The sequence below is a fragment of the Arctopsyche grandis genome, chromosome 3 (genome assembly GCF_051622035.1).
Source record: "Arctopsyche grandis isolate Sample6627 chromosome 3, ASM5162203v2, whole genome shotgun sequence".
In the NCBI taxonomy this organism is placed as follows: domain Eukaryota; kingdom Metazoa; phylum Arthropoda; class Insecta; order Trichoptera; family Hydropsychidae; genus Arctopsyche; species Arctopsyche grandis.
In genome coordinates, this window is record NC_135357.1 from 25938475 (window position 1) to 26010563 (window position 72089).

At 33.2% G+C, this 72089-nt stretch overlaps 7 protein-coding genes across 13 annotated transcripts in view; 4 read left to right on the forward strand and 3 right to left on the reverse strand.

Annotated features, from left to right (window-relative positions):
• Positions 1-3025: 3025 nt before the first annotated feature.
• LOC143909842 (uncharacterized) lies at positions 3026-10781 on the forward strand. Of its 5 annotated transcripts, XM_077428072.1 has the most exons (4): positions 3080-3358; positions 7103-7280; positions 7389-7534; positions 7806-10781. In XM_077428072.1, exons 1-4 carry the CDS (start codon positions 3302-3304, stop codon positions 9843-9845), a joined length of 2421 nt encoding a protein of 806 aa, XP_077284198.1. In that variant the 5' UTR covers positions 3080-3301; the 3' UTR covers positions 9846-10781. The 5 variants fall into 5 exon arrangements, with proteins under 5 accessions (XP_077284195.1, XP_077284197.1, XP_077284194.1 ...); XM_077428069.1 differs by having other exon boundaries at positions 3026-3358; positions 7103-8566; positions 8715-10781; XM_077428071.1 differs by having other exon boundaries at positions 3026-3358; positions 7103-7534.
• Positions 10782-12142: 1361 nt separating this feature from the next.
• On the forward strand, positions 12143-13227 carry LOC143909576 (zinc finger MYM-type protein 1-like). The gene is made up of 2 exons (XM_077427624.1): positions 12143-12843; positions 12950-13227. The coding sequence occupies exons 1-2, from the start codon at positions 12825-12827 to the stop codon at positions 13138-13140; spliced, it is 210 nt and encodes a 69-aa protein (XP_077283750.1). The 5' UTR covers positions 12143-12824; the 3' UTR covers positions 13141-13227.
• A 4115-nt stretch (positions 13228-17342) lies between these two features.
• Positions 17343-26307, reverse strand: Skp2 (S-phase kinase-associated protein 2). Its single transcript, XM_077426890.1, has 11 exons — positions 26212-26307; positions 25290-25374; positions 25159-25212; positions 23116-23412; positions 22898-23033; positions 22427-22820; positions 21675-21801; positions 18987-19386; positions 18746-18905; positions 18531-18653; positions 17343-17999 (listed from the first exon to the last, which is right to left on the reverse strand). The coding sequence occupies exons 2-11, from the start codon at positions 25350-25352 to the stop codon at positions 17933-17935; spliced, it is 1821 nt and encodes a 606-aa protein (XP_077283016.1). The 5' UTR covers positions 25353-25374; positions 26212-26307; the 3' UTR covers positions 17343-17932.
• Positions 26308-28416: 2109 nt separating this feature from the next.
• Positions 28417-31823, reverse strand: Zpr1 (zinc finger protein Zpr1). Its single transcript, XM_077428075.1, has 10 exons — positions 31634-31823; positions 30982-31231; positions 30721-30903; positions 30267-30382; positions 30000-30186; positions 29838-29908; positions 29617-29706; positions 29363-29541; positions 29160-29278; positions 28417-28797 (listed from the first exon to the last, which is right to left on the reverse strand). Exons 1-10 carry the CDS (start codon positions 31730-31732, stop codon positions 28715-28717), a joined length of 1377 nt encoding a protein of 458 aa, XP_077284201.1. The 5' UTR covers positions 31733-31823; the 3' UTR covers positions 28417-28714.
• A 1161-nt stretch (positions 31824-32984) lies between these two features.
• Positions 32985-46654, forward strand: LOC143909272 (uncharacterized). Of its 2 annotated transcripts, none has more exons than XM_077427178.1 (11): positions 32985-33206; positions 40982-42425; positions 42497-42712; positions 42794-43003; positions 43088-43252; positions 43347-43511; positions 43589-43762; positions 43833-43947; positions 44028-44794; positions 44864-44959; positions 45028-46654. In XM_077427178.1, the coding sequence occupies exons 2-11, from the start codon at positions 41004-41006 to the stop codon at positions 45271-45273; spliced, it is 3576 nt and encodes a 1191-aa protein (XP_077283304.1). In that variant the 5' UTR covers positions 32985-33206; positions 40982-41003; the 3' UTR covers positions 45274-46654. The 2 variants fall into 2 exon arrangements, with proteins under 2 accessions (XP_077283304.1, XP_077283305.1); XM_077427179.1 differs by lacking the exon at positions 32985-33206 and adding an exon at positions 36512-36591.
• Positions 46655-52679: 6025 nt separating this feature from the next.
• LOC143909476 (heart- and neural crest derivatives-expressed protein 2-like) lies at positions 52680-59662 on the forward strand. Of its 2 annotated transcripts, none has more exons than XM_077427472.1 (6): positions 52680-52998; positions 53744-53856; positions 53944-54072; positions 54150-54490; positions 55982-56233; positions 59194-59662. In XM_077427472.1, the coding sequence occupies exons 1-6, from the start codon at positions 52970-52972 to the stop codon at positions 59302-59304; spliced, it is 975 nt and encodes a 324-aa protein (XP_077283598.1). In that variant the 5' UTR covers positions 52680-52969; the 3' UTR covers positions 59305-59662. The 2 variants fall into 2 exon arrangements, with proteins under 2 accessions (XP_077283598.1, XP_077283599.1); XM_077427473.1 differs by having other exon boundaries at positions 53614-53856; positions 59194-59322.
• A 7462-nt stretch (positions 59663-67124) lies between these two features.
• The window catches only part of LOC143909874 (cytoplasmic aconitate hydratase-like), a 16289-nt gene continuing 11324 nt past the window's right edge, over positions 67125-72089 (reverse strand). The window contains exons 11-21 of the mRNA XM_077428115.1: positions 69772-69934; positions 69589-69689; positions 69375-69494; positions 69143-69299; positions 68955-69061; positions 68743-68871; positions 68532-68668; positions 68268-68444; positions 68098-68194; positions 67832-68017; positions 67125-67759 (exon numbers count right to left, since the gene is read on the reverse strand). Coding sequence (XP_077284241.1) covers positions 67646-67759; positions 67832-68017; positions 68098-68194; positions 68268-68444; positions 68532-68668; positions 68743-68871; positions 68955-69061; positions 69143-69299; positions 69375-69494; positions 69589-69689; positions 69772-69934 — 1488 coding nt within the window. The 3' untranslated portion in view covers positions 67125-67645. The remainder of the gene's footprint in view (positions 67760-67831; positions 68018-68097; positions 68195-68267; positions 68445-68531; positions 68669-68742; positions 68872-68954; positions 69062-69142; positions 69300-69374; positions 69495-69588; positions 69690-69771; positions 69935-72089) is intronic.

Below are 72089 nucleotides of genomic sequence, written 5' to 3' on the forward strand. Positions count from 1 at the left end.
TTCAATAAGAAGTTATGTTGTATCCAGTGGCGGACTGGGACTGAAATCAGTGCATGCCAGGAGTCAAAGAGATATAGAGAAATAGATCCATAAATTACATTGTATATTTCGTTTTAACCCTTGTCCTAGGTAAATAAAATGCATTATAAAAGAATGCGGCATAAAAGCGGCTTTTACATACTTTCAGTTGAAAACAATCAGGAACGTCATTTCAGCTTTTTCTTGGCGGGCAGGCAAAGATTGGTCAAATTGAATTTTTTTTCAAAAAATCTTTTTTATATCGGAATAAAAATGGAAAATATTCTTTGCATACATCTTATTGAGTTATAAAATATGATAAAAATAAGCTAATTTTTGAAAAAATAATTATAAAAAAATATGATGTAAAAAGTGTAATAATTTTTTTCCAAAAATCTTAACATGGTCAACAAAAAATCGACCAACAAACTGAGTCACTAAAAAACTATCAATTAACTTAACTGTCCGACTGTCTTTTCACTTTATCTATGTACATATGTATGTACGTAATAAAAATAGATAAAGTTTTGTGATCATGCGAAAATTCGAACTCAGAATCGATCACTGATCACGTTTACATAATATAGAAAAATGTGTGTGGCTCTGTGTGTCCGAGTGTGTGTAAAATTTCGTGAACACCCGTTAACCGAAAGTGACAGTTTACTCCTGTTGGCAGTTTGCCGGATTTTTCTTCCAATATTTTAATCGACCCTTTAAATATGTCTGCTCTTCACGATTTTATGTATAATTCCTTGTATCAATTTGATGAAAATATAATAAAAAAATCATTAAATTTAATTAACCAGAAGTGAGATTTTTTCCTCTTAAAAAAGTCAAAAAGAATTTTTACCACACCCCTGAACGTATCAAACTGAAATTTTATATTTGTATTCTTTATGTACTAAATTTAGTAAGGTTTTGGTCAGAAAGCAATTTTATTAAATAACTAAAACTTTTTTTGGACCGAATTCGTTACACATGAAGTTTAAATCCATCTCATTCTTGTTTTGAGAGAGAATGGACGTCTGCAAATGTACTAACTCAAACGTACTAACTCAAGCAGTAATTGCAATTTAAATGCTTTCGTTGTGTATATGGTTGTAGCGCGTAATATTTTGGGTGCAAGCGAGATGGCATGTAGTCCGACCGCTGTACTCTGTGAGGTGGATTACATGCCATCTCGCTTGCACCCAAATATTACGCGCTACAACCATATACACTACGAAAGCATTTAAATTGCAATTACCGCTTGAGTTAGTACGTTTAGATAAAAAAAAAATATTGAGATAGAAAACCAATCCTTATAAACGTGGTGAAATAAAAAATTTGCCAAATAAATGAAAAATAGCACGGAAAAAAAATCCGTAAAAAAAATATATTTTTGACTTTTAAAATTCGCTAGACAATTAATTAGTTAAGTATTTTAATAAAGTATTTTAAAGCAATAAAATATAACAATTAATAGGAAAAATATCTGACTATTGATTCCAATACTCACTTTGAGCGTAACAATCCTAAATTTTGAGTTAAAGACCGCAAAAGCCAAAAAACTGTAAAAATCGCGGATTTTTTTAAACGCTCATATCTCGTAAACGATCACCCACCAACAAAAATCAATATCATATTCGAATTCAGTGGGTCAAATTTAGTAAAGATTGGCTAGTATCCGCTCTGGTATTTTTTTTTTTGTTGCTCAGTGTTATCGGTCATAGCAGGTATAAAAAAATGCACCACTTAGAAATCAAAAAGAAAAAAATAATAATAATAATACACACATGAAACAATTTAATGCAATAGATGAGGTCGCATGTTTTTACATAACAAATCGATATCGGTTTCAATGTCAGAATCTTCCAAAGTCTTCGTGGAAAGGCATGACCTTTGTTTATTTTTTAATATAAGTAATGACGAAAATGCTGTTTCGCATAGGTACTTAGTCGCGAAAGGAATAAGAGTTACCAGGGCTTCTTTTCCAATAGCAGATATTCTTGCTGTCGCCTTAACCAAAATTTTGAAATACTTTTTTATTTAATTCCACTTCAAGCATATTATTTGATCTGATATCGATCAACTCTTCTTGGGCTGTCCACGTAATATGATCATATTTTAAGGACTTGGCAAATGGTGTTATTATTCAATTTTTCCTTTCATCCTCATTCACGTTTGGGAAATATTGCCTTAAATATATACATTCCCTAAATATGTAATGTGGAAAAATATTCATAAATGAATATTTGTACTTTCTATTGAATATTTTCGCAGCCCCCGCGAGAAATCCTACGGCCCCCCAGGGGTCCCGACCCCCAATTTGGGAAGCACTGCCATAGAGCACGTATTCATGTAAGAGATACATTAGTTTCATAAATGGGTAAATGAGAAAATTCTATAAATAAAATATTTCCCATTTTTATTTATTGTTTTCGCTCATCCTACCCATAGTCATTTATTTTGCATAAATGACATGTCGTTTTGTGACACAGCTGTGTTTACATTTAAAACTTGTTTTTTTTTTAACTTTGCAAATAAAAGAAAAACAATTATTGCCAGCAATTATAATATATATTTGGTTCAGTTTTTTTGAACTACATATATAAAAAATAGTATTAGTTATAAGCTTTTTAGAGTTAGCTTTTGTATAAAAATACCATTTTTTTTGGCTTTTATGCACTGAAAAGAATTGTCATTTATAAGGAGAACAAATCTTTTGTTGGACTCGAATATGACGGCGATCGAATAAACTCCACTGTTAATTACCGTTCTGTTTTCGCACCAAGGAACTGTGGTAAGTCTACATACATACATACATATACATATACTAATGCATAAGAATAAAAAATCTTTCAATAGCAGATTGCAAAGACAATGTAAATTTACAAAATTTGTGATCAATTAAAAAATAAATAAAAAATATTGGATTCCGATTCATATAAAGGAAGTGGATTCCAAATCTTTCAAATTTTAATTAGTTAATATTTATAATATAAACGTGGCTATCCTCAAATTTTGCATGCGTGTAGATTTTCATTACATAAAAATCGCACGTACAAAAGTCCCGACCGTTGTATAAACAAGTCACAATACCACCCACGAGTACCTCCTGTTCAAATATTTGAAATTATAACAATGTCAATTAATCAACGCCAAGCAAATTGTCAGGTGGTCGGTTCGCGATGATCAACATTTGCGCGAATGATAAATAGATGTGCCTTTACTTGTACTCTAAACCGGGCAGGCTACACAATTGAGATTTCCGATCGGACCAGCTACCTCCAAATATTCAGACATGGGTGTGCTGAAAAATCTCGCCCTGTTCTTCTTTATCCTCGTCCTTTACTCACAGGTACGGTGTTCAACAATCTGTGTACTAATATTTTTAATATATGAGCCGTTATACTTGAAAGTGGCGGAGGTCCGATTTTCAATTTCAGAAACACTATTTTTTTTTGACTTGCCTAATTCACAAATTACTATAAAATAAAAAAAGCAGAATAAACATATTACAGGCCACCAGTATTTTTAAATATGTATTGTCAAACTCAAAAAATTACATTTAATAATTTGCGAGATATTTCTCGAAATAAATAAAAGTAGACTTACGCAGAATTTCAAATGTAACGACTCATATGTAAATACATTATCGAGAGTGAAATCTGTTTGTCGATGGTATATTAACTGCTTCGAAATAATATAAAGTAAAAAGGTATCAATTACATTGAATGGTTTTCCTATCATCATTCTTTATTTCAAATTGACATTGAAAAAGGGTCAATTTGAAATGAAAACGGTTTAATTTGAAACGAAAAAGGGTCAATTTTTAATGAAAAACCTATAAAAGGAATCGGTGCACTTTCTTTCGTCGTTTATTTATCATTTTTATTAATATTTGTTTCAAATAAGATTTTCTTTATCTAAAACCATTAATCTGTCTACACCGGTAACCTGTTACATTATTAACAACTAAACTATTAATTATTACAGATAGAAAAAACTAAAGACGAATTTGCGTAAATTTGAAGTTTTCAAAGTTTGTTATTATGTTATCAAAATTTATATTATTTGCTTATTCACTTCCTATTGATAATATATTTAGATTTGATAATCGCGTTTGACCGCTGGTCAATCTCAAATAACTTTTAACAATTTTTAATTTAAGAATAGCCACTGTCGCAGGCATTGTGATAAACACACGTATCGCTAATTCGATATTGGGATAGGATTCTTGTAAATCCCATCTACCCAGTATATTAAAAATATCAATGCGATACATCTTTATCATCGCAAAAATTTTATTAAATATAAATTAGACACATTTAGAAATTAGTCACGATCTATTTCCAAGTATTTTTGAGAAAGTGTTATCCCTTATTTTTACAAACCTCCTTTTTATTACTTACAAGCCTCTATTTACTTCACTTACGATTTCTTCGTGTGACAAAATTTGGCTTCTTTTCCACACTCTCCCGATCGTTTTCAAACTTTGCCATTTTGGTCATCAATATATGTGGAAATCAAGTCCGCCATTACCATGGTGAGAAATAATCGTAATAGACACGTTTGAAAATACTGCATCTTCTTTCAATCTGACACTATCGCATTTGTCCATACTGTTCTAATCGTTTTTTCCTTTTTCGCCACCATCTCGCTAAATCAGATTTTAAATGTTTAAGCGCCTATAACTTTTTATTTTTTTACAAACCTCTTTTATGTTTCACTTATGACAAAAATTTTCCTTATCCGATCGTTTTCATACTTTGCCATATTGCTCATTTTGGTCATCAATATAAGTAAATGTATCCTCCGCCATTACGATGGTGAAAAAATATCGTTTTAGACGCATTTGATAATTGTCCGACGATGTGCCTGATTTTAATTGCCCAAAATGTTCGGTCGCATTGTTCGCCTACTGCGCTCGCTTCGGCGTTTTCTTGGTGAATATCTGTTTTCGCCGTCATCTAGCTTTAATTCACTCTATATTTTTCATACTTAAAATAATTCTAAATTTTGTTCAGATAAAGTCAATAAGCCCTCACCAGTTAAAATATAGAATTATTTTACCACTTGTCGAATACATTGAAATATTTCTTGTAATTGCATTATAATATAATCAATGATATGTATATTTACCATGAATTTTTTACTATGTAAATTTTTAAGTTGGTGATTCGTCTTCGGCCAATTCATTTGACATAATTTTATTCGAGCTAAAATTCAATTTAGTACAATGCTCAGAAACTGTTATAAAAATATCATCTCAACTATTTTCTCGAAAATTCCTAATTAATAACGATGAATTAATTAACAACACATTAATAACCATGAATTAATAACGATGATCTATAAATACAATGTTCTTTCCATGTGCAATGTTAACCTTATTCAATTTATCAAGTATGAGATTCAAAAAATTTAAAAATAAAAGAAACGTATAATTGTACATTTAAAAGTATAATGGTTTCTCAAGAGAATGTGAATTAGCAGAATTATGATCGATTTTTATGATGTTCAAACTGAAATTATGTCCTGATATTGATCGTGAACTGCTGGCACAGCTTTCGATTTGAACACCATATCGTATCCAAATGTTTTCTCAAGCTAATTATAATTACGATGATTATTTGTAGACGATGAAAAAAATTGAAAACAGTTTGTAAGGTCCCAAAAATTTAATTTTCAATCGTTCGGTCAATTTCTCAGAACTCAAAAGTATTAAGAGTAAAATATGCATAACGCTGCCTCGAACAAAATACATAATTGAAACATAATATGTATAATATGTATATACAAATGGATATTTAAAAACACATCGAATTCATCTTAAATATAAACGGTAACGACCGTATGAGTTTGCGACTGGTGACGAATCCCAAAGGAATGAGTCATAACTTAATTTTTAAAACTACTGCGATGTTTCATTTCTTCCGAAAGAGAATTGTGAAGAAAGTGCTCAGTCCAGAATGAATTGATATCGCCTAAGCATCGCCTTATAAGGGATAGAACTCTCAGGACATCTTCGACGTCTAATTTGTTTACCTATTGTTATGGTCACGTTCGGATATGTCTTCCCACGATATTCGGTCCCACGGTACAGGTCAATTCTGGGAAGTGCAATCATTGTTTAGCTTACTTGCACTTAGCCTGTCGCTAATCCTTAAAACCACTTATACCGGTCACACGGTCTCTCAGGACGCTACCCGGCCTAATCCGATCGCAATTACTCGGCGGCTCTTTTTAGTATACGTAACAGTATGACATAATAGGTACGATTTCACATGGACACAAAGTATATGTGGATCGAAAAACAATAAATTAATTACATGTACTTTTATGTATTTCGAGAGGCTTAATCACTGTATTTCGAGAGGCTGAACAACACGAAATTAACAATTAATTAATTAATCTATTGAGACATCTATGGATTTATACATGTACATAATCTTTTACATATTATACATCAATCAAATTCAGAGATTTGTGACAGCAAGTAGAATGATTTTTGCCAATTTGAGGAACCGTTTCAATGAAAATCAGATAAATTGGCAAACTCTGACAAGAAATGATCGACTTGGAGTTACAAGAGAAACTCACGTCGAACCAAATTAAACGAGAAACGCGTGACGCTAGTTGAGAACCGAAACCGAAGTCGCCCTATACATATAATATAATATATATGTAGTAATTTAAAATACAGGTATATAACAATTGAAAAATGTTGGTAATTACCGAATATATTATTTTGCATTGACTTTTGGAAGTTACAAAAGAATTGAACCCATTGATTAATGTTTATGATTTTCACAAACCAGAATGTACTGACGGTAGGGCAAATAATTTTTTGTATGTACATATACATATGTAAATGTTTTCGAATCCCAAAATTCCCTGTTTTCGATGTACAGGGAATTTTGAATTTTGAATTTTGTTCGTGAGAAAGTTTGACTAATTTGTAATCAATTAATGTTTCCCAATAAATATAGATTGTATGATCAGCCTTATGTGTCGACACATAGATAAAGTAAACACGGAAGAGAAATGAATAATAACTTTCATACTATTGGTAATTAATTATTATTCATTGTTTTAACAGACTACTGGCGGCAATCCACTTCCATGTATTGCAGCTCCAGCTCCATGTAACAAAGGTTCCAGTAGTGGAACAGCTGCGGCAGCAGCTGCTGCAGACGCAGCTGGTTCAAGTGGACGTAAAGGAGGCAGTTCAGCAGCGGCCGCTGCAGCGGCCGCCGCTTCTGGATCAAGCGGATGTGGTGGAAGTAGTGCTGCAGCAGCCGCAGCCGCCGCAGCTGGATCAGGAGGAGGAAGTGGAAGTAGTGCAGCAGCAGCCGCAGCCGCCGCATCTGGATCAGGTGGAGGAGGTGGAAGTAGTGCAGCAGCAGCCGCCGCCGCCGCATCTGGATCATCTGGAGGTAGTAAAAGTGGTTCAGCAGCAGCCGCAGCCGCAGCCGCCGCCGCTTCAGGATCAAGTGGTAAAGGAAGCAGTTCAGCAGCAGCAGCCGCCGCCGCTGCGTCAAGTGGAGGTAGTAGAGGTGGTTCAGCAGCAGCGGCAGCCGCTGCCGCCGCAGCTGGAGGAAGTGGAGGAGGTGGAAGTAGTGCAGCAGCAGCCGCCGCCGCCGCATCTGGTTCAGGTAGAGGAGGTGGAAGTAGTGCAGCAGCAGCCGCCGCCGCCGCATCTGGATCATCTGGAGGTAGTAAAAGTGGTTCAGCAGCAGCCGCAGCCGCAGCCGCCGCCGCTTCAGGATCAAGTGGTAAAGGAAGCAGTTCAGCAGCAGCAGCTGCCGCCGCTGCGTCAAGTGGAGGTAGTAGAGGTGGTTCAGCAGCAGCGGCAGCCGCTGCCGCCGCAGCTGGAGGAAGTGGAGGAGGTGGAAGTAGTGCAGCAGCAGCCGCCGCCGCCGCATCTGGTTCAGGTAGAGGAGGTGGAAGTAGTGCAGCAGCAGCCGCCGCCGCCGCAGCTGGATCAGGTGGAGGAGGTGGAAGTAGTGCAGCAGCCGCCGCCGCCGCCGCCTCTGGTTCGGGTAGAGGAGGTGGAAGTAGTGCAGCAGCAGCCGCCGCCGCCGCATCTGGTTCAGGTAGAGGAGGTGGAAGTAGTGCAGCAGCAGCCGCCGCCGCCGCAGCTGGATCAGGTGGAGGAGGTGGAAGTAGTGCAGCAGCCGCCGCCGCCACCGCCTCTGGTTCGGGTAGAGGAGGTGGAAGTAGTGCAGCAGCAGCCGCAGCCGCCGCAGCTGGATCAGGTAGAGGAGGTGGAAGTAGTGCAGCAGCCGCCGCCGCCGCCGCCTCTGGTTCGAGTAGAGGAGGTGGAAGTAGTGCAGCAGCAGCCGCAGCTGCCGCAGCTGGATCAGGTGGAGGAGGTGGAAGTAGTGCAGCAGCAGCCGCCGCCGCTGCATCAAGTGGAGGAAGTGGAAGTAGTTCAGCAGCAGCCGCAGCCGCCGCAGCTGGATCAGGTAGAGGAGGTGGAAGTAGTGCAGCAGCAGCCGCAGCCTCCGCAGCTGGATCGGGTTCAGGTGGAGCTTCAGCCGCAGCCGCCGCCGCCGCCGCTGCCTCCAGATCTGGTGGCGAGTCATCGGGTGGACAAAGTTCGAGCTCTGATAATTCTCGAGATTACCTTTGTCAAAGAAGTAATCGAGATCAATATAGCAACCAATCGAGTGGCGTGTCTAGTTCTGCAGCTGCTGCAGCTGCTGCAGCTGGATCTGGTAGAGGAGGTGGAAGTAGTTCAGCAGCAGCCGCAGCCGCCGCAGCTGGATCAGGTGGAGGAGGTGGAAGTAGTTCAGCAGCAGCCGCAGCCGCTGCAGCTGGATCAGGTAGAGGAGGTGGAAGTAGTGCAGCAGCAGCCGCCGCCGCCGCAGCTGGATCAGGTGGAGGAGGTGGAAGTAGTTCAGCAGCAGCCGCCGCCGCCGCCGCAGCTGGATCAGGTGGAGGAGGTGGAAGTAGTGCAGCAGCCGCCGCCGCCGCATCTGGTTCAGGTAGAGGAGGTGGAAGTAGTGCAGCAGCAGCCGCCGCCGCCGCAGCTGGATCAGGTGGAGGAGGTGGAAGTAGTGCAGCAGCCGCCGCCGCCGCCGCCGCCTCTGGTTCGGGTAGAGGAGGTGGAAGTAGTGCAGCAGCAGCCGCAGCCGCCGCAGCTGGATCAGGTGGAGGAGGTGGAAGTAGTTCAGCAGCAGCCGCAGCCGCCGCAGCTGGATCAAGTGGAGGAAGTGGAAGTAGTTCAGCAGCAGCCGCAGCCGCTGCAGCTGGATCAGGTGGAGCTTCAGCCGCAGCCGCCGCCGCCGCTGCCTCCAGATCTGGTGGCGAGTCATCGGGTGGACAAAGTTCGAGCTCTGATAATTCTCGAGATTACCTTTGTAAAAGAAGTAATCGAGATCAATATAGCAACCAATCGAGTGGCGTGTCTAGTTCTGCAGCCGCTGCAGCTGCTGCGGCTTCTGACTCAGATGATACATCAGCTGCTGCTGCAGCCGCAGCCGCGTGCAGTGCAAGTGATGGCAGCGCCAGTGCAGCAGCTGCGGCTGCGAGTGCATCTGGTTCTGATGATGACGGTGGCTCTAGCGCAGCATCTGCTGCTTCGAGTTCAAGTTCTAGTAATAAATCTGGGAAAAGTAGTAGCAAATCTGGTAGTGGCAGCTCATCCAATTCAGATGATAGCTCTAGTAATTCTTGGAGTGATAGTCAAAGCGATTCTTGGAATAAGTATTATTCGCAAGATGAAGACAAACAATGCAACAATTATGATGAAACACAAGGCTAATACAATCCTGAGACATGTACAAACTAAAGATCCATTAAATGTACCAAGTTTTAAAAAATCTAAATATTCTTAACAGGAAACATGAGAAAGCACTTAACTGTAAAATCTTTAAATGTTTTATCAATTATTCGTTATGTATTAAGGATATGAAAATATGATAATTTATAAAATTTTAAGGAGCCAATGTACTAATTCATTTTATTTATTTGTATTTATGCCAATAATAAAAATCTCACCTCGCTATGGCATATTGGTCAAAAAACCCATCAAGGAAGAAATAAAATACATACGAAAAAAATAAAATACATACATACGTAAGATCAAAAATAATATTTTCTAAGATTTATATTAAAATATTAAAACTTTCCTACATTAAAAATAAACCATTCATTTCAGAAAATGTATTTTTTTATTTAATTCATTTATTCGTAATTTTGGCATTGCTGACATAATATGATTTATTTTCAGAAAAAGTTTTGAAGCTCGTAAATATTAAAAGATAAACAAAACAAGTTATTACTTGCTTAGTAAGTACGGATCCAATAAAAATCAATTTTTACAACATATTTCATATGGCGAACGAAATATGTGAAAAAATGTATTTTTGACTTTTAAATTAATTATACGTATTTTAATGCAATAAAAAATCACAATCAATAGAAAAAATCTCGGACATGTTTCCAATACTCACTATTAGCACAACAATACTAGATTGAGTCAATGACTGAAAAAGCCAAAAATCTGTAAGAAAGATGTTTATTTTTTTAAACGCTTATTTTATTTAATATGCAGAAAGAAACTTACTGCTAAAATAAGGATAATAAAATAAATAGTTAAACATAAGCCAATTAAAAGTTTCTTCAGATAGCATGAAAAATGAAAAATGGAACTTGCTATGAAGGATTAGCCAATCAAAAAAAAAATAACAATACGAAAAGAAAAATAATGAAAAATTCGTAAATAATAGTAGATTATGATGAGTAACAGTAGAAAATTAAACGAAAAGGATTAAAGTAAAAAATAAAACAAAAAAAGAAAAAAAGAACGGGTTAAAAAAACAATCTTGCAAATAAGTTGCTAATAGTAATTAAACTGTCATGAAATTGGTCAATATTCTCTTCTAAGCCATTGTAAAAATTGCACACTCTGACGATATAAGAGTTTTGACGATAATTAGTGGAGGCAATGGAAGCACGCGAAAGGGGCCATTTTCGTAGGGACCGATTGGGAACATACATATGTATAAAGAAAACTTACATAGGATAGCAGAGCAGTCGATGTCATCTCGTAGTATCCGTGAAAGTAAAGTTATATCAACTATGTTGCGTCAATAATACAAGGGAAGGATATGAAGCCTACGACATCGGGATGCGTAATTCTTTTCTTTAATATTAAATTTTAATGACGGTTACCTAATAAAACGTTTTTGAATAGTTTCAATACGATCAATATAAATAACGTAATGAGGGTTCCAAATTTGGCTGGCATACTCAAGATGGCTTCTTACAAATGTACGGTATAAATTTTTGATAGTTTTTATTGATCTAAATTCCTTAGAGCATCTGATAATAAAACCTAATGCTTTAGATGCCTTAGCAGCGATTTGATCAACATGCATATCAAAAATATTCTACAATCGTGTATAACACCTAAATCTTTAAAAGAAACAACTCGTGGAATAATTTGATTGTTTAGATAGTAGACAGAATTGAGAACGTTCTTTTTACGCGAGAAAGTCATTATGGCACACTTGGAAACATTAAGATCTAATTTATTACATAAGCAAAAGTCAGTAAGTCTGTCTAAATCTTCTTGTAAAAATGAGATATCCGTAATCGATTCAAATGTTTTGAAAATCTTCATATCATCGGCAAATAAGAGGTAAATGGAATTCTTGAAGCAATCACCAATATAATTTATAAAGAATACAAAAAGTAAAGGACCAAGAAGTGAGCCTTGAGGTACACCCGAGCGGACTTGTCGCCAGCTGGATTGAAATACATTTATTACCACAGCTTGGCACCTCTGATCAATATATGACGTTAACCATCTCAAAATATTACCATGAATGCCTGCTTTATCTAGTTTGCGAAGCAGGATAACATGGTCTAGCCCGTCAAATGCCTTGCTGAAGTCCGTGAAAACTACGTCAACATCTCCTCCATTGTCCATTGTCTCAGTGATAAAGTCGTTAGAGAGTGTCAGATTTGTGACTGTTGATTTATTCATAAGGAATCCATGTTGGCTTGGATTAAAATGCTGTTTAAAGGTGGCAAACAGTTAAACAGTTAGTAGATCGTTTAAACAGTAGCGTTAGGGGGTAGGCTAGTTCATGGGAACACTTCACTGTGAACCAGTGGCGTAGGGAAGGGGGGGTCCGGGGGGTCTGGACCCCTCCCTTGGCGGAGCGCAGTCGGCGGCAAAATATCCCACTCCTGCTGAAACGCCAAGGAGTGCTCAAAAATGTTATTGAAACAAATATACCTTCTGCTAGAAGATCCCAATTAATATAAATGTGTCAAACACGTTGGGTTGAAAGACATGATGCCATTTTAGTTTTTTTGGAAATGATAGAATTGGTAATGAAAGCATTAACAAAAATGTCATCATGGGACGATCGAGATTCATCAATTAATGCGAATCATTTAATATGTGCCATGAAACAAATGGAATTCATTGTAGCACTTCATGTCTTAGCCAAAGTTTTAAAAAACCTTAAACAAAATAATTAATGTGAATTTTCAATTATATTCCGTGACGTTAAAGAAATATCGAAAAAGTTCAATATAGAAGAATCTAGTTTTGTTTGAAATCTAATCCATCGCACTATTTTCGTTTAAAAATTTTTGTACCATTTTTGGATAGTTTTTTATCACAAATCCATGACAGATTTTTAGGACATAAACATATACTTAAAAATTTTCAATATTTGCTCCCTGATCAAAAAAGCTCTCAACCATGAAGTGTTTTAAAAAATAAGATAAAGACTTTGGGGGAAATTTACAACCAAGATATATTTTGTGGGCCTTGCATTCGAAATGGAGAGTTGGAAATGTGGTGGCAATATATATGTAAGTACTAGTGAAAATCGACCAAAAAACGAACTAGCTGCAATTGCAATTTGCAACCCTTCAATATTCCCCAATATTTACATACTTCTAAAAATTCTTGCAACAGTTCCGGTGACAACAGCCACAAGTGAACGGAGCTTTTCCACACTACGACGACTAAAAACATATTTAAGAAATACGATGTCGGAAAATCAACTAAATGGACTTGCTTTATTAAATATTCATAGGGATATAAATGTTAGTGCAGAAAAAATATTAGATATGTTTACGATAATGACGCGAAGATTGGATCTGTGAATGTCGTACTTTTTTAAAGTATTCATTATTTTTATTTTATTTGAATTTTGTTCATACCATATTTTTATTACGTATTTACTTTTTTTTATATGTTGTGATTTTATATTAATTATATAAATGATCTTGCCTTTTTTCCTGTCAACCCCCCCCCCCCCCCCTTGACAAAATCCTGGCTACGCCACTGCTGTGAACAATGGAGGAATGCCATCAGGCCCTGCAGATTTGTTTGTATCGAGAGCTGATAATAGTGATTTCACATGATTATGAGAAACAGAGATAAAGGGAACATAAAATCTCACACTTCATAACATCGTTGAAATCGTCTAAATTTGGGACTATGGGAGTACATACATATGTAGATATTAGGTGGGCTGAAAAGTTCGTAGGCTGACACATAGATAGCGCTACTAGTATTAAATCCATATGATTTTTAGTTAGCCCTAACCTTAAAAAGACACGTGTATAAATTTGACAGCTGTCGTACTATTAGTTTGTGAGTTATAGCATTTTGAGTGAAGCAACTTTTATTAGTTTGAAAAAATGGATAAAAAGGAATTTCGTGTGTTAATAAAGCTTTGTTTTTCGGCGAAAAAAAATACTATTGAAGCCAAGGTTTGGCTTGATAAACATTATTCGGACCTTGCACCAGGAAAATCAACCGTTGAGAAGTGGTTTGCTAAGTTTAAACGAGGCGAAATGAGAACCGAGGACGATGCACGCAGTGGACGCCCCAAAGAGGCTATTACCGACGAAAACATCAAAAAAGTCCACAAAATAATTTTGGATAACCGTAAAGTGAAATTGATTGAGATAGCTGAGACCCTAAAGATATCAAAGGAACGTGTTGGACATATCGTGAATGAATATTTGGGTATGCGAAAGCTCTGTTCAAAGTGGGTGCCGCGCGAGCTCACAATCGACCAAAAACAACAACGAATTGATGATTTTGAGCAGTGTTTGGAGCTGTTTAATTGTAATAAACCCAAATTTTTGCGTCGATATGTGACAATGGATGAAACATGGCTCCATCATTTCACACCGGAGTCCAATCGACAGTCAGCCGAGTGGACTGCACGTGATGAAGTGACTCCAAAGCATGGAAAGACGCAAAAGTCGGCTGGCAAGGTTATGGCATCAGTATTTTGGGATACGCATGGTATAATATTCATCGACTATCTTAAAAAGGGAAAAACCATAAACAGCGACTATTACGTAGCGTTATTGGAGCGTTTGAAGGACGAAATCGCGGAAAAACGGCCCCATTTGAAGAAGAAGAAAGTGCTGTTTCATCAAGACAATGCACCGTGTCACAAATCAATGAAAACGATGGCAAAATTGCATGAATTGGGCTTCGAATTGCTTCTGCATCCACCGTATTCTCCAGATCTGGCCCCCAGTGACTTTTTCCTGTTCTCAAACCTCAAGAGGATGCTCGCTGGACAGAAATTTTGCGCCGATGAAGAGGTAATCGCCGAAACTGAAGCCTATTTTGAGGCTAAAGACAAATCGTACTATAAAAATGATATCGAAAAATTGTATGACCGCTATAATCGTTGTATCGCCCTCGAAGGCAACTATATTGAATAATAAAATCAAATTCTAACAAACTAAATTCTATTTTAGGATATCATACAGCTGCGACACAGCCCCCTCTAGAGTACCCATTGATAGTTTTAGTGACCAGTCAATTTTCAAGAGATGTTGTGAAATCGAATTAAAGTCACCTTTACTCAGTGGCGTAACTACCGCGCCCGCAGACCCCGCAATGCGGGGGGGCGCCGATGCTTGGGGGGCGCCGATGCTTGGGGGGCGCCGATGCCTGGGGGGCGCCGCAAAGCGGCGTGCCTTTTTTGCAGATTTTTTAATTTGTTCTTTAATTTCTTTGCAATAATTTTTTTAAAAACCTGTGCTATTTTTAAACCTATTTGCATCTCGTTTTATTGTATTTACATATAGCTGACAATTCTCTCTTATTCTTGTATATATTTTTGTTAAAACAACGTGTTAAAACAATAAAATAAAATTATATGAGGCGTAAAAAATTTATAAATTTTTAGCTGTCAACATTAACAGGTGGGAAGTTTTTAAGGAAAATTCATCATCAGTTACTTTAAACAGATTATGCACTGCTTGTTGGCCGTCCAGATTAGACTCTATCAATGCACTTCGATATATATGTAGGTACATATATATATGTACAGATGTTTTAAAATTTCTTACAGAAATAATTTTAAAAAGTAAAAGAAATGATAAACAATCAAAAGAAAATTGACTAAAAAAGAAAATGGAATGTTTCGAATTTATTCTCCTACTCGTGCTTCTTGAAAAATTCTTCGGTTTCTCAACTTTTTTTCAAAGTTCCTTCAATCAAAAAACGCTGATGATATCAGTGCTCAGACTGAGCATATTGAGAGATCAGTAATTTTAGAAATAAATTTGAAGGATTCGTAACAATTTCAAGAATATTAGGGTTGAAGCCAAAATTGAATCTAAAAGCATTTCGATGAACTTAGTCATCAGTCATGATATACGATTCCAGGATCCATTAAAAGAAATTTTGAACAATTTTTAATGCGGCACTAAACGTAACCTAAGTGCAAATGAAGGTTCGTATCACGTTATTTAAACATTGTTTCAAAGTTCGCTTTCCTGCAAAACAATTATCAGCTGACGATTTACATATACATACATATGTATATCATGAAGCTATGTCTCTAGCCAACTAATATGTCAATGATTTTGACAAATCATTGCCTGATCAGATACTTGATTTCCGTTCGTGCTTAAAAGAAAATAAACCTTTATAAATAAATAAAAATAAAGAAGATCAACGTGTTCATAATTTGGCAAAGCTCTTCATTTGTAATTTTTATAATTTAAATTCGTCATTTAAATCATCTTTTCCTCACGCATCCAGTAACTGTAGCCACTACGGAGCACTCGTTCACAAGTTGAAACTTATTAAAAATTACTTAAGGTCAACTATGTCACAACATCGTATTAAAATGTTAGCAATGATTAGTATTAAATTTTAACAAAATAGTCGTGTTTGCCAATGAGTCCAGAAAAAAGTTTTTCTACGTAAAAAGGGTATGAATTATTAATTGGAAAAGTTATTTTGCTGTAAGGAAATAATATGAATATATGGGGGGGGGGGGAGAGGGCGCCTTAAAATATTTTGCGGGAGGGCGCCTGGAATTCACGCTACGCCACTGCCTTTACTAGAATGATACTTGATTCTGGATGATAAAGGTTGCAGACTAAAATGCAAATCACATACTCTGATGTGCAGGGATTTGTGATGTTTGTCTTCTGCGACTAAGGGTAGGTCAGAAGGTGTCACTAATAAAGATTTGTTGGAAATGACCAATCTAAAATTTTATTAATAGAATTTTGAATACAATTGTACTGCAAGAGGTTAAAAGTAGTACAGATATTGAAATGTGCATGCAAAAAGTCACAAAAACTATGAAAGGTCAGTAAGCATTTCAGGTAGCGGATTAGCGTACATAGCTTTGGAAATATTTCTACCTGAGATAAATGACAATAGAGATGTCGTCACTAATTAATACGTAGATGGGATTGGCCGTTAAAAAGGCAAGGCTCCACCCACGCCAACACATACAAAAACTGGGGATAGTGTGGTGACCACTGAACTAGCTGAACCCCGCATGCGTTGCAATGCCACAATAACGCATGCAATTCCCGTTCCCATCTCAAGTGATGGTTGGAGCTCAACTAACGTCTCTTCAAAGCCGTGTCGTCATAAATCAGCTGGTAACGTGGTTACCAACGAAGACATTTCCTTGACTACTCAATGGCGCTTCAAACTTTCGCGTCGGTAAAATCGTAATTACGAATATTATTAAGAGGTTTTTTTTTCACAGTAAGCCTCCCGGACATGCATACAACAAATCCTGGAAGTTCCATCGTAATCATTTGAGTGGTTTAGGAGCCTCTACGAGACAGACAAAGAGACATTCAATTTTATATATATATATATAGATAGAAATCATATTATGACTTTTACAATCAATTACCATCTTATATAAATACCACAGTAACCAGTAAAACATTTTAAAAAATCAGGCTGATATACGAAAGGCTCCAACGGATTCACCGTATCCGTAAGTGTTCAAAAATTGTAATATCCGTACTAGAGTTAGAGAGTGAAACTTCCCATTAATGAAACGCTTACTGTTACCGAAACCGTTCAATGTAATTAACTGAAAGTTCATACAAGTTTCAGCTTATAGTTAAATAATATGTATAATAAATTTGGTTAAAGATCTGCCAACTGAAAGTAGCAGTTTATTTTTTCTTCTATTATGTGTGTGTTCCTCATAAAAAATTATACTATAACCTTTATATCAATAAATAAAATAATAATAAATTTTATAAATCAAACACTACAGTGACACATTTCAGTCAAAAATGTTGACACCAAATGATTACCAAGAAACAAGACCAATATGATTGAAAAATTTTAATATATGGATAAGAAAATTTGCATAAATATAAAAAATCAAAAATATACATATATTTTTATAGCAAACTTTCTGTTTATAAATATTCGATAAATCATACATAGGCAATCATAATAAAATAAAATAAATGCATAGAATGTGTCTGTTACAATATATTTTTTGTATATGCCAATCAGTTGCCCTGAAATGGATCAAATTTGAATAGAAGAAAATACATATATGTATATAAAAAAATTCTAAAATTAATGACTATAGATGCGATACATCATAAAAAAAAAACTTCTTAAAAATTGCTAATAAATGTTTCAATCCCTTGTTCTAAGTCCCCAAATTGAAGTTCTTCTATTGCCAACTGTGGGACGAGCAATCGCGCTGAAATGAAAAGAGCACTTATGTACAATACATAAATACATATGTATAAAAATAAAATGTTCCTATTACACTATTGTTCATATAACCAAGTTAAAAAATAAAAATATAATTTGGTTGATAGTACTCACACATACATATGTACATACTACATACAATGATTAAAAATAATAATTCTTCAATTAACCAGAAAGGATCATTCAAATCTAGATATTAAGCATGATAAAACATTGGAACTCTGATTTATTGCTCTTCAGCTTATCGTTTTATAATTTTCTAATGATCGTTCGACTTGCACTGATTTTGGTAAAATACTTGACATCAAAAATAATCATATTTGAAAAAAATTGGATTAATGTAAATGGGCCCAAAATTTCTCGCGAGAATCCTTGCCCAGATTTATTGTTGAAAAATGTAATTAAAAAAACGAACACTAATATCTGATTAATTACTACCATCAAGTTTATTACATTTGGACTTAAACTATTCATTTCTGATATTCCACACATTTATAAGAAATATATAAAAAAATACCTGTGAACATATTGGTTAAGTTGAATTTTTGGTAAAATAGTTTGTAATCCACTCAAATTATATGGCGTTGTAACTAAACCAAAAACATCTACACACAGTAATGACGAAAAATGGTTCAGTTGACTGTAAAAATGAAAAATAAATTTTTAAATGATAAAATTTTGTAACAAGTATTTTATAAATACATATGTATGAGTAAATATTTATATACGCACGCTATATCAGCCATTGAAAGTCTATTACATCGGGAAATGGCAAGATGTTCAAGCTTTCTAACACTGCGTAGTATGGGCATTAATCCTTCACCCATCATTACACAATCTGAAAGATCCAACTCTACCAAATTTGGACAGCGGGAAACTACTACAGCAACCACTGAAATTGACACGAATTACATATAAATACACATTGATATAAAAACACGGTATGCACGAACTAGTCAAATAATAATATTACGTCTTTCGGTGAGTGTTTTCCTAAATCCAGATAAATTCAATCGTTGAATAGTAGATGACAAACCATTACACAAGACATCCATCGCCTCTGAATCAAGCCCTGTCCATGCGACATTCAAAGCCTCTAAAGATGCTAGGGATGAAATTGATTTAGCTCCCTCTATACCCAGACCAGTTGCAAGAGCTAAGTTAAGAACTTTTAACTGTTTCAAATGTCCAAGCGCCACTGAAGCTGCTTCAGACATGGATAATCCTTCTAAACTCAGACGGAGTAGTGATGGACAAAGATTTAAAATCTTTGCTAAACAAGATGGAGTCACTGATGCTGCACTCAAGTCTAAATATTGCACTCTCCATACACTTGGAGGTGTGATATTACATGGTATCACAGGCGCTACAATCTAAAAAAAAAACGTTATTATAACATATTAATTTAAAGTTAAATAATTCGGAAGCTTTTAAAGTTAATTTTGGGTTTTCAAATTTCGATAATTCATTTGTTTGGTACATACTTATCTGTTATATGGGCACAACCGAGTATCAAGTATATACACTTATGTACACTAACACAAAAAATACACAGCAGTTCATTGAATGACCTCTAGGTGTCGCAAATAATTTTAGTAAAGCGACAATACGCAACCAGTGATTGACGTCACATCAAACAATATACTGAATTCAGGGGACACTCCCTTCGACAAAAACAATTAAATTAAGTAATTTAGGAAAACAATGTACACCCCGGATTAGGCTAACGAGACTTAGTAAGTGCCCGAACAAAAGAAGCGCTGGAGTTCCCACTGACCTGGGCGAGTGCATGCGTAAACAAAAGACTCGCCAGGTAGACCTTTAAATGCCTAGACAATGGACACATTAATAGATCGGGGAAGCTGCGCTGGGCAACTTTCTTTTATAATGAGGTACACACAGTAGATCAGTTTATTATGGAGTGAGCGGTGGTTACGTGTGGACCTCCTGAATTGTTGAATAAATGCTGTGAAGCGACTTTGGCCTTCCATTTGGATCCTGAACCCACCCCTACGCAACAATAATTTTAAGTATTGAACTGTCGGACAAAAAATAAAGCAATTTCACATATCACAGAAAATTATTTACTCCGATTCTTGACGAGCCTACAAAATTCATGTAACTGCCGTGTATTTGTGTTAGTACTGTTAGTGCATGTGTGTATAGGTATACTGAATCCTCGGTTGCGCCCATATAACCAATAAGTACCATTTCAACAAATAAGTTTTAATTCCAACACTTGCAATTTACCATTTGAAAGTTTGATCATGATTGAAACAATTGTCTAATCGCGTTTACTCTGATTTGGTTAGTCTGCGTTGCCAGTGAATTTATTATTTTGAAATTGCTACATGAAAATAAACAAATTCCGGTTCCGGTTTAGCGAGCGGTCTACCTGCTTCTTGCAATCTACCATGACTTGGGAGTGCGGTCTACCCGCTTTTTGAGATTAGATGCGTTGTTTTGAGGTTGGATGCCAAGCGTTTTGTGGTAGATCAAGATAATGAAAAAGATGAAGGGTAATCGACCAGACATGCTGCAATCACATTTAGATGAATACTACTGTCGCTTCGAGAACAAGGATGTTCCCGACCTTTTCGTCAAATTTCTTAAAGATATTGCAAACTGTTTACCGGTAATTAATAAAACATAATAATTAAAAACTGTTTTTATTTCAAACGTTCCTGTTTTTGTTCAAGGTCCTTAAGAGGGCTGTACACCCGAAACCTTAATTTTGTTACCGTTCCTTTCTTCGATATATATATATTGAGTTAATGCGACAATATATATATATATTGAGTGAATGCGACAGTTGCGCTTCGACCAGATAAAACGTATTTTAAATTGACAAAATCGAGGTTTCGTATTGTCCTATTTTCTCCTCCGAAACTGGACCAATTTTTAAAAAAATTTCATTATCGGTACGAGAAAGATATTTTCTGTGCAACTATGTGCGTATTTTTTTTTAAATCGACCGTTAAATAAGCACGCTGGACTCTTTTCGGAGGTGTAAAAAAAGGCGATTTTATTGATGTTTGGCGGCTCCTAGCTTCTACAAAAAATAACTAATCAAAAAAATAAAACGATAGATGCAACCCAATGGTGGATATCCATAGCATATTAAAAAATAATTTAGCGTTTGTATGGACAAGGCGCTGGTGTCCAGCCCTCTTAATGACATTACTGCTTTTTATCAGTAAACAACAATTGCTGTTTGTAATAAAATATAATAAAGTATTAACTCAGTATTTATATCTCCAAACATGGGTAGGTAGACCGCACGCTATAACAGAAAATCGCTGGTAGACCGCATGCTAAACTAGAAAATTGCAAGTAGACCACACGCTAAACCGGCACCCAAATTCCAGACAACCTAATCCACAATACGCCATTTGCATCGATTTTTAATGCTATATTATGCAATAATATATCTGTATATGTACTTATGCAATTCGCAATAAAATAGCTATGGTAAATTTCAAAATTTACCAGTATTTACTGATGGCGAAATTTTACCGATTTACCGGTATACCGGTACTGCAATCCCTAATCCAAATACATACATATATGCGTAACATAATACAAGTAATAGTAAAATTATTTTGCATCGAATTCTGTAATTAAAACTGATAAATATTTAGTATTATATAATTTATTTCACCTGCGCATTTGCAAGTCTCAGGACAATGGGATGACGTGACATCAAATTTGGTATCACTCCAGAAGGTAGAACTCCACAAAGACAAACCCTGGACCATAATCTACTATTCAATGATAGTCTGTACCACCTACAAAACAATGATCTAAGTGTAATTTAATCTGCACATTTTAAAATAATAAAAATAAAACATTTTAAACTTATTTTTGGGTTATACTAGTTATAGGGATTCCAATCGAATATTCGAATATATGCAGCCGTTTTTGGATACCCGGAAAATCGAATATTTTTTATTTTATTCGATTATTATTTGTTACAATTTAATTGGGTCATTTTTTGGAAACAATGACCCAATTTGCGAAAACATAATGAACAAAAAAGTATGTTCAAAGATTTCGACCATTAAAAAAAAAAAATTATCTATTAAACCTGCATTAAACAGCAACTGAAAGAGTATTTTCTTCAGCGAGATCAATTAAGACGAAACTGCGAACAAATCTTAAATTTGAAACTTTAAATTCACTTAAAAATAAGTATTTTTAAATTTTAAATAAATATTGTTGTTATGAATAGCTCATTTTTTTTTCTTTTTTCTATCTAAAAATTTATATAATTTTTTGAATATATTCGAATAGTCGAATATTTCACGATTTTAATATTCGAATAATTCATTTGACGAATATTTGGAATCCCTACCTATTATAATTAGTCAAATTACTGTTAAAGTTTCATAAGTTTAAAAAATTATCAATTACCTTTTACAAACGAGCATACAACGTACTAGCGTCTTTTTTGGTAACCATTGAAATATAGACAAAACATCCTCATCAAATAATTTCGAAAATGCATTTTCATTATCTTGACAACTTATACTAGCACATGTGTCCGGAAGAGAATCACTAGCACCACTACATGACTCACAAAATGACAAATTATTAGCAACAAAACATTCCTTTTCCGGTGTGGGGGCGACATGGTCCAAATTTTCTACTTCAACTGTATCTCCAACAATTTCAACTTCTTCATCACGATTTTTCTTCACATCAAAATCATCTAAGACAGTTTCTATTGTGTTTATAGCTAATGTCGATTGATTATCATTGTTTTTATTTTCACTGCCATCAGAAAGTTTCAAAACATTCATCACATCTACAAAAAAAAAAGGTAAAAAAATGACTTTATCTTTCAAATAATAAACAAATTCTTAATTAAAATTAAAAAACTACCGTTTTTTTCGTGTTTAATATTGTCATCATCAAATGTAGTATGTCTAGCTATTGACTTTGAATACTTATGAAAAGGTGGATGTGGCCCACAAGTAGTAAGAGGTGAACCGTGAGCATCACCTTGCGATTCTTGTGACTGAAATTGTAATTGTTTCAATATTATTTTGAGTGTATCAAATGTTTACATGTGTATAATTTCTGCATTTCGCATCACTCACAGGATCTTTACACTCGGAAATATTACAATTAGACGATTGACATGTGGTAATTACGTTTTGACCGACACAATCAACTTGAAATCTTTTTCTCTCCCCAATGGAGGAAGTTTCATCGACATTTATTTCATCATTACTCGAGCCACAGTTTAATAAATGATTCGTCAAACCATATTTAGATGGTGGCTCATTATCTTGCAAGCCTAATAAAACATCGGCAGAGAAGCTAGATCTTGAATGCGATCGTTTAATGCCCCTCTGCGCGTTCGGACTGCAATTTTCTATATTATCTTTGGAATTCTGAAATCATGAAACAAATATTATAGCATTCAATACAGTTAATTTGGGTGACCGTGAAAAAGTCGAAAATATTCGTTTATCATGCATACATATGAAAAACGGTTAGTGTATATGTATATCAGTGGCGTGCGGTAAAAGTCTCTCTCCCCCCGTTGTACATCCTCACTTAATTTGCGCGAGCAGGATACAACAGGTACAAGAGGAACAGACTTTTCCTCCCGTATCCTGCGCGCGCACATTAAACTAGGCTGTATGACAAAAAGAGAGATAATTTCACCGCATGCCATTCATATATATTATATATACATAGTACCGTTTACCATGCACCCTTTTTTTTATCTTTATAATTAAGATCTTTCGATTTTCGATCTTTGCCTTCCGATATTTGCTTTTTCGACCTTTTCACTTTCGGTCCCGTGAGGTAGACCCATAAAAACGTGTGGCGATTAAAGTGGTTAAGCCAGCCAGTACCAACTATGAGTTTTTCGGGTTATATAAACCTAGGGGAATTGTTTTTTTTTACTTTTTTTATTGATAATTTTGATTTAAATACTATTTTTAATAAAAATAATGACCTTCAGTAGTAAATTCGAAACGATAGTAGGTTATTAGTAGTTTAAAAGATAAACTAGAAATTATCTAGAAAAAATAGTAAAAGGTCAAGCTAGAGGGCAGCACATTTATAATATTTTGAAAATTAAATAAATTCGCTTTGTAATAAAATACACATAATAATGTCCTTTAAAAGTTATAGCTTTAAAAATAAGTTGTTTTAATATTTTTTTTCATTATTATGTTTAAAGTACATATATTGTTGGCCCAAATGTGTGATAATTAAAGAGCGGACCAACTTTGCACCGTTCTTTATTCATTGTTCATTTTTATGATCAACCTTTTTTTATGCTCTCTAGCTTTGTAGTTTGCCCTGTTTCCTGGAAAAAGCACGCTTCCGGTCTTACCTCTAGTAATAATAAGAAACCGGCAGACAAGTTTCGTTTGCCCACAAAAAATGGTTCACTATTGTCAATTACTATTGTCCTACAAAGCAAGAACAAAAAAAAAAGGTTAAATATAGTGAATCATTTTTTGTGGGCAAACGAAACTTATCAATTGGTGTCTGGTAATAAATTATTACCAGAGACCGATGGATTACTAATAATCAACTTACAAATACAGGGTGTTATGAAGCTAAGTGCAAAGCCTTAAAGGGCTTATATCATTTGTCAAGAGATTAAAATCAAAATTACCACCACGGAATTGAGAAAAAGGACTCTATAATACATTAGACATCGGCATTTGAACATAAACAATAAATAATTTTAACAAAATTTTTGTTTTATTGTCAAAATTTACATTAAAAGTCAAAATTGAAGTCGTTTTTGACCTTGTTGAATACAAAAAAATATCAGTTTTTTTCTACTTGAAAATTTATCGTGCCTCTAATATTTTTTTCTGTTGGCACAGATGGTTCCATTTGTTTTTAATTGATTGAATAAACATTAGAAAAACAAAAAAATAATAATTAACTAACATAATACTTTTAACTTGGGCCAGTATTGGCAATTAACTATGAGAAATTAAATAAAAAAAACCATAAGACTTTGTACTGAGGTATGTGTGACTCAAAATGTTCTAAATTATATGAGGTATCACCCCTTTAAGGCTTTGCACTTTCATAACACCTGTATACGTTTGTTTGTAAAACATATATATTTACATATGTTTGTATATAAATTTAAAACTAACCAAAGATTCAACAGAATTATTCCTCAATAAAGATACTCCCATATCTTCGGAAATCTGTAAAATAAAATGATAAAGATTAATTTTTGGAAAATTTTCAAATATAATCAAAGGAGTAAGAAAGAAATTGCAACCTTTTCATTTTTATTTTCTTCCATAAGGCTCCATGTACGACTGGAAGTACTTTCACGATCCATACCCGGTTAATAAATACAAAGCCTAAAATTTTATTTTTAAAAATTACACACATATATACATGAAATCATTTTCTTATTTCTATAATTTTGTTCCATTTATTTATAAAAAAAAAAAACTAAAATTTGGAAGTTGTTAATGTTTCTTGTTTGGTTGGAATAAAACCAAGTACATACATAAAAGCATTTAATATAAAAGTCGGTAATTTGTCCATTGTCATTTAGAAATAGTTTAAGATACAAAATTATAGAGATTTTCCGATGTGGTTTCATCACAATATTTATACATACATACATACATACAAATATCATCTACTTGATCTGTTAAGACATTATTGAGATATTTATTCGTATGAAAAAAGACTAACTTATCATGCAGGAAAATAAATTTAAGTACCTCATTATTGATCTACAATTTTTTAGAAAATTTCCACTAATAATTAAATTTTCAATAATTATAATAACGATTGCTTATTCTAGATTAAGTAAATTTCTCCGTAATTTATAATTTTGCCGCACAATAGATATGTCCAATAATTTAGAAAACTCATACATCAGTTATAAATTTAATTTAAAAGATACTGGTATTTTTAGGTTTTAATTCAATATGTTGGTTTTAGCAAATCAAACGGCTTTTAAAAATTCATAAAAAAATTATATGGGAAATATCAACGTGCGTATGTATTTGGGGATGTTCGAGGACGTCACGTGTAGGTTATGGGAGGATATTAATGACAGAAAGCGAAAATATCTGAATACACGAATCAAAGCCAAGATTTGGAAAAGAAACGAAGTCTTGCATAGTAGCAAACGTACCACGTTATGTTCACGTATGATATAATTAATCCAATTCGGAACAAACCTCTAACAAGTGCGAGACCGAGTTCCCGCGAACTTCAACTTCGAGCTCCACACTAGCGCCAGCTGATGCGTCCCAACCCATAACACTTCCGTTTTTGTCCATAGCTAACAAGCATTTCCAAAGCAGTTTTTCGAGACATTTCCCGTATATTCGGGTGATCAGTTTGAATTTTGTAGCTCTTGTATTTTCAATTGTCTCCTATTAAATTTATTTTAATGTTTCGTGAAATATTTTCATTCATTTGCCTGATATATAGGAAAACGCCATAGTTGTTGGGAATTAATCGAATTTAATTGCGCAGTCCACACGGTAAACGGACTACTAGTCATATGTGAACCAGTCACAGGACAACCAGTCGCTCTAGATCGGTCACACGTGATCACCCGTCACACTAAAACTGGTCACGAGAAAACTGGTTGACCGATTTTAGGTTGTGACCAGTTTTAGGGTGTGACCAGTTTTCTCGTGACCAGTTTTAGTGTGACGGGTGATCACGTGTGACCGATCTAGAGCGACCGGTTGTCCTGTGACCGGTTCACATTTGACTAGTAATCACCGAACCGTCCACACTAACGATTTCTACTACCGATATTTCCATAGTTCGGTGATTACTGGTCACAAATTACTCGTCACAAAGTCACTAAAATCTATATAACGGAACATCTGGCAGCCGAAAAGTCCATCATACTAACGATAACTATCATAGTAACGAGAACTTGAGTGCCAAATATTGTGTATTCGCGATTTTCATGGCAAAAATTGTCTTTGTGACCACCCCAATGTGACGAATAGTCCAATTACCATTTCCATATCCAGTTCCTAGTTGTAGATATCGTGTGTGTGGACGGCGCCAATGAGTTTCAATTGAAACGTGTGAACAAAAACTGATTCAAATCGTATTCTATTTTTTTTTTTTTTTATCAACTATCATTGGTCAATCAAACTTGACTAGTGAAAACAAATCATTATTTACTTCTTGTCAACCTTTTTATTAGAGGAAATTATATTAAAATATTATTAAAATTAAATGTAACACAGCTTTCTCCATGCCACGGAGCGCATTAAAAATTAAATATAATTTATCTCAAATTAAAAATAAAAAAGTGCTTGATTCACTACGGTAATTGGATTATTAGTCATATTGCGATCACCCAAAAGACAATTTTTGCCATGAAAATCGCGAATACGTAATATTTGGCACTCGAGTTCTCGTTAGTATGATAGTTATCGTTAGTATGGACTTTTTGGCTGCCAGATGTTCCGTTATAGAGATTTCAATGACTTTTGGCCAAGCGCTTTGTGACCAATAATCACCGAACCATTCGCTACATAGCGTTCCAGTGCGTTACACCACAAATGAAGCTAATATAAACCTTGTAAAAAACAACTGGTTGTTGGTCTTGGACCTTGGTATAGTTCTTATATGTAGTTCGGTGATCACATCGCAAAAGTGAATTGCTACCAGGATAACCGCTGCTACGAAAATCGCGTGCGGTGTCACCCGGCGCACAAAAATTCGGCGTACAGAAAACTGCACAAACATTATTCCGCGAACGTTTTTTTTAATAATAATAAGAATTTTCGTAGCGGTGGTTATCCTGGTCGCAATTCACTTTTGCGACGTAACCCGTTTACCAATTCTTAGTCACTTAGATTTTAGTGTTAAAAATAAGAGCCCCCTGGATATTACTGAGAAATGTTTACCCCTCAAAGCTCCAGCTTACTACCAAATTATAATAATATATGTAGTATTTTTTTTTATATAAATTGGCGTTTATGTATTATTTTAGTTCATTAGGAAGGTCCATAAATGGCGACATACGATTTCTAGTAGTTTTTAGCCCTCCCCGCTCCCCCATCGCCACACAATTTTTTGCCTCTTCATCAGAATCATATTACGTTTACAATCACAAAACTTATCGATGATTATCTTTCAAACGTTACTGAAAAATACAAGAGAACACGGTACTTTTATTTTCCTTTATTAGTATACCCTCAAAAATGATTTCACAGATGAATTAAAGATGGGGAAAATAATTGAAAGTAAATTAACTGACATTTTCTAAATTTTCACTTTGGGTAGTAAAAAAAAATATTTATTGTTGTTAACTAGGTGTTTAAATTAATTTTCATTAAAATTCAAATCACTTGAGTGATTGTTTCCAATGTTTCAAATATGTTATTTCTTTCGTTTTTCATTTATTTACATAGTAGCCCACATATAATACATCGTTTATCAGAAATTAAAAAAACAAACAGAATATAAATAAATATTTATTAGAAGAAAATGAAACAATAGTTTAAAATATTGAAAATCATATAAAAAAAATGCTAGTTACATTAGAAGAGAAGTTTCGTATTGGAATGATTATAGCTCAATGACTTATGTATTGATCAGAAATACATAAATGGCTTCAAAGGTAATTAAAAAAGTTTCCAATATATTACATATTAGTTAATACACAATATTAAACACATTAAAAATTTTAATTTTGAATTTATACTAATAACTGTCTGTTTTCATATCATTGAGTCCCAATTCTTCATCATTTTCATAAGTTCGTGTATATTTTGTAATTTTCACACCTGAAAATAATAAAGTAAAAATGACAATTAAACATTTCAATTGATCCAGTTATGTCAGTGATTTTCAATCGTTGATCAACAGAATCCACAGAGATAAACCACACAAACCAAAGCGAAAAATATTATATTTACGGTCATAAACGAACTTCGAAGCAAACTATGAACTCCTACGTTTTCAATGCAATAATGGTTATTTTCTTCATGCAAAAATTTTTGATTACTCTTGAAATACATAAAAGAACATAAAATAATGGTTTTTATTTTATTTTCTTTTATATTTTCCTTCCGTGAATTCAAGCAGATTGAAAACCACTAGGTTGTATAATTTTATAATTTAGGTTCCTGATATTTTTTTAGCATACCTTCATCAGCAGTACCATCATCAGTTAGAGTCTGAACAAAGGAATTTCCAGCAGGATCATCAAGAATCAAGGTAACTACTGAATTTCCAGCAATGACTTGATCTAATTTCGCAATAAAACTAAAATCAAAATATTAATTAGTAAAAGCCTTTAACTTCCATATACATATAATACATACTATGTATATATAAAAATATTTATACTCGTCAAATCTATTTGTCGCACTTGGATCTGCAGAATCTCCAGCAAACATTGAATCCTTGCCAGCTAACTGAGTCCGCATTGCAGTTATTAATCCTTCAATAGTAGTAAAACGACCACACAGAGATCTCGGACCCGATTCCAACTCAAGTTCAGGAATTATTAAACTGCATGTATCTGACTATTAGTAAACACCACAATTACAACTTGTTTTTATTTAAAGGTAGCACATTAACTTATCTTTTTATCAACTTACTTTCAAAACATCTCTAGAAAAATCCAATTTATTTCTTATTTTAACTTCCATCCTAACACCGAGTGGTTCAATTCCCCCACCTGACTTTACCTAAAAAAAATTATATAAGAATTGATATTACAATTTAAAACGTAATCCCATGAGAGGATTTTTGGGAGATTTGAATTTATCATATAATTTATCGCACTGTGAATGTACATTCGTATAATATAAGCAAATACCTCGTTAGTCCGATGACCACAACTGTCACACGTGGTAGCCATTATTACTACCTCTTTGAAATGTGGGATATCTGTAAAACATTAACGTACGTATGTATGTATTTTTTGAAATAAAATGATTGGAGTGTTCATAATATTTAATTACAATAAAACGTCACTAACTTGTCATTTTCATATTTGTATCGCAAGGACGATTACAATCTGGACAATTAGTTCGAAAAGTCAGAACTTCACCCTGTTGCAATTCTTCTAAAGAATGTTCACCTGCCCCAATTGGGTGTAAAAGTGTATCTTTAATTCCATTCATTGTATTGATAGAATCCTCTTCAGATTCATCAAAACCATTTAACTAATAAATAATATAATATATTTATATTATTTTACTGATGATATATGTATGTATATTATTGATAGATGATTAAAAAAAACCTCTTGTTGTGTAAAAAAACCCAATTCGTGATTTTCTTTCATGCTTCTTTCGGGATATGTTATTGTAAGTTTATCATCTTTTTGTGGAGCAGAGGGATTTTCTATATAACTATTGCCTATGAAAAAATCGATGGTTATAGTGTTGTTCTGAAATACAATATATGTATACCCATGGGTATAGAATATCATAAATGAGGCATAGCAAACAAATTTGCCTGGAGAAAGCAGACCGAACAGCGGAGAGGTACGAGGGAGGGGGTTAAATGTGCAGGGGAAGGAATGAATAAAAGAAAGGAAGGCAAAAATGTCAATCGACTTAGGAGCCAGCTAGCTACTAAGAGAGTCCACTTTTTGTGTGCACTCTTCAAAAGTGAGACAATTTTTCGAAAGTCTGGCCCCATCTATGTTATTCTATATACATCTATGATGTATTATTGAATATTATATATTTTACCACTAATATCTTCAACGATAAATTTAAATGGTCCATTCTGTTCGACGTCCTTGAGTTTGACTAGACGCAAAATAAACTGATCTATTTTGTAGGCATCATCCGGATGATCTATCCGTCTCGCAACTTGATCTTGCTGCAATCCGGATACCACTCTATCAATCACACCTTCGATAGTAGTAACAGCTGTAATCAAAAAATGATGGTATATAATACTTTCGACAAAATTGCGACATGTCTACATTTAACATTAAAATTTCACACCTCCTTTTTGATTTTTTGGTATCTCTAGTTCAACCTCTGGTATGATTATTTTAGAAAATTCGGTATAAACGCATTTTCTATTCAAATCTTTCGGCGACATCACCTTCAACACAATTTTAATTCCTTTTTCTGAAATTGCACCGCAATTTTGAAGTTCGTTATTTTCAAAACCGCAAGAATCACAATTAAAAGACATCAAAACCACTTCCTTGTAAAATGGAATATTTGTTGCCATCAAACGCGTTGTTCCCTATAAACATAATAAATTACATATTAAATAATTTTTAACCAAACACCGAGTCGACTGTGAAACGTTTGTATAATAATTTCCACCAAAGTAAAAAACACATATGTACGCATTTATAAAAAATTACGCATAAATATCAAACCACACTAGAAAAATACTATAAATGTGGACAGTAGACAAACCATTATATACACATATGAATATATATTAAAAAAAATATATTGCCTACTAAATACAATCAAAAACCTTATAACGACGATCGAAATAATTAACTTTGTGCCAAATGTTACAAAGAAATTTACTAAATAAAAGTGAATTTAAAAAAGTAATCGGAAAACCTAAATAAACTACGCCACATCAGTGACGATTTGGTTAACCTAAAAAAATATTGAAAATAATATTTACATCAGCGTGGCAGTTCATACAGAGTGATTGTATTTCAACAACTTCTTGATCGTCGATCGGAAATTTCTCAATACCATTTTTAACTTGTTGGTCAACCATTTTTGCACAAGTCTAGAACGTACGATGAACACGCGACAACACACAGAAGTCGAACTGTCAACACAATACTACTCCTAACATATTCATATACGACCATACTACAAAACAAATATTTAAAAAAAATAATAAATTTTGCTATTAACATAAACCACATACACATTACCAAAAAATATGTTATTTGCAAGTTAAACTAATCCAAATAAATTCGATACACACAATCCACCTAACAGGAGGGACGCTATCGTCCAGTTATGATGTGGGCGACTGATTTATAATATGTTGTGTAGTTTATCGTAAAGTTTTGGTACTTTTATATTATATGGACGCAACGAGCACATACCAGTCGTACATATGCAAAATACAGGAAGACTTGAATCTTTAAAATGGTGCAATAGTAAACATTGTAATACTATATGCAAAAATTCTTAATGGTTTTTCTTAAAATAATTATGTTCTTTCATCAATTTATGTAATTTAATAAATGTTAATTTTCCCAACAAAATAAAATAAAATACGGTTCATCATCACATGAAAAAATACGTTTTAAAACTACTGTGGCGGCTCTAATACATGGTCGAGTTTCGGTCACCATCCTGCGAGTAGGGACCAACTCGGCCATGTTGGTCCGTTGCTACTTTACTTCTTTCCCGCCCGTCACATTAAATAGTCGTGTCGTAGTAATTCCCACGTTTCACTCCATACGCCCTCCCATACTACAATAAATATTAACAGTAGTCATTATGTGGTACAGGTAAAAGGTTTCGATTGATGTAGTTTTTGGATGCCAAATGCTCCGTGATCGAGATTTTAGTGATTTGCGCGAGATCGCTTGGAATAATCACCGAACCTTTTTATGGTTCGGTGATCATTGGTCACAAAGCGCTCCCCCAAAAGTCACTAAAATCTCTATAACGGAACATCTGGCAGCCGAAAAGTCCACCATACTAACAATAACTATCATACTAACGAAAACTCGAGTGCCAAATATTCCGCATTCGCGGTTTTCATAGCAAAAATTGTCTCTGTAACCATCGCAATGTGACTAATAATCCAATTACCCCTTTTTATACATATGTTCTACTGTTTTACATACAAGTTATGTATTTTTTTGACAGAATTTAAATTTTTAAGTACATGGCAGTAGCCCCTTTTGCCCCACCTTTTGATATGGCTTGTGCATGTGTAGCATCCGCTTGTCACGCCCGTACAATAGAAATGCACCAAGTATTTAGTACAATGACACACTGGTAGAAATGTAATTTGACAGTAGACATTGTAGTGGAAGTGGGGGCGGGGGCGGAGGCGCGAGGGGCGCACCCTCCGATGACGACGAGCGGACCCCAAACCCTTTGCTTCGTCTCTCGTCATCGACCATAACGGATAGATATATCGTTATCGCCATCACTAGGCGATATCAGCCTTCGCAAATTATACCCAGTTGTTTGCCAATAACCTCAATCCATGTTTATGATATGTAAGTATAATAAATGTATATACAAACAAAAAAAATAAAATGCAACACTAAAAGTAAAGGCTACATTTACGTCATTTATGGTTCTGAAAGTAAAACGTTCATTATTTCAAACGTGCATTTGTACGTGCATTTGTCAAAATATTCACCTAACAGCTGTCAGTAGAATTGAGCAAATTTGAACTATTGCGCAATAATTCAAAATACTGCATCACTCACGCCGCATTTCTACACGCATCACGTATGTATCTTTATTTTTAGTCATACAAAGAGATAACTACATATATTATCTATATGTTTTAAAAATATTTTGAATTGTAAGCTATCTGTTTTTATTTATAATTATATATCGATTTATTTATAAATACAATAGTCATTCTATAGATAATAAAAAAAACAGTTGCTTGTTTTGTAAAAGAAATTGAATTGCCGTACAAAAGCGTAAACATTATGCATACGATAAAATTCTTTTAAACACAAAGGACTTCTTTCCACTTTAATAAGGTACTGTAATGGATTTTTTATTGGACAACAATTAAATAATATGACCTTGCAATACATGTTTTGAACTTTCTTATTTTGTAATAGTACATATGTAAGTTCATTAAACTTCCGCAGTAGAATATAATCGAACGTGGGAAATACGCGTATTTATGTAAATTCATACTATTGCATTATTTTGCAGAAATATTGCACTGTTCCGTTTGAAACTGTGTACCATTATTGACTCATACTTGCGTGTTCTAACCGATCAATCGCTTCTCAAACTTTTATATACGATGGGAATGAGCGATAACTGTCGTATGAGAATTTGTTGGGTTTGGTGCATCCGCTCTAAAATCGCCAGATTAACAAAACGGCAGCTTTAAACGTAATTCTCGTTTTCTCGAATGATAGATTGCACATCAGATGACGAGTAACCTTTCGATGTGCACAGATGCAATTATTAAAATTGAGTTGGATCTTTCTGGCGAGTTTAATAAGGCAAGATTCGGAACTTATCGAATCTTCCCTTATTAAACTCGCCTGAAAGATCCAACTCAATTTTAATAATTACCATTTTAATAATTGCATCTGTGCACATCGAAAGGTTACCCGTCATCTGATGTGCAATCTATCATTCGAGAAGACGAGAATTGCATTTAAAGCAGCCGTCCGTTAATCTGTCGTTCAATTTGTCTGGCGATTTTAGAGCGGATGCACCGCATCCGAATTTGTTAACATTCAGTTCGCAATTTACTGTTGCTCTGTAGTTTGGGTGAAACCAGGACCGCGCCTACCATATTTACAAATATGTGCAACGCACACAGGCGGCCGAATTATAAAGGCGGCCGAAATAAATGAGAATCGAAAAAATTATATTCCTTGAAAAATACAAAACGGGACATCGTATTTTTTAAAATGCATTTAGTTTGTCTTGTTGTATACACTTGCTGTTGTAAGTTACAACTTGTAACACACCCGAACTATAATTATAATTCTAAGAAATAACAGGATAGCAGGTATAGCTTCGGTCCGCATAAAGCTAGGTCTTTTATGTTCTATTATCTTTGCGACTGCCAGATGTATTTCTTCGAGGATGTTGAGTATTGTTTGGTCATCGAAAGAACAATGTCCTAGATGTGGGATTGGGGGTACAAACACTATATTTTCATGAATGAACTTGAAAACATTCAGTCTCTCTTGTCCTGTTCAGAACCAAACGTTTTGGTTTCCTGTTTGTTTTTCTGCTTAGTTTTTATTGTGATTACAATTTTCAACACTATGTTTCTCTCCTAATATTTATCACAGGGTAAGATTTTTGCAATATTCGCATGCATTTAATTTTGTACACAGGCGGCCGAAGTTTTAAGCCGCGTCTCTGGGTGAAACAACTAAACAAACTAAAACAAATTAAACGGATATAACATTTACATAATTTAGGTAAATGGGTTACATCCCAAATGTGAATCACTACCAGGATAACTGCCGCTACAAATAATAAAAATCTCATTAAAAAAAGCATTTGCTGAGCAATTTTTTGGCAGTTTTTGTACGACAATTTCCCTATGCGATGAATTTTCATGCGAGAGGAGACACGCGCGCGCGATTTTCGCAGCGGTGGTTATCCTGGTATCGATTCACATTTGGGATGTAATTAGCGAACCACAATTTATTCGAGTTCCACCTAATTTCTAGAGTAAACTCATTTTCCACATCCGCTCGATAATTAAAACTTGTGGGTCCCTTTGACGTTAGCCAAGTCGCGAGAAAAACTGCCATCACGAACGTGTAGAGTGCTCATCCTACTCACACGCATTTTTTTCAGTACAAAGCTTTTATCACGGAATAGGCCAATGTCAAGAGATGATATCGGCTGTGCATCAGTTTATTCGAATAATTATATCCCAAATAATTTAAGATCTATTAAATCATCATTTCGATTATCTACATACATATGTATATGTATAAAGCTAGTCAACAAGGAAAATAAATTTTGCCTGTTTTAATTTGATACACATACATTTTAAAAATCATTTAACATTTACCAAGCATAACATAGTAAAATTGATTTTATACGTTTTTAAGTCCGATTAACCATATCTAATGTATAATTTTGAAAGAGACTTTGTAAGGTTTGGTTGGAAGCATCGAAAAAAAATCAAATCAAAGTTTCTATGACGACGATATCGATATCGTTGAATTCAAATATAAATACAGCTTTCTTATCTTATCAATGCGCTTATCGAGCAGTATTATATCCTCAATTCCGCTATTTTATTACTTTACTGTTTTTTTTATGATCGTGTGTTTAAATGTTGTTTTTTTGTCTTATTTTTTGTTTTTCTCCCTCTCTTGTTTTATTATCTAGGCTATTGTGGCGCATTAGGGCCGGGCCGCACCGTGCAACTTTGTCGGCCGACAAGTTGCGCGACACGAAAAAATGTATGGAAATGTGTGCGACAAGCAAGTTGACGGGTGTGGCAAGTCCCATCTACCTGCATGCATTGGTCTGGTCGCCCTCAACCAAGTCGCTCGCAAGTCGCACGGTGCGGCCCGGCCCTTAGGTTCTTCCTGTAATGCCACAATGGTCCAAAACTTTTTAAATAAATAAATATAAAACCTTTAAAAAGTGTATTGGTTTTATCGCGCGACTTGCCAGGACGCATACCCAAAAAACCAGTACGAATGGTCACCTTAATACAGTAGTCGTCAATATGAGAGGATTATCGGAAATTATCGCTTTGGTCTGCTATTGTTTTGCCAACATCTGAACTTGCCAAGTCGATGTTTGAATCTGCATTCTGACGCACCACATGTTGAGAAGTGTCGTGTTGAACATTTCCATAGTCAAGTGTTGTGCGGACTTCGCGCTGTTCGGTCGTATCAACGTGTGGTACCAGGTTTGGTCAGTTAAAGATCAACAATATGTATTTTTATTACATACCTCCTTTATTTTTCGAAATGCTTTTAAAATAATATATTAGCATAGTTTTTGACGTCTAATTTATTTTTGACGAATTATTTTATTTTTCTTTGTCTTCGGATTCGCTAGTAGTTCGCTAGTAGAACGGGTTAGTGCTCTTGCTGTGAAACCAGTCAAAAACTTTCCGTAGTTCCCTACTAATGTCAAACTTCACGCACTGGCTAATCAGATACCAGGAAATTTGTTTACTCGAATTCGATATCTTTTCAACGGAAATGAGTTCAATGTGAATATGTTCCCTTGTACGGATAAGTTTACATCAGCTGATCGCAAACATTGCCGTGTATTTATATGTACATATATAGCTGTATTTTATGCAATGCAATTATAATTTGACCTCTACAGATTCAAAAGTTATTAAAGCAAATCACTAATGATACAATTATAAAACATGAATAAATGTAAAACATCATTATTTATAATTTAGTGAGTTTGGATATGACATTTTAATATTATATAATGAACATCCATTAACAAACATTAAATTTTAGAGCATCAAAACTTTTTTTATATACATAATTACTATTGAAAATGACGTCATAAAAACTGTCATCATAGATATTTAAACTATATATTTAAATTATCATTGTGCAATTTGAATCATATTGCCTGTTTTATGTATATTACCGTCAAAGTGTAGATTTCGTTAATTCATGAATATATTAGTTTGTTCATACACGAACCAATCTGGCTAGTTATATTGTACACAAAAGAACAAATTGACAAATTAACTAGTTTGTTCTCAATTTGTTTGTTTGGCCTATCCTCCATTTTCTGTCTTCTATGTATGCGTTGCGGAGTTGCAGTATTTTAAAAATCATTGGTAACAGGAATTAATATGTTGCAATGCGGTTTCTATAGGATTTCCCATTTTAAATATTTTTTTAGCGTTTGGCTGATAAAAGTTTGTTAGTCCTTATAGTTCATGAATAAACAAACTAGTATTTTCATGAACGAACCGAAGTAAATACTAGGACTGTAACATAACATATGTACACAGAGCTAAGTGTTTAGCACACACAGGTGCAGTTACAGGAAAGACGGCTAAAATATTTCGAAAAATGTTTTAAATTTTTCGATAAGGGAAAAATGAAACATTACACAAAAATACACAAAATTTCTCATAAACCATCATTTTTTCGCCTTATATGAAAAAAAATCTGATATACATACATTGTAAGTCAAATCCATTTTATCAAAAGTTTTTAAACAACTTTTTTTAATTTTTGTGATTTTACAAATTAACAATAATAGCCTCTTCTTACTTCGCTTTCGATTTTTCTTTATGTACATTTGTATGCATTTTTATGTTGTATTTTATAGTATTTTTGAATACTTACTTTTTCTACATTGTATTTATGTACGTATACAATGAAGTTTTGTGATCATGTGAAAATTTGAACTTGGATTTTGACAGATTCGATCATTGATCACGTTTTCACGATCTAGAAAAAATGTGTATGTGTCTTTTATTGCATGTCTGTTGTATTTTTTTATGTTTTTCTCAGAAACCTTTTGGTTTATTGAATTGAAATTTCATATCTACAAGTTTAAGCTTAATACCAAGTTACGTCTAAAATTTGGTAAGCATCCGTCAACCGGAGTGGCAGTTTATTTTTTTTAGGCGCAAACATCCACGATACGATTCTGATCGGTCTCCGTGACGAGCCGGAATGTTAAATTACAGAAAACGCAAATATCGGAAGGCAAAGATCGAAAATCGAAAGATCAAAAAAAAAAGGGTGCATGGTAAACGGTACATACTCACTTAATTTTCGCGAGCAGGATACAACAGGAACAAGAGGAACAGGCTTTTCCTCCCGTATTAATGTGCGCGCGCAGAATTTTAAAATTTTCTAGTGCTCATTTTGTGATGATATTTTTGTTTTTTTGTTGAAATAACTGATTTCCTTTTGATGTAGAAAGCGAAAATTTATAATTGCACATTTTCATAAATTATTAACACACTGAATGCAGTCGTATAATTTATAATTGCTCAAAATAAATTGAACATCAACAAATTTTGATGTATGTACATATGTACGTATATAAATTCAATTTGCAAACAGTAAATTTGTTTTTCTACAGTTGGTGATTCGGAAAAAGGTCGACTTGAAGGTTCTTGATTTCTCTTGACTTTTTGCCATACTTTTTTCGTTTATTTATGTATGTACATATTCAAATTTTGGCAGAAGCGTGGGCTAGAATGATGTCACTTTTGATGAAACTATTATGTACGTGCCTTAACATAATATATAACATTATATATGTATGTAGACATCACGTTTTGCGTTTCCCAAGTTTGGTCACATACACATGTACAAACCCACACCAAATATAATATTATAATTCCGTGACTAAACGTTAACCAGATTAATATAAGCAAACATTTCAATGTATTGTGAATGGCACATGCGAAAAATATTTTCTAATCGTGATTTTGCTGAAATTCAGATTACATTGAGCGTGTTTTGCAAAAGGCTCGTATTATTATTGTGGTAGATTACGTGTTGAGCGTGTTTTCGCACATGCAAATAAAAGTCGACTACACCTGCCGTTGTTGTCATGCAATACTCTCGTTACGTACGAAATCGAAAACTATATATTTTTTAATTGCTGTTTTGACGTTTTTATGTTTTAACCTTAACGGTGTCATTGACATTGTGTCAAATGTATAGTATTGCTTTGGCAATGAGTCTGTTTGGCAAATGTGTTCATCAACACAGTTTTTGGCACCTACGTGTGTCAACGTTAGTCACGTGATGTTTTTGTTGTGGTTTTTTCCAATTCCTTTTTTTCTTTTAAAAAAATATTTTTTTGACACATAATTGAGATGCAAACTGTTGCTATCTGTAATGCCAGCTATCTTAATACTTCTACAACCACTCATCCAAAGCCATATAATGAATTAGAGCAATAAATGTATTTATTCTTAATGTACATATATGTAAATCTCTATCACGGAATATCTGGCACCCAAAAACTCCATCAATCGAATGCTTTAAACGCAAAATATTGTACTAACGAGAATTCGAGTGTCAGATATTCCGTATTTGCGATTTTTGTGGCAACGATTGTCGTTTTTGCGCAATATTCCGTTTACCGTAAATGATAACCATCACCAATTCTAGTTATGAGTAAAGGCCAGATCCACAGCGCGCCGTTTATTGCTCAATTGTTGTAAATGCTATTGTTCAATTGTTGTAAAAGGTTAGCCCAACCTTTTTTTTGTACTCTAGCTTTGTAAATAGGGCCAAACCGTCCCGATTCCTGGAAAAAGCACTGTGTCTCACCGCAGTCTAGTTATGAGTAGAGGTAGGACCGGAAGCGTGCCGTTCTTTGTTTATTGTTCGTTGTGCATTGTTCATTTTTATGATGAACCTTTGTTAAAGGTTCGCCGAACCTTTTTTTATTGCACTCTAGCTTTGTGAATAGACCCAAAACGCCGTGTTTCCTGGAAAAAGCACGCTCTCTATCCGGCCTTTAGTTATAAGTGTTCTAATTACTGTAAGCTAATTCAAAATATGTTCAATTTTCCAATCCATTGCAAACGTCTCCTTATTACTGAAGAATCATTTCATGTTTTGTTATTGCTTTGTTTTAAAAATAAAAGCCCTTTGTTTTAAAAAGTTGCCCTAATTTTAAGGTTCGTGTTTGAAAAATCTGATTATTTTTCTATTATAAATGTACATATTTACATATATTATATATGAAAACACTTCTGAACATTCAGGATTTTCTTTTGTTTGTATAGTTCATATTAATGTGGGATGATCTGCTAAATTTAAGTCACCGGGCTCAAATATTCCACACGTGAATTATATATAGAAGGGTATTGAGATTGTTTCTGTTTTTCTGTAAATTTAGTGAGACGCTGCCAAGTATTTTTACTTTTTACAGACGTAATCGTCTTCAAGCTACTTTTTTTGTGTAATAGCAAACGATGTTTTGAATATTTATGTATGTAAATTTTTCTCGTGTTCATTTTTTATTCAGAATGCGATAGAGTATGCAAAAGTAGTTCCAATTGTATCTGAAAGTATAAGAATCGTATAATAATATTATCGTTCGTGTTTTAGATTGTAAATAAATAAGAGCATAGCGGTACTCGGGGCACAGTTACTGTTTTCAATGCCACGATACTATTATATTACGGTTACGTTACGTTCACTTTCTGATTTTCGTGCTATTATTACGCAAACTGGCCGGCGAATCGAATGCTGCAATATTACCACACATTGTGGTTGTCTGAGCATCCTTTTACCGTCATTTGCTCCAAATAAATCTAATAATTTTATTTCTTCTGTTACAGTTGACGATAGATCTCATAAAACATGGACGCAGCAATTAGATTGGGTTGCCAAGACTCGACGCAAAATCAGAATTTACCTGAGGTGTTCGTTAAAGATAACGAATCCGTGTGTTCCAATGGATCGGACGCTGAAGAGAACCAAATTATTGATAAAATAAATAAGGGTCCTACGAAAAAAGGTAGAAGAAGACGCAAACGAGGAAAAGTAAGAAGAGAAAGTTCAATTGAAATCGATGCTACGGTGAGCGCAAATACTAAAGATGTTCTTTACAACACTACTGCAATAAACAGTAATAAAACTTTAGGTAGTTCAAACGCTAGTCAAATAGAGGTAGAAAAAATGTTCAATTCGAAGGATGAGTCCATAAAGTCTATTTTTAAAATGAAACGATTCGATAAAGTGGGGAGTTCTTATTCCAAGAATAATAACTCAAGCTGGTTGGATGGAGATTTGGGATGTTCTGAGATAGATGATAATCAAATTTCATGTGATGACTCAGTTCTCAGTTTCCGCTTAGATAAGATGGATTTAAACAAAAACATTGCTGTAAACAAAACGCATATCACTGATAAAGAAATTTCTAAAAAAAACTTAATTAATTCTAACGTAAGTTGGTTAGATGTCAGTGACACTTGTGACGATGAAGAATGCGATGATGCATATAGTGCTTCAGAATCAGTATCCACGATTGATAGAAGGAAAAATATGGATCTTATTTTTAATAAAACAAATGATGACAATCACAATTTGGATAGATATAGACAAAGATTTTTCATTGCTAATGATAGTCAAGCTGCGAGTGTAGATTTTAGCACAGATAAAGTACAAAATTGGAACAATGAAAAGGTCATTAAAAATGAATTGAACACCAAGATCGGAACAAATGTTAACGAGTGGAACAGAAATAATTCAAATAAGAAGAGGGATAAATATGATGGCACTAAAAGGAGCCGGAGAAAAACTGAACCGTTCGATTTCGCCAAGCAAGCAGATGGTGAAGTGGAGAAAACAGAATTAAGCACTTCTCTTCCATATTTTGAAAAATCCAATTATTCTACAGGAGATATACCAAGTGGCCTTTGTAATTTTATGGCTGATAGTAATGATAACTCTATGAAAGACCTTCACGGCAGAAATCTGCTATGTGGTTCCATATCTGGAAAAGGTTTGTTTATTCCATTTGCAGACTTTGATAGTAGACTATCACGTGAAGTGTCTCTTGAGAAAATCTTCAATGAAGATTATTCAGGGGATTCAGATGATTTCGTCCCTGAGTGCAACATCGATTCAGAAGAAGGAAATTCTGAATCTGAAAATGAAGACGATCAATGGTCCAGTAACGTATTTGGAGCATTGCCTCCCGAACCGCAATTGGGTAATGTGGAATATAAGTTGAAACTTGTCAATCCCACAAAACAACGATTTGAACATCTCGTGACCCAAGTATGTACTTAATAATACACTAAATAATTTCCATTATTTTTTTAAATAATTCACTTTAATTTTGTTCTTAGATGAAATGGCGTTTACGTGAAGGTCAAGGAGAAGCTCTTTATGAAATTGGAGTGCGTGATTGTGGTCGTGTTCAAGGTCTTGCTCCAGCTGAGATGCGTGCGTCATTGCAGACTCTTCGCCGTATGGCAACTCGCCTTGGTGCAGCGTGCACTCTTTTAGGATATCGCCGCTTGCCAGATACTAGACGTGCCTTGGCCGAAGTCCTCGTTAGAAAAGTAACATCAGATATCTACGTTTTTTATTTAACTATATGTTGGTATTTTGAATATGGTGACATTAATCAATGTCAATGTTAGGTACCAGATGATCAACATAACATTGAAGTTCGCGTAGCCGTTATGGGCTCAAATGATGCTGGAAAATCAACCTTGGTTGGTGTTTTAACACAAGGAGAGCTTGATAATGGACGAGGTAGTGCACGGCTTAACATGTTTCGTCATTTGCATGAGGTTAAAACTGGGAGGACTAGCTCGGTCAGTCATGAAATACTCGGATTCGATTCTCAAGTATGTTTTATTACTTTTTAAAAATACATATAAATACTACAATATATGTCATTTCTAATTATTCTGTCTTGGTTTGCATTACAGGGTAGACCCGTAAACTATGCATACAGTGAACTAATGACATCTGAAGAAATCAACGAGCGCAGCAGTAAACTTATATCATTCATTGATTTGGCTGGGCATAGAAAATACTTAAAAACTACCGTTCAAGGTTTAACTGGATATTCTCCACACTACGCGATGCTTGTTGTGAGTTTGCGTTTTTGTATTATTATCATTTTAACTAAATTCACATTATATATGTATATACATATATATTTTTTCAAATTGCTTTTCTTTCCAGGTATCAGCGACAGCAGGTATTAATCAAATGACTCTTGAACATTTGGCCCTTGTGGTAGCTCTTAATTTACCGTTCTTTATTGTGGTTACCAAAATTGATGCAACATCTCCTGATCAAATTATGAAGCAGTTGGAAGAAGAACTCAAATCAATTGGTTGTCGAAAGGTATACATTTTATACTATACGTACATACATATGTGTGTTGATTTTTTAATGAATGATATTGTAATATTTTCTTATAGGTACCATTATTTGTCTCAAATATGGACAATGCTGTTGCTGCAGGTCCTAATGCAGCTTCCAGATCCACTGTGCCTGTACTGCCAGTGTCTTCGCTAACCGGAAAGGGTCTTGATATTCTTCGGTGGTTCCTCTTTCTAGTTCCACCTACAACAACGCCAGCTAGATTAGAACAAGTAATTTTATTTCAGACTTCATTCTGTGTGCATTAAAAATAAATTAAAAACATGAAATATTATATTTTAGGAACCTATTGAATTTCAAGTGGATGAAACCTTCAAAATTGGCGATTCAAATGGTCCTGTTGTCGGAGGGCTTTTAAAAAAAGGTGTTCTCACCGAAAAAACCAAATTGCTTATAGGTTAGATATATTTAATTTTAAATATTTTATATATTGTTCGTTTTTCATATAATATTAAATGTATATTTTTTTTAATTCAGGTCCACTAGATTCGGGAGATTTTGTTCCAATATCTGTGAATTCCTTGCATCGAAATAAAGCACCGTGCAGAGTAGTTAGAGCTGGACAGGCTGCTTCACTTGGATTATCTTGGTTACCACCTAGACTTAGACAAGGGATGTTTCTTTTAGCTGTGCCTGATAATTACGAAATTAATGATGAAAATTTACAACTGTTAACCAATCAATATTCAAAATTGGGTGTGAATACTAACAAGAAAGAAAAATTGGTAAATTGGAAACAAAGTGACACGCTTCAAAGTAATTCTAAAGGTTCTCCTAAGCTTTCAAAGAAGAATAAACATAAAAGTCTTCAGCTTGCCCTGTTGTCAGATACCAAAATCAATGCTGATAAAGATGTGAATGTAGCGTTAGATAATAAAAACAAGCAGATTTCTCTACAAGATGTAGAAATTGCCACAATTTTGAATAATTTAAATTGTAAATCAAATGGCAATAGAAACATAGAAGTTAATCTTCAAAAAGATTCCGATTCTGAAAACAGAATCACGCGCTTATCCCCAAGTCGATATACTAGTCGGTTCAGAAATATGTTTCTAATTGATCCAATACACCCCAATACAGACACAAATTCAGAAGAAACAGAAGAATCGACTTCATCCGATAGTGATACACATAAAGAAGTTGAAGATTGTACTTGTCTCAAAGAACTAAATGCCAACTCTGTGATTTCTTATGTTGATTTGACTGAAGATCCAAAGAATCCAAGAGGATGCTACTTTTTCCAGGTATTATTAATTTCTAAATAATACTTCACATGAAATATTTTCTTCAAATTTAATATTTTTTTTCTGTAGGCTACTGTATCACTTCTAAATCATTCGGCAGCAATTTTCCGAGGATGTCAGTCGACGGTCCATATAGGAAATATAAGACAAACGGCCGTAATTGAGGTTTGTTCCATTTTTAAATGGTAATAAGTTTTAAAATAATAGTTTTCACATTTGATTATATAATGCAGGGAATATTATCGAGCGATGGAATCTTACGAGCAAATGAAGAAGCCTCAGTTGTTTTTCGCTTCTTAAGGCACCCAGAATACGTTCGAACTGGAGCCAGGATTTTATTTAGAGAAGCATTACATACAAAAGGTGTAGGAAAAATTACCCAAGTGTTCCCACACAAAGATCCAGTCAACGCCTATTGCAAAAAACATAAACCAAGATCGGCTATCATGAGACAGATTGTGTCTGACATTTTAACTTGAAATAATATTATTTTTAATTAACTGGATAAAAAGTTTTGTTGTGAATAAGCGTGGGGAGAATATTAATAAATTTTGTTTGAGATTTGGATTGCTAACTTGTAAAACTAGGTTGTGGTGGAGCTAAATACACTATTTCGGAACTGAACTCGTTTTGGAACATTTATTTTTAAGTTCAGTATATTTGAAATACTGATTTAAATGAACAAATTAGTAAATTAATAAAATTTTATCAAAAAGTTAAGCCATTCAGTATAATTGCCAGTATGGAGATAACTGTATTATTAAATTAATGCCATAAAATTACCAATTGATACAAATATACACATACCATTAGTACAATTTTTAATTCAGTAACTAAGTAGGTAATTCAATTTCATGTTTAGGTGGATTATTATTAACATATATACATTTTTACAGATAAGAATAAATTATTTAATAGCACAATATGCTTTAAATATTATATTTTATCACGTTTTTGATGATCATTACATTTTATAGTAATTTTTTTTCCAAACATAACACTAGAATTCCAACTCATTCAATTCTAGTCATTCAAATATTGATCTAATAATTATTATATTAGCATAATCATGAATGCCTCATTTTATTCACTTAAAAAATGCTTTTTAGTGTGATTGACACTAACTAACCTTATAATTGTTTTTTTTTATTTCTCACGAAATTATTATTAATTTTATTAATGACCTAATTCTATCTATCGTTTTGTTCAATATGAATAAATTTTATTTTAAAAAAATTACATATTTTTTCTGCCAGAGATGCAAAATTTTGTGATATTTAAGTATTAGATTTATTTGTGATAAAAATAGAAAATTATTGATTATACATTAATAATACGTAAAAATAGAAATGAATACATACAAATGTATGTATGTATATGTATATGAATGTGTTGTGGGTTGATTGTGTGTCCAACTGAAGGAAAATGAACATGCTAGAGCTTTCCACACACAATCTGTTTGCTGAATGGATTTTAAATATTATTATAAAATATTTTTCTCATTTCTATTATAATTTTCGTCTTTAAAATGATAAAAAAATTTCATCAACATACATACATATGTATGTATGTATGTATGTATATACATACATACTGCATTGACGTAATCCCTCTAATTTATAATAATATGACACTTAATAATTTGTAGGTATTTGATCTTTCTTATATTACAATTTTCACAAATATATATTTTTGGAAAGTATGTATTTATTTTTTTTGTGTTTAGACTTTTTAGAAAAAGTGCTTTTTTCAATATTGATTTTTGTATACATGTGTATATTATATTATAAACTTCAGTGTTTTGTGTAATATTTTTGTATACATATTTTCAATAAAAGTTTTATTTTATTTCTGATCTTCATTTATTATCTTATTTTTAAGTTTAAAAAATACACATACATATAAGTATAATAATATAATTTATTGAATTATTATATAATTATTTATTTTTCAATTACAATATAAACATGTTCACAAAATTGTAAATAACATTTTTTTTATTATAATATTAAAGTCGTCTTTTATATCCCAAAGTATACGAAAAGAAGCTACATTAAATTTGATAATAGTAAAATGTTGCACAAGTCATTTATTTTGGATTAGCAAATGCCAAAAATTTTCTTTTGAAATATCCCAGATTACAATTTGAACTATGACTATTTTTATTCATGAATAAAAATATATAATCGCAATGGTCATAGCACAAATCGATTTCTCTTCCAGCCATAAGGAATTTTTCAAAAAAAATTTAAGACTTCGACGATATCATGTTCTGGAATCATTTGCCTTATGATTTGGGCGATTGTGTCTTTTGAACTTTTCCGATCTCATTCTCGGTACTCCTGGTGTATCTTGTATTTCCTATTAACATTCAAAAAAGTAAATAAATGTTTATTGGGTTCTTTAAATATTATATTAATGTAAATTAATACCGTAAAATGGCCACAATTGTTGGCGACCCAGTCGCGGTGCAAAAGGTGGTATTCTGGATTCTGTAAATGTTGGTCTTCTGTTGTCAGCTATGGCCCTTCCATACAAATTCAACCAGTTAGCTCCACTGAAATTTTATTTATTATTTTTTGCATATTGAATGATATCCACAACAATGATAAAATCATTTATAATAGTATATCAACATCTTTTTAATAAGTATAAATTAAAACAAACTCTTCAGAATTGAACAGTTCTCTTAGAATTGCTGGAGGCAGCTCCCTCCCTAGGCGAGGTATGAAATCAACATTTTTAGAAGGTCCCATAATTTCCTGCTCGGATGAATCTCTTCCAAGTCTCGGTGTAAATCGACGCTTTGTACCTATAAGAAAAATGTTTCTTGTTAAAACAGTGGATAATATAACACATAAAAAAATGAATTTTTCCTTACCAGCAGGTCCATAGACGGTTCCACCGTGTTCTTCATTTAATGCTGGCAACATTGCTTCCAAAAGCTGTTGAAGAGCAACAATTCGACTATGATCCAACGTCTCTAAAGATGATTGAGATCGCTTTCCTAATCTTGGCCCAAACCACATACCTCCTGGGGAACCTCTCTTTTCAATATCACTCTCAAACTTGTTGGCGTTTGCACTGTTCTTCATTTCCTAAAATTTTTAAATTTAGAAGTAATGAGGATTCCAAAAAAAATTATTTACAAGCTTATATAGACTTACATCATCGGTCATCTCTTCTCCGTATATTTTCCCACATATCTCTAATACGTAGCATATCGTAACGGCAAATATAACTATTTTATCCATGGCAAGACGACGTCTACAAGTCTTCATTTTCTCTGAAAATATTGTTTGCACAATTAATATTTTGATAACATTGTAAAATTATTATTTTTATATTAAAATATTGTAATTACCTGATTTTTCTAGAGACGATGACTAGTCGACAACTAAAATTGTCAATTACTTTCCAATTGGAGTGGCAGTTCTCAGCGTACTGTTTGGAGGAGTGTTGAGAAGACACAATGTAGGCTTCTCAGAACAGAAGGGTTTATATACCGTCTACAAAGGATTACGCTGTATGTAAATGTGGGATTTGAATAAATGTCGGGAATTAGAATTTATTTGCTGACACGCTTGAGAAGGGATGGCACTGCGTACATTTCCCCACTGCTATTTATTTAATCGCATTTTTTTAGTTACTGATTTGTTATTAACAAAAGCTACGTATAGGCAGTGGTGTAGTGATAAACAAAAAAGTACCAGAGCGGTGTTTTTACGACCCCTCCCCCGCTTTTTTCATTACTTAAAAAATAGGTTGTGGCTATCTGCGAATTATTGGCTATTTGCAGGTACCATATCTGCGACAGGCGCAAAGCCGTCTGCGCATGCGCGTGAATTTATAATCCGATTATAATTTCTTACATTTAATGTATGCTAGACTTGTTTAATCAATCGTTCATTATAAATGAGGCAAATAAATTTCGCACGTTATTATAATATAATAGATTTATATCATTTAGCTAGTTCGCGGCTTGTACTTGTACGTAGGTATTATACGTTGTATATGATAATAATTTTCTAACAATTAATAATATTAACTAATTTGGATTATATTTTTTATTCTACGTCACTTTACGAGTTCGAACTAAATTTTAAGAGGTTTAAAACAAAATTTTAACAGTTAACACGTTGACAGTGACATTTCACGCGCATGCGCAGAATGCTTTGCGCCTGTCGCAGATATTGTACCTGCAAATAGCCAATAATTCGCAGATATAGTACCTGCAAATAGCCACAACCTAAAAAATATGTATCCCAATATTGGGAGTACAAATATATCTAAAAAAAATCACATGCTAATTAACTTGAAAAGTCAATCAAAATGGTCTGAGTAAGTTCTTATTTTTTGCAATATAATAATATACAGTTCTGATGATTCGATTTCGGCATCAATCAAAGTGTCTATAATTTTTTCAATGGATTTCTGTTGGGCTGTTTTAAAAAAAAATATCTGCACTCAAATAGGCATTTGAGTGAGGATACGGTTGTAGTCACCAAATGTTAAAACGAGAGTCTGCTCACAATATTTGGTATACAAAATTTTATATGAAATATAAGCAAAAATATTTTTTAATTGTACTCAAAAAACAATTTTTATATCAAAGTACCAGGGCGGTGACCTGGCCCGACTACACCACTGCGTATAGGGATGACTCTTAGTCTGGAAAACTGGAACGAAGTCTGTAGTTGTACACAGCTAAATTTTTCAGAGCCGAAACTGAGTGGAATACACTTAAATAATATGAAATATTTTGACGTGATGTAAATGCATATACTTATGTAGGTACTTTACCTACTTATGCACATCTGTATACTTATTAAATAACATAGTAGGATAGTATAACAATAGGTATATATAATATATAATATAACAGCAGGGTAATTATAGCAATAAATAACATGTACAATATTCGGTTTGGCGAGTTTATTTGGACTTGAATAGAAGTCCTCATCTAATATATAATTTTGAAAGAGACTTTTTATGTATGCAAGGTTTAATGTATGTAAGGTTTGGTTGGGAGCATCGAAAACATATCAAAGTTTCTATGACGACGATATTGATATCGTTGAATATATTTTTTTTTCGATTCAAATAAATTTAATAAAAAAAACACAGATGAATCTTTACTATTAGATTGGCCATGTTTAAACTGTTTATATTACAAATACCGAGCGAAGCCGGGTAAAACCACTAGTAAATAATAATAATAAATTTTTAACTATTCTTCATTATGGTTAATATACCTACGCAGTCTTAAACTGATGAAAATTATATGATTTTGTCCGTACACGAACTCAGGTTGCAATAAATATTAACTTAAATAAGCATACAATAAATTAATCAACTCAACTGTAATAGTCGGCTAACAGGTTAAATCTAAATGAAGATCACAATTTAAACCAGATAAAAATGGGGTAAACGTCTAGTACATAACAGATATCTGTACGTTAGTTAGTCAACGTTTGATTTTATAATATTACATAAATATGATAATTTGATAGCCTAAAAGTAGTAAATATTATGTATACCAAGTGATAATTACATGTGTATATGTATATTAAGAGTCCACATTTCGACTGAGCTGTAAATGCTAACGCATCCTAAAATGATTTATAAATATTCATTTACATATTCTTAGATAAATAAAGACATATTCTAATCCAAATACAATATTTCAAAGGAAATGCTGAAATACTAAACTTAAAATTGGCATTGTTGTTCAAATTGAATTCGCACGTCTGTCTACAAAAGTTGCTAAACATTTTTTTTTGACATCAACAGTCGCTATAAAGATTTTTATAAGTGCATGTCGCCTTCTATTAATGTATGAAACTCTGTTTAAAACAACGAAACCGTGACAAAATAAAATATTCGGCTATAAAAAGTATGTGATGTGCGACCCTGTGTTTTCAGTTTGAGGTCATGTGTCTCTCGGGCTTACGAACTGATTGATGAAAGCCCAGTGGGTGACGCTGTGACTTCTAGACGTCTTAATCCTCGCATTTATTTATTCACCACTCTATGTACTTCGTATGTATGTACGTCAATACAGTCAATATGTTCTTGTGGGGGTGGGGGGTTGGAGCAAGTTACACACGTCATGAATATACTCTTAAAATAGGACATAAGGAGATAGTCAACCCCAAATCCGAATCTTAACCCAAAATTGCAATAAATTAATTATTTATACTTTGTCAGTAAGATATATTTTTATTTGTAATCATAAAGAAAACAAATTTCTTTATTAAAATACTCAGCGTTGTATATCCACTTGAGTAGTCTCAAAATGTATCTATGAAATTAAATGCAAGTATTTATTTATGAAAAAATACCTACTTAGGTCCATAAAGATGTTTTCTAATTATCTATTCATAATCTTAACGCGTGTTTACAGTTGTGGTAATAGTATGTGAACGAATATAACCATTGCTACATTTAAAAATGTATTTAATTTGATTGAAATAAGCGGACTGATAGTTGGCATATCTATATTTAACTTTAAGTAATGATGTACTCTTACCAAAAATGTAAGTTATTTGGTTATATTTTACACTCTTATTATATAAGTATATATTTATATTAATACCTACCAGTTGCGCAAATTGTATCGTCTCATTCAAATTGGAACGGAAATCGTTCAAGTGTTAAAAAGGCATCGGTATCAGTTTACCATAAAAATACGTGAAAAAAACGTCGATGTCAAGAGGACGAAAATTATTGTTTACAAACGAAGATCAAATTGCAGCTCCAACACAAAAATTGTCTGTGTATAAAAAAATCTTAAATAATTTCGTTATTTTTATGAAAGTGAAGCAATTTTGATTTGTTTCAATTCATTCAATGAGAGAAATATTATCTCTATCGGTTATAAACAACTGAATTATTTAAATAAATAGACCTAGAAATGATTTTATATACATATATTTTAAATACTTAGCTTCTTTGTTTGAAAATGGTAATTCATTAAAATATTTAAATAACTATTAACTATCAATACAAAATGAGTATCCAGATTACTAAACGTGTTCATTTTCTATTCAAGTTAAACGACAATACGTCAATAGGTCCGTTTAGGGGGTGTCCAACACGTGTCTTGTGACCATTTCCTGAAAACTTGATTAATTGACTTAGGCGCCAGGGTCTCGACCTCCCGCTTGCTTATTTATGGTGTTACGGTTTCTCAACTTACAACTGGCTAATTGAACGTAGGACTGAGGATAACATTTTTAAATCATTCAGCAGATTATTTAGTACTATATTATAAATTAGATGAATTTATATGTACATATATCGATGTAAATTTCATTCGACTTCAAAATTTTAGTCGTGGGTAACGAAAAACAAAAGAAGATAATAAACTGAAATTTTTTATATGTTCATATGTCATTTTAATTAATTATACGCAATAATAACATATATTGATTTTGATTATGAAACTAAAACACCAATCAGCGAGCGTGCTTACTCCTGGGCGGAGCATGAACCACGCCCCTTGAGATTTGATTGGTTAGAAACTTGATGGAATATAATTTTCATATTTACTCAATAACTTTTTCCTTTGTTTCATAGTCATGTATTCCTAAAGCATTGCAAACAATACACCGAAAATAGAAATTTGCACAAATTGCACAATTCAACAATTCGTAGATAATAAACTGAATGAATAAAAAATCCAGCAAATCCATATTTTAAAATGTATGAATTTATTTCCTGTCAAATTTGTTGAAATCACAGTTTAGTTCAATCATATTTTGTTTATCCCACTTCAAACACCGTACTCAGAGTGGGACGAAATATCGCACAAAAAACGGGCGTGTCTCTAAATACACGTGTTATATAGATCCCGAGGGACGTGTAGATTTTCCTCGATCTCAGTCGACGTTGTACCCTCACTCGTGTCACATTAAAATATATCATTAGAGCCGATACAGTGTGTAATGACAACAGTGACATGTCATTCAATCGATTGTCATTATAGTGTGAGAAATTGTGCTTCTTCAAAATAATACGTGCTGATAACTAGTGTGTATATTATTGTTATATTGTATGTGCGATGGGCATTTTATAGTTAATTATTTGAGAAATTTTTGAATTTTATAAATAGTAGTGGTCTTAGAGTGAAAGTATAATAAAAAAGTAGCATTACATGTTGGAAGTTAGAAAATGAGGCTTGAAGAAAATTTACTGAATAGGTACTTATTAAATTTTTATTTTATGTATCTACATACTTAATATTATTAATTTAATTAATATACTAGTATAAATTTTCTTTAACGTTTACTAAATCTGTCGTGACTTGAATTTTATATAAGTGAATTTTACTCTTAAACTGCGAATATTTGTTATACTTACATATTGATTTCTGTGAATTTATCTAATTTATAAAATTTTTAAAGCTGACTTTTCTTATTCAGTTAATGTTAATCCGATTATCATCAATAATATTAGTTGTTTTTTATTTAATTTACTTTTAATTGTTGGAAATATATGTACGTATATGTATGTGTAAGTAAGTACTTCTCTACTTAGTTGTGACTTTCCTCTTAAAAAATGTCACTCATAGTGTAAACATTATTAAAATACATATAAACATAGTGACGTACACACATGCTCAACATGTGACGTTTATATTGTAAAAACGTGTATATTTTATACAGATTTGTGAAACAATAATAAACAAAATATAATGTCATTGCATGTTGACTCACGAAACTGAGTAATTTGTGACACGTAATCTCTACGGTATAATTAATTTAATTTTGAAATGCTTGAGTACCTAATAAATTTTTATATTTAAATTATTTTAGTGAACGAAAAAAAAGACAGTGAAAATGAATCAAATTGTAAACGAATCAAACAATAGCCTTAACCATTTACGAAATCATCAATTGTGACTTTTCAAAAATAAAATAAAAAATAAATAAAACTAATGTCTAGTTACGGGTCATGTTCTCCTGAAAGAACCTCGTCTGAAATGGACTACTGCGAGCCACAGTTTTACTGTTCAACCAGACCACACTATCACAGCATGCAAGATTTAAATTGTCAAAGTAGGACTTCAATAACCTATTCTACATACTATTTAATATGATTCAAAATTCGATGGTGACTATTATATTATTTTTGTGTTTGGTAAGATGGGATTTCAAGCAGTGATATGGGAGATGAGGACATAAGTCGGATTCAGTATTGGAACAGGGAGGATTCACCGGGTTTACATGGAAATTCTATGTATCATCATAATTATGGCTCCTACAATAGCTATGGTAACGGAATAAATAAGAATATTACATACAGACGTATTAAATTGTATTTTTATTGTACGTTTTATAATTATAATTAGGCTATGAAGAAGGTCACAACGTTCACATTACACAGTCGGAGCAACATCTTCAGAACTTTCAGTACCACATGAATGGTCTTCAACATTCGTCTTCAACCCCCGCTCTCTCAACGATGGATTGTGAAATGGGTTCTGGATTATCGAGCGGCATTACTAGAGATCAGGATGGATGTCTTCAAACGGTGCAGCATGGTGTGCCTGGTGTGCCTTTTGTGAGGGTAGTCAAACGAAGAAATACTGCCAATAAGAAAGAAAGACGAAGAACTCAAAGCATCAACACAGCCTTTTCAGATTTGAGGGAGTGCATACCTAATGTACCAGCCGACACGAAACTTAGCAAAGTAATTATCAAAATTCAACTGAAATTTAAACTGTCATAAATATTTAAACGTTTATTTTAAGCGATTAGAAATCAGTTAAAATTAGTATAGTATATATGTACATATTATAATTCATTAGCTAGGTAATCGTAGGATAGATACTTGAGAAAAATACTGTCGATGCATGTACAGATTGGGCAAACAAACTTCATGCATTTTTTTTAATATACATATTCACTTTACATTTTCCCTAAACGACCTTCCCAGTAGCCCTAATAGTCACAATAGGAATGCATCGTACTTCTGGAAGTTCTTCACCGGTGGTCCATAACCTTTGCGGCCCAAATCCGTTCGAGTATTTAATACGATACGCATTATTAAAAAAAAATAATATACGCAGTTTAATTATTAACTCATTATAGTTTAATTATAAAGTCTTTGTATGTAGGCTAAAAATGCTTTAGTGCTATATAAAAATTCGCATGTATCGCAGTGTAAGTTCTTGGAGTATGAATATATACATAATTTCAGCCTAGAATCTGCATCTAGTTTTTTTTCTGGTTATAAAACAAAACTTTGAACTACATATGTATGTATGTTGGTACGTTTAACCAAGCGATGACAATTAGGTAGGACTTTCCGTAGAGCTGTCAGATCGCGAATATATGTATATTCATTGTGACGACTTTCAGCTTCTTCGTTCATTAGAAATTCAGTACAGATCGTTCCATTTGCAAATTACCACCCCTAACCTTACACTAAAATTACTTCCGATGTAGGGGGTAAGCCTATATAAATTAAACGGCTTGTAATAATACTAAGCAAACTACGTACGTACTACGTACGTACGTACAAAAAAAACTACGTACATAGATAAAGTAATTACAGAGCGGAGACTATTCAATCTTTACAAAATTTGACCCATTATATTCGAATATGACAATGGTTTTGTTGTTTTCCTCTCGTTTATAGGATATGAGCGTTTAAAAAAATGCGCAATTTTTTTACAGATTTTTGGCTTTTGCAGTCTTTAACACAAAACCTAGTAATTCTATGGCAAAAGTGAGTACTGAAATCAATAGTCGGATGTTTTTTATATTGATTTGGATTTTTTATTGCTATTGACTGTTGATTCCGATATTCACTTTTAGCAGTGAAATACTAGATTTTGAGCTAAAGGCTGCAAAAGCCAATAATCTGTAAAAAAAAAATTGCGCAATTTTTAAACGCTTATATTTTATAAACGAAAAAAATCATTGTCATATTCGAATTTAATGAGTCAAATTTAGTAAATATTAATTAGTCTCCGCTCCGGTAAGTAAAAAACGTCAATTTTGTTGCTTTGTGTTATCTAATGAAATTATACCGAATTACTACATTAGTAAGAGTATGAGACATCGATACGGCCTCACCTAAATTTATTTCAAGCATCCCAATGATTTCAATTCCAATAAATATTTACCTAAATCTTTAAATTAAATTTCAATGCGTTCATTTTCGATAAATTTCCAGATAAAAACACTGAGATTAGCCACATCATACATATCGTATTTGATGGGTGTGTTGGAGTCAGATAATGAACCCGCCGGAGGGTTCAGGGCTGAACTTTCAGGAGCAGGTTCCAGGAGAGCCAGGGCTGAGCAGGCTCGTCTAATGCCACACTCGGTCAAAAACCATAGAAACCATAACAATAACAACAACAATAACAACCAAATCAAGTCGAGCTGCGGTCAAGACAACATAGTGAGAAGAAACAGCTGCGAGGTAAGCCGACACAAATACTAAACAATCGAAATTCACTTTATTTGAAAATTCAATTTTAAATACAACAGTTGAAAGATCGATTAGAAATAGAGATAGGAAGAAAATACATATATAGTGTATTTTTAATATGTATTATCAAGTATCGTATTTCGGGGCGGTTGCAGTTGTGGCACTTGACTCCACGTCTGCTTCACTTGGTTGTTTTATTTTTAATTTGACTAAGTGGTGGCTTATTGTCGAATGACGAGGGGGCGTAGCACCCCGCTGTTCGCCCCCTTTGGGTCGCCGGAACCCTCGCAAATTACTGTCACATTAAATTATAGCACTTCGCAAAACCCAAAACACCGTCGATTGTCCACAGTCGCCAAAATTGAATAAATCGCACACACAATCGAATTAAGGGTTAGATTAGGGGATAAAATTTGATCATATGTAGATATCATGAACTTCGCGCTATTAGGGGATGTCTCCTATTATATTATTATAATAAAAGTGCACGTGTTGGTAATTTAATGATAGATTTATTATTCGTGCTGAAAATTCCCACCATCAAACCAAATTTCGTATACATAATATATAATATTGTATACTTTGAATAATAAAGTATATCGGGAAATTAAATTGTATTTGACTTTTGTTAAATCTACAGACCGGTCGCCTGCATTTAAACTAAATACGATTTTATTTATTTGATGTATTAATATATGTATGTACATATTTATAATATAAATGTATATATGTAACATACATCACCGTGGCTAGATAACTAAAATACAGGTGGTCTGGGCCACTCGAAAAGGTTTAAATTTCTAGAAATATTTCGTTGTCAACATCATATATAACCTAACATCATATACATATATCTAAAATAGTCTGGAATTTCAATACTTCAAATGATGGTCGAATGGGAATACCATGTTTTCGATATGGTCTAGCCGGCTATAAGTAGAAGATTCATTTATATATATATATATATATATATATATATATATATATATATATATATATATATATATATATATTTTAAATTTGGCGAGATGTTTATGACATATAATAATGGATGACCCTAAATTATTATGTTATATTAATTATAGTAAAATAATAACTAATTAACAAAACATAATCTACATATAGAAAATTATGAACATATTTCATATGAATAATTTATCCAAAAACTTTTTTTCTAGTCATGATAAAACTAAAATTTCTTAGTGAACTTAAATTCCTTTTATAATTTTTATTGCTAGTATATGCACATATGTACATGCATATATACATATATATGTACATTAGGCCGGAGTGAAAAACGCGAATTTCAGATTTTCATCGATGGACTTAGTCGAAAACTGACGTCGTATCTAGGGAACGTTAAATAAAAAATTTAATTGATTTTAAGCAATGTCCTGTGCCTCTACAATCGATTTATCTCGATAAGAAAATTTTAAAAAAGGTGGGTTTTCTTCATATATAAATATTTTTTTTTTGAATAATTTTGATTACTTTACTGATTTAAAAAAAAATAATATTCATATATTAAAGCATACATATTTATATCTCAAGGAAGCTTTATTTCCTTTAATAGGAACACGAAAAATTCCAAATAAGTTAAGAATTATCTGAAATGTAAGGGGGCCAAGATGACCTTTTTTGACGTAATCACGACAACAATAATAAAAAACCGAAACTATTTTCAAAAATGATATTTAAAAAACTCACTTTTTCGAAGTTTTTGTCACAGAAAATTGTTTAAAATCAATGATTTTTTTTATTTAGCGTCCCCCTTATACGATACTGATATGAAAAAAGTTTTCCGAAAATCCGAATACAGTTTTTTCACTTAAAATTCAACCTTTTATAAATGAAATTCAATCTTTTGCAAATGAAATTCAGCTTTTGGAAAATCAAATTCAACCTTTTGCATACATAATTACATTTGCTAAAAGTTGAATTCCATTTGCAAAAGGTTGAATTTGAAGTTAGAAAACGGTATCTCGTTTTTCGCTTCGGCCTAATACATTACATAGTATGCATATACATAGATATGTACATATGTATGTACAACATGATGAAACTACATTAGTCAAATTGAAAATCAATCACTGATCACTACTATGTACCAATCTTATAAATATACTAAAGACCATTCGTTATGTGTGTGTGAAATTTGTTTCTGATTGGCTGTCGTTAAATATTCAAATAAAATCGATTCAAATCAATTGAATATAAAGACAAATTAATGTTATGAATACCGAGCGAAACCGGGTGGAACCAATAGTGTTTTATAATAAATTTAACCCTTTGAATGTTCCAACTTTTCTTGACCCAACTCTACTTGTGATGAAAGAAAGCGAGCTACATTTTCCGCTCGGTCGAGTTAATTTGGGCGTAATTCACTTAGTAAATATTCTGATAAAGGGGCCATCTGGTTTTACAAGTGTTGCACCGTACAGAAATACATCACATTGTATACTCACAAAATCAATTTATTATACACTCGCGAATGATTACTTATTTATATGAATTTAATATAACATATAATTTTCGGGCGCGGCGTTGCTATACTTTTTTTTTATATAAACCTACTTAAATTCAACTTTCGAGTTTGACAAAGTGTGTTTCGATTTGTTTTCGTGGAAAGCAAACAGGCAGGTCTATTTGTGACCGAGGGAACAAGGGTGCGTTTAAATTTTTGAACAATCTCAAGTGCAAAGACTTTTCGGTAAATTATGACGGCGCCATGTAATAACCGAGCAATCTCGCGTCCCAGATAACGAATTGTTCCTGTGGGAAAGCGGGTTGTTCAAGTGGAAACATCTGGAGACGGGACATTCAACCGTTCAACCAACACTAAAACTATATTGTTGTTATTTAAAAAAATAAAAGAAAAACATAAAAATTTTCTCGGCCAATTATTTTGTTTAATTGGAATACGAAATTCATCAAAGTGCTTTCTTTCACAGTTGCAGTCTAATAATCAAATCAGCCAAGAACCAGTGAGAAGAGCAAAAGGAAGGACTGGTTGGCCTCAGCACGTTTGGGCACTGGAGCTAAAGCAAGAACAAAATCTCTAAATATACATCCATATATACAAATAAATTAAAAACCTTAGTAAAAATAGCAATTAGTGGACTTCGCGACACGTCAAATTTTACGATGTTTGACATGTACATACTCTGCTGTATCGCCAAATACATAGTGCAATAAGTACTTATCAATGTACCTACAAAGGATCAGTTCCTAATTTAAGCGATTAAGTCGTTAATTCGATTGCTCAGTGTTAATTGTCGATTTTGTACAAAGTGTGAATGTGTGCGAACGGGGCAAAGCAGTCCCAAAAATAAGTTGATTTTTAAGTGTATTATAAATTTTATACATAAATATAATTGTATTTGTAGATAATTAAACGAATAAATATAATCTATATTACTGTATTACTATTTTTTTTTTGATTTTGAAATGCTTTTTATTATTACGAAATTATGTTCACAATACATCTTATATCTATTTTAATAGCTACTGATCTACTGATCATTTTCTATTTTACATAGTATTATATTAGTATAATGTTAATGTACAGCACAATAGGAAAAAGAGCTCAAAAACCTATTTACAATCATTATATGTGCTCATAATACATCTAATACATAATATTAATTAAAGAATCTCTGAAGTCGATGACCTAAAGCAGATTGTGTTTAGGTAATCTGTGTTAAAATGTATTACTATAATATTTTATTAATAGATCAGACTTTGAAAGGTGATTTACGATGCATTCAATTACATATTTTGTATTTCGCGAGATACTTTTATACATATACATACATATACATATTTATATAAATACACATTTTTTCATACATACAGGGCTTTTTTTGAAGAAAAAAAAGTGTCGGAACTTCTTGTCAAGTTTTTATTAGAAAAAAATATATTCAAATTATATAATATAGAATACTAGTTGTTTTACCCGGCTTCGCTCAGTATTTGTAATATAAACAGCGTAAACATGGCAAATCTAATAGTAAACATTTATTTGTTTTTTTATTAAATTTATTTTAATCGAAAAAAAAATCAACTCGTCGTCATAGAAATTTTGACTTCTTTACGAAATTACCAACCAAAGATACATAGTATATACATACTTACATACAAAGTCTCTTTCGAAATTATATATTAGATTCGTTTGAAGATTAAAAAATGTCGAGAAAAAGGTGCCGGAACGCCGTTCCACCGCGTTACATGGGAAAAAAATCCCCAAAATACACACACATTTTTTCTAGATCATGAAAACATGATCAGTAATCGATTCTGAGTTGAAATCAGTCAAAATCTCGAGTTCGAATTTTCGAATAATCACAAAACTTCATCTATTGTTACTACGTACATAGATAAAGTAAGAAGTCCTACATACATATATGCATATATAACAGGAAGGCCTAACAGGTAAACCCCAAAATGCCTTCCTGGCCAATTACAAACAATGCAGCATTTATATTACATAAGTCGCTGAATTACGGGACAATGAAAAACCTGAAATCAACGAGTTTATTGTACGTAAGCATTGAAGTAGAATAGAAAACATTATACTTCAATGTACGTAAGTCATACTCAAATAGTGGGTAGGAAGGTTTTTAGCCAACTCAATGGAGGAACCGTTTAAACAGCGATCGACTTGGAGTCACAAATATCAAAATCTAACCAGCAGCATTACAGATAATATACTCAGAATATTATTCTTTTCAATCGATGTCAACTCACGGGATCGACCCCGGCAACCTCTCAGTGCTAGGCAAAAGCCCGACCACCGAGCCATGTTGCTGGTATGAATTGATATGATGGGTTCGTTTTGAATATACATAAAGTAAATTTTCGATTGAAGTGTGAATGGCGGGTATCTATGTACTTTCAAGTCATGCTTCATCCCACAATTTGACTTTCCTCGGCGGTCGGCCATTAATCTGAAGTGTGATACCTGTTGTCCGGAGGTGTTTACATGTCATTGGAACAAATGGCCCTGAAGACGGTAATGTAACTATGGTGGAAGCTTCCGAGCACATACATAAATATTGGTGGTCTGGTACGGCACGCGCCTGCCTACGCCCAGGGCATCTGGTTCGTTTCCCCTCATTTACACTTCGTTCTTTATAACACGCTCCCGTGTGATTTACCGGGAAGTGTGCTAATTATATTGGCACAAGTGCATTCACACCAGCTATGAGCGAAACCTTTAAGAAAAAAAACACAATTATTTCAATCAAATTAGGTATAAAATAGCCAGCTCTTGCAAGACTGAATGCTCCAAAGTTCAACATTTTAATGATTTTTCCGACTATTTTACAGTTACAAATAAAACTATTGAAACAATTTGTAATTAAATTCAAATCACATTTTTTCTGAATGCGAATGAATTTTAATCATCATCATCCCTTTCCATTTCATTATTCTACTTTCTACCCAGTAGCATAGCTACCTCATAGCAAAGCCATGCAAAGCTTGACACGGGGGCAGTGCCGGCCTGACACCCGATGTTGCCCTCGGGCATTTTTTTCTAAACACCCTTAGAAAGAACTTTCGCCTTTGGCGCTCTAATCTAAAATTTGAATGGCTTTTGGTGCTCTAATTTTAAATTTTAAAGCGCCTTTGGCGCATCGTTCGGCGCCCTAACTTATTTGGCGCCCTCGGGCGCCAACCGAACTAGCCCCCCCTAAAACCGGCACTGCACGGGGGCCAGATTTATGTATAAATATAAAGCCAACAGCAAAGCTCGGTCGTTAAGTTTCTGCTTAGCGTCAAGAGGCGCCGGGTTCGATCCCACGAGCTGACCTCGATTGAAAAGATTTTTTCTGAGTATATCTGTAGTGCTGCTGGTCACCTGGATATTTGTGACTCCAGGTCGATCGTTTCCTATCAGAGTTTGCCAATTTTCTCTGATTTCATTGTTGAAACGGTTCCCGGTAAAATTGGCTAAATATCCTTCCTACCTATTATGTCACCACTATTTGAAATTGATGAATGTTTAATAAAATTTATAGATGTCTCGTTAATTTGCGAGTTTTTCAGTGTCTCGTAATTCAGCGACTTGTATAATAATAAAAAAAATGCTGCAATGTTTGTAATTGGCCAGGAAGGCGCATTGGGGTTACCTGTAAGGCCTTCCTGGTATATATGTAAAAAAATAAATAAATATATAAACATTGGTCAAAAACATGACATTATGAAAATATGAAAAAAACGTACTCGAGTCATACACTAGTACTTTATTTTAGGACCCAGGAATGTGAAAAAGTCCAAGCAACTATTTGTGTTTACATCGTTGCAGACCATAAAAAGCCATTTGGGTTAAAATGGGATAATTAATCACGTAACGCCATTATTAAAAAAAATTAAATTGGAAATATATCCATAAGACTCACCAAAAAATTTTGCAAATCTTAAATCAAGAAAGGCGAATTTTAAATATCGGTGAGCGTTGTTAGATTTATTTTTTTGCAGAATTATAATACTAATAAATAGTCTTATGTAAATATTTATCAAGAAACAATTTTAATTATTTTATCTCGTATTTTATCTAAGGCGGAGGTGAGGGGGCCTTGGATAATATGAATGATTATGGAGGTCCACAAGTAACCAGCGCTCGCTCCAGAATAAATTGATATAGCGTATGTACCTCCTTTAAAAGGACAGTTGCTCACCACAGCTCCATTTATGTATATATGTATTGTCTAGGTACGTACAGTACAAAATAAATCCCTAAAAATAATTTATAACACACCCATGTATGTATACTAAACCTGAAAAAACTGTATGCCATAAATAATATTCCGTTAGTCACAAACATTACTAACAAACTATCCATTAGATTCTATGACAGAATCACTAATAACCAGTGCCGGTTTTAGGGGGGGGCTGGGTCAGGCGGCGCCCGAGGGCACCAAATAAGTTAGGGCGCCGCACGATGCGCAAATTAGAGCGCCAAGAGCCATACAAAATTTTAGATTAGAGCGCCAAAGGCGAAAGTTTTTTCTAAGGGTGTTAAGAAAAAATTACCCGAGGGTGCCATTGGGTGTAAGGCCGGCACTGCTAATAACCATACTAACACACTTGTGAAGAGTCTCGGTGATTACAACAAAATGTCTATATCCTTCAGATATATGTAAACACAGATTACCTAAACGCAATCTGCTTTAGATCGTCAAATTTAGAGAGTATTTAGTTAATGTCATGTATAAGATGTATCATGAGCATTTATAAGAGTTTTAAATAGGTTTTTGAGCTCTTATTTCTATTATGCTGTACATTAACAATTGAATAATATAATGATTATTAACAAAAATAAGATAAAATTGTAAAATAGAAAATGATCAGTAGATCAGTAGCTATTAAAATAGATATAAGATGCCTTGTGAACATAATTTAGTAATAATAAAAAGCATTTAAAAATCAAAAATCAAATCATTGGTGCATTAGACAGTTCTAACTTCTTTTGGATTTGTCTAAGTTGACATAATTAGGATTCCCTTTAGAGAAAACGCATAAAAATTACGCGCTACACTACATTTATCTCTTTTTAATAGTCGCTTAAACGTCTGAGGCATTTTTATTGCTGCAGTCTGTTGCCGATAGCGCATCTGGTTTTTGCCTTGCTGAAAATAAAGTCGTTTGATGTTTTATCGACACGCGCATGCATGCATACATATAAATACATACATGCGTAAAAATGTACGCATTCGAATGTGTGCGGTTTTGTACAAATATGGTACATAGATTTATTGTGCGCAATCAGTCGAAGAAGCGTCAACGCGGAATTTTAATTTTCCCGCCAATTAACGCGCCACCAGCGTCACTAATTGGCCGTCGGGTGTGACGCGTTGACAGCCAACTTCAATTACAGGGGCAATTGTAACTTGATTTTGAAATATTGTCGTGTAATATGATACGAGAGTCGTCTTTGAATACTTCCTGGGTGTGTAAAAGAAGCGTGCTTAATATTTGGTACGGTTTGTCGCATTGCACCGATCATTTTCGAGCTTCTGTGAAATAAAATTAAAAAAAAAAGAGAATGTGGGTGGAGGTAGTAATAACGGATGTTTATACCAAATTTACGTTTTACTTTTTTCGTGTGTTTTCGCCTGAGCGTAAACAAATTGCACCTATCCTGTTGAAATGTAAACACTTGCTAACTCGGATACAACGAAACGGTAGCCGTAAAATTCGTTTCAGGGGTTATTAAATTTCTATTCAATAGTTTTCAGATATTCATTCCATGTTGTAATTCAAATTAATTAATTATTTTATTTTATTAAACAAAATGTAAATTGAAACATTTGATATGGACATAATGAGTTTTTTCAATACCATATACAAATATGAATATTCTTTTGGCAAGTACATTTTGGCTAGTAAATGTAAAATTGGCCGAATGTAATAAATGCTAATGGATGACAAATTTTTTAATTTTTGAATATGGGTGCCAAAACTTCTTTAATAATTTAGAATAACTAAGCACAAAAATTATAATAAAAGTTATTTGAAATCTCTTTTATTTATAAAAAAATATTTCATTTGTTTTTATTTTTTACCGTTTGATATCACTAATATTTAATATATATTTTAATGATTTTGATCTAAAAAAAAACTGTATAGATTGAATTAAATTTCACATCAACTTGTTTTTTTTTTCATTTTTGTTTAAAACATTCATTTCAGCTGTAATCGATTATATATTGACAAAAAAAAACTTTCATCATAAATCCGGGAAAATTTATGATTAAAATTTCACGTTTAAAATTGCTGACCTAACTGATGCGATATACAATATATGTAAATATTCAACAATTTCTAAATTTGCAATTAGTTTCAATAATTAGAACCAATCTTTGCTAATATGTTTCAATTCTATCCTGTTCTCTACATAGCTCTTCGGTCGTTCTTAACCGGTGCACCGCGAAAAAAATGGTAAAAACAGAGTCATTCGCGAAATTATGAAAGCCGACGAAAGATCCAATACTTCGCCAATCGTAAGCTCATTTAAAAGATTTGTTACCCTTGCACAGACAAGAAATCTAATATTATATCTACGCACTGTTTTTTACATAGAGAATCTCAAAAACATTACCAGCCGCACTAAAACCTGTACCAAGTTGTAAATATGGTAAGTTTCATGAAATCGAGACACATATTAAAAAAACTTTGCATTTCTATGGAAGCCAAGTACGAATGTTTGCTTTTTCACTTTAAAGTCAGGTGGTTATCTGGGGGTAAAGTTTTGTGCCGATTCATAGAACTTAAGAATTAATTGATAACCTTTTTCCGAAATTAAGGTATGCATGATTTTTTAAAATATCTTCAGAATGTTGATGGCTGTGCTAATATTTAACAGATATTTTAATTACTTGAATACTGTTAAAACAAGAATTCAAGGAAAAAACGACATTTGGTCAAATTTGACAGGATTTCGGAAAAATCGAATAATAGAGAAAAATAAAATAGATATGTTTCTTTGACTCAACCAAAACATTGCCGAGGGAATTATTTCCGCTGTAACAGAACATTTAACTTTATTGGAAGAAAATATTGCGTATTATTTTCCTTCCTTAAATATAGAAAATTATGACTGGATACGAAATCCATTAATAGATCGAGTTGTGGATTTTCGTACCCAAAAGTAGCAGAATTGGTCTCCTTGTGGACGGATCGTACTCTAAAAATTAAATTTTCCGAAATTACTATGGAGCAATTTTGGATTTCTGTCCAAGAGCTATATACAGTTCTCTACATGAGAGTACTGAAAATTTTGTTGCAGTTTTTAACATCATATTTGTGTGAGCTCGGTTTCTCAACAATAACTAATAACTAAAAAACGAGAAAGAAATTAATTACATATGTATATATCTTTTCTGTAATATTTTTTTTCTTTAACTGGTATTTTATTTTTTAATAAAAATTATGTTCGCATATTTTTTTGACCAATTCTGGTGCACCACCATTTTTTCTCATAATTAAAAGTGCACCGTGACTTAGAAAAAGTTAAGATCCACTTAGCTATATAAACAAATTTTAAATTCTTGAATATATATTTGTCAATAATATCGTATAAAATATTAAATATTAGGTTTCGTAACCACTGGAAAAGGGGAAAAATATTCTCTATGTTTCACGTTAACATATACCCATTAAAATATTGTTACATTTCTTTTTTTCATCCTAGGTACATCTGGCAGCAGTGTTGGCATTTGTATGTCACACTTTCAAGTATTTGCGTGCCAATATATATTGACATAAGCCTGACAGAAACAATAAATATTTGAATGTTTCAAATATTTGAGGCACTCTATTAAATCTGAACTAGAAATTGTTAGCTGTATGCAATTATTTTTATGCAATTATTTTTAGGGTAAAATTAATAAATGTAGAATGTCGAGTGCACGTGTTCCTTCATTGTTTTACGTAATCTCTAAGCCTTTTAGTTTTTTATGCTTAAAATTTTTCTGTGTCGGATTTTTAAAACTGCATCAAATTATTCCAAACATGTCTACTTTTAATAATTGTGAAAATGCTGATGTTGAATGAGCGACATATTATAATGATGACGAATAGAATGTGTTAAATGCAACAATTCTATTAAAATATGATTTGCAAATGTTATATTTTGGCTAAAAAAAATTGGAACGTTTTAAATATGTACATACGTACATATGGAAACCTATGAGTAATATTGTATTAAAATAATTTCATATAAATTTGGGTAATGTTTAAGGTTAACTGAAAATATGAAATAAACGAGAGTACTCCGTGAGAGTCATCTATGCGCCGATTCCAGAAATTATCATTGATATGTTTTAATTTTGGAAAAAAAATCAAACATTTTTCAGATGAAATAAAACAAATAATTCTTATATAAAATATATATTATAAAAATAAACATAGCAAGTAGTAGTAACAAAAAATACAAAAGAGAACTCTGTTCGCATATAAAAAAATTATGAATTTATAATATAAAAGACGTGTAATATTATGTACATATACATATGTAACACATGTATAATAATACAAAAAATGGCTTTAAATTCGTATCAATTTAATATATTACAATAGTAGAACAATCACCAGAGATTATATAACTAAACCTTTAGAAGTAAATTTATAACTATGTATTATATATATGTTTATGCATTTTAAATTAAAAGAAGTGTAAACAAAGTTGTACTTTCACCTGAATATAGAGAACTTATTTATTACTACTAAATTACGTAAAAACCCAAATATTGGAATAATTTAAGTGCTCACAAAACAACAATAAAAAATTAATATCAACAAATTATGAGAATTTATAAAAATCCAAAATATAGAGAATTTTTTAAATTTGATCTTTTATCAATATTAAAATGAATATAACAAAAAAGGTTGAAAATGCGTTTACATAGCAATTTTTCGAACCATGTAATTAAGAATACCACCATGTTTGAAATAAGTAAGATCCACTTCAGTGTCAAACCTAACAATCACATCAAACTTACGACCATCATCCACCTAGAACGAAATAATTAAAATTAAAATAAATTTAAAAATAAAAATCAATTCTAAAATGTTCAAAAATCTCACATCGACAGTAATTGTTTGAAGAGGTTTCAAATCAGCAGGTAATTTGATAGAAAACTTTTCTTCCCCACTCAAACCAAGTGACGTTGAACTTTCCCCATCTTTAAATTGAAGGGGAATAATTCCCATACCAACCAAATTAGAACGGTGAATCCTTTCATATGATTCGGCAATGACAGCTTTGATTCCCTAAAATACAATACATTTTATAAAAAAAAGTATGTACATTGTTATATTGATATACTACATATATATAAAACATTACATACCAAAAGATATGGTCCCTTTGCTGCCCAATCTCGGCTTGAACCCGAGCCATAGTCTTTACCAACGAGAAGAATTAGTGATACATTCTCTTCAGCATACCTATAACGAGATATTGTACGGTGATTTTATGAAATTTCAAAAATTATCACGATTAATAAGAAACATCTATAACCTGTATGCACAATCGAATACATCCATAGTATCACCCGATGGTAAATGTTTTGTACGTGGACCCGGTACACCATTAAGAAGTTTGTTTACTATACGAGTGTTAGCAAAAGTACCTCTGGCCATCACGGCATCATTACCTCTCCTTGATCCATATGAATTAAACTCCCTCGGAGTCAACCTTGATTACAACAGAGATTCAAAATAAAATAAATACAAACCAATTTACAAATAAAATTGAACTTTATTAAATATGTACTGCATTTACCCTTTTTCTGAGAGATATCTAGCAGCCGGACTATTTCTAGCAATGCTGCCTGCTGGCGAAATATGATCAGTTGTTACCGAATCGCCCAGATGTAATAGACACCTTGCTGATTCTATATTTGTAATTGTGGGAAGCTCCTGTGCATCGGAATAAATACATTAGAGTTTTTAACACTATTGTTTTAAGAATTTAAAAATAAATTCAAACTGACTTTGGTCATTCCTTCGAAAAATGGAGGATGCTTTATGTATGTAGAAGAAGTGTCCCAAGGATACAAATGTCCACCAGGAGCCTGAAGAGCTTGCCAAGATGGAGATCCCTTCTCAATTTTAGCGTAAACCTTAAATATAAAATACGATTTATAAAAAAAAGGTATAATAAATAAATATATGTATGTACATCTTTCAATCATATAATAATTACTTCTTTGAACATTGCAGGTATGACAAACTTTTGCTCGACTTCGTGAATTTCTTCTCGAGTAGGCCAAATATCGCAGAGATACACAGGCGATCCATCAGCTCTGTTTCCTGAAATATTAAAGCTAAATAAATCACAAACAACTTCATAATTAACCGAAATAAATTAGAGAAGTATAAACTTATATATACCGAGTGGTTGTTTTTCGAAATCAATATCTACAGTTCCAGCAATAGCATATGCGATGACAAGAAGTGGAGATGCCAGATAATTGGCACGTGTATTTGGATGAATTCTACCTTCAAAATTTCTGTTACCAGACAGAACACCACAACAAACTAACTCATTCTAAAAAACAAAAATTAAATTTTTATACGGAATATAAAAAAACAAACAATAAACTTATAACAAAGTTACAATTACCTGTTCAATAGTATTAGCAATGTTTTCTTCAATCGGTCCCGAATTACCAATACAAGTCATACAACCATAGCCTACAACGTCGAATCCCAGTTTTTCCAAATACGGTATCACACCAGATTCCTACAAACAAGACGACAAAAACATAACCGCGGTCCAGATAAGAGCCGACAATGTATCAATTTTAGCATATTCATGTATTCATAAAGAAGTTTACTTGTAGATAATAAGTGACTACACCCGAGCCGGGCGATAATGAAGTTTTAATATAAGGCAGCACTTTCAGTCCAGCTTCGACAGCTTTTTTTGCAAGCATTCCTGCGAATAAAATCATCAATTATGCAAATACACAAATGCTCATGTTTCGCAGATACCGATTCTAATGAAAGGATATGCTCACCAGCACCGAGCATGACGCTAGGATTGCTCGTGTTGGTGCATGATGTAATAGCAGCGATAACGACCGAACCATGTGTGATACTGTATTCTTTACTATCATGATATGTGAATGATCCCGAAGATTTCAACTTTTCAGATGTCAATCCGAAGCCTTTGAATCCCACCTGAAATTCGACAAAATATTTGAAAAGAGTTAAATAAAAATAAAATTCTAAAAAAAATAAAACAATTTATAATAATCACATTCTTATACATAGATAATTTAAAGTGTGAGTGTTTAATTTTAGACGCATATCTACAGTTTTCATAGCTCGAGGCAATGAAAGGATCGATTGGGCGATTTCACTCGCCCCAACAACAAATTTCACCAAATGACAATATTTGGCAATAAATACCTACATAGGTAAAGGTAAATATATACCTGCTATAATTAGACAGTATCTGCTATTTCAAAAGCATAATACTTTTATGTATAAAAGGCTCAATTAGAAAGCCACATATACGTAGCGAACGAAATGATAAAATTATAATCAAGAAAATATAATAGAAAATTACATCTTTACCTATCGCTAAGGAATGTATTGACAAATAGTTCATAAAAAATCTGCTTTAATAATAATGAGAAAGCAGTTTTTGATTCTGTTGTGGAATTTCGTTTAAAAAGATACTTAAAATTGTATGGAATCAAAAATATCATAAAAACATGGATGAGCATAATTAAAAAGCAAGGATTATACTTGAACTTTCTGGTTAGGGGGTCGAAAAAAATAGTGGAAGAAAAATTGAACAAGAGTAAACTGCCACTTCCGGTAGACGGGTGCTCACCAAATTTTATATATAACTTGGTATTACGCTTAAGCTTCTAGATATGAAATTTCAGTTCAATAAACTAAAAGTTTTCTGAGAAAAACATAAAAAACCTCGATTCTCTAGAGTAAAAGTACTACTTCCGGTTGAGGTAAAAAATATTTTTAAAATATTAAATAAAAATACACCAAAAAAAAAATTCAGTCCGATTTGGTTAGCGGTTTGGGAGATAATTGAATTCAAAAACTTAAAAAAAAGAAGACACCCATTAGGGAAAGTATCATTTCCGGTCAACTTAAAAATTTGAAAAAAATTTACATCGTACCGATAATAATTTCAGTAACCGATACTAAGTTTCAGTTTAATAGGACGAACGGTGTTCAAAAAAACCCCAAAATACACAGACACACACACATTTTTCTAGATCATAAAAACGTGATCAGTGATTGATTCAGAGTTCGAATCAGTCAAAATCTCGAGTTCGAATTTTCGCATGATCACAAAAACTTCATCTATTGTCACTACGTACATACATAGATAAAGTAATAATATAATTCCAATAGCATCAGCAAGTCTAAAGGGTAATAAGTAAAACGATTAGTCGCCGAAAATATGCATTCATTACAATAAACAATGCGACAAAACCTGATTTCCACTTATTTAAGCGAAAACGCCGATTTCTCAATTACATGTGAATATTCAAAGCATGCGTTTATTGGCAATTGTGTAATTGCAAGCGAAAATTCAATTCTCAGCGTATTGAATTACGATCATTTCCTCTACAAAGCATAAAAACAGCACTCATATGTATAATATGTATGTATTAACAAATAAACGCTTATTTAGTTCATTGATAATTTTACCTTCTGTGGCAGAAATGATTCACGGTTCGTATTCAAGTATTATCGAAGGAGATAAATATTCTGAAGCTTTTTCAATGAAATAAATAAAAAACGATAGTCGTATATGGAATCGATTTTGTAACAATACAATGGACAAAGTCGATAAAACACTGGCCAGTCTGCCTGGTGAAAATGGACAATTGTATAGCATAAACGTAGTCATAAACGGCAAACAAACTCGTTCGAAAAGCTTTGCATGATTAGTGCAAATTGTTATTATCGCTACCACAATCTCGATATAATGTTTCGACAGTTGAATAAATAAAACATATCTTTCGTTTCGTATGTCCAAGAACGCAGTGTGATAAAAATGAACAATACATAATATACAGATATTTTTTCTTTAATCTTATATATGTATGTAGCTCGTCTAATACCCATGTTAACGAACTTAAAATACATACAATGCACATTTAGGGCGAAATCAGAGAGCGGTGAATGTGGGACGTGGTTTTTTTTTAGATAGTTTTAAACATATAGAAAAAATGTGGAGTTCATGAGACGCGTACATGGGATAGCCCTTTCTAAACGATACATTCAACGTATGTCGTTGAAATTGTATGGCAGTAATTATCCTTGCTTGACAGTGATCTATACCAAAACGACCCTT

Coding starts and splice junctions, on each gene's coding strand:
- LOC143909272 (XM_077427178.1), top strand. CDS start 41,004: ATGGACGCAGCAATTAGATTGGGTTGCCAAGACTCGACGCAAAATCAG. Junction 43,004..43,087: donor TACTCGGATTCGATTCTCAA/GTATGTTTTATT, acceptor TTTGCATTACAG/GGTAGACCCGTAAACTATGC. Junction 43,253..43,346: donor CACACTACGCGATGCTTGTT/GTGAGTTTGCGT, acceptor TTTTCTTTCCAG/GTATCAGCGACAGCAGGTAT.
- Zpr1 (XM_077428075.1), bottom strand. CDS start 31,732: ATGGTTGACCAACAAGTTAAAAATGGTATTGAGAAATTTCCGATCGAC. Junction 30,383..30,720: donor TATCGTTGAAGATATTAGTG/GTAAAATATATA, acceptor ATTTTTTCATAG/GCAATAGTTATATAGAAAAT. Junction 30,187..30,266: donor GTTTTTTTACACAACAAGAG/GTTTTTTTTAAT, acceptor ATTATTTATTAG/TTAAATGGTTTTGATGAATC.
- LOC143909476 (XM_077427472.1), top strand. CDS start 52,970: ATGAGGCTTGAAGAAAATTTACTGAATAG. Junction 52,999..53,743: donor GAAGAAAATTTACTGAATAG/GTACTTATTAAA, acceptor ACTAATGTCTAG/TTACGGGTCATGTTCTCCTG. Junction 54,491..55,981: donor CCGACACGAAACTTAGCAAA/GTAATTATCAAA, acceptor ATAAATTTCCAG/ATAAAAACACTGAGATTAGC.
- Skp2 (XM_077426890.1), bottom strand. CDS start 25,352: ATGGATCGTGAAAGTACTTCCAGTCGTACATGGAGCCTTATGGAAGAA. Junction 23,034..23,115: donor TTTCCGAGTGTAAAGATCCT/GTGAGTGATGCG, acceptor TTACAATTTCAG/TCACAAGAATCGCAAGGTGA. Junction 18,906..18,986: donor GAAAACACTCACCGAAAGAC/GTAATATTATTA, acceptor TGTCAATTTCAG/TGGTTGCTGTAGTAGTTTCC.
- LOC143909842 (XM_077428068.1), top strand. CDS start 3,302: ATGGGTGTGCTGAAAAATCTCGCCCTGTTCTTCTTTATCCTCGTCCTT. Junction 3,359..7,102: donor TCCTCGTCCTTTACTCACAG/GTACGGTGTTCA, acceptor TTGTTTTAACAG/ACTACTGGCGGCAATCCACT.